The sequence below is a fragment of the Apium graveolens genome, chromosome 1, assembly GCF_009905375.1.
Source record: "Apium graveolens cultivar Ventura chromosome 1, ASM990537v1, whole genome shotgun sequence".
NCBI classification, from domain to species: Eukaryota; Viridiplantae; Streptophyta; class Magnoliopsida; order Apiales; family Apiaceae; genus Apium; species Apium graveolens.
This window is the reverse complement of record NC_133647.1, coordinates 55,095,742-55,167,830: the sequence shown is the minus strand read 5'-3', so window position 1 is coordinate 55,167,830 and position 72,089 is coordinate 55,095,742. Positions and strand designations below refer to the sequence as shown.

General features: G+C 35.9%; 1 non-coding gene across 1 annotated transcript; it reads right to left on the bottom strand.

Annotated features, from left to right (window-relative positions):
• Nucleotides 1-48,938: 48,938 nt before the first annotated feature.
• Nucleotides 48,939-49,045, bottom strand: LOC141683715 (small nucleolar RNA R71). Its single transcript, XR_012560414.1, has one exon. It is a non-coding gene; the product is annotated as a small nucleolar RNA R71 (small nucleolar RNA).
• Between the last annotated feature and the right edge of the window lie 23,044 nt (nucleotides 49,046-72,089).

The following is a 72,089-nucleotide window of genomic DNA, read 5'->3' as shown; positions in this document are numbered from 1 at the left end:
TTTGACTTTATAACTTCATTTCCAAAATGAAATTAATCCACTCCTGCTGCATTGACACCTCTTCTCCAGATAGAGGTTGACGTGCATTTCCAAATTCTTGTTCACCATTAAAAGCCGCCTTTTCTCCTATAAGGATGATGCCTAGGCAAATTCCGACGATGACCATGAAAACACACTTTCTTGCTATGAGGAAGATACTTAGCTACTGTATCATCACCGCACACTGGATAGGCCATGTAAACCTTATTGACGCAGCCGGATAAATTTTCATATACTGCAAAGTCATTTATCGTCGACATCAATATTGCCTTTAAGTAAAGTATGATTTACTATGAGCATCGTAAACATTCGGTTCACCTTCTTCCCAAAACTTCTTTAAATCATCTATTAATGGTTCTAAGAATATGTCAATATTATTACTGGGGTCTTGCGGACCAGTAACTAGTATCATCAACATTAGAAACTTCCTCTTCATACATAACCACGGAGGAAGATTATAAGTGGTTAATACTACTGGCCAACAACTATACCTATTTTTTAGGCCATTAGTACGTGGGTTTATACCGTCGGCAGCCAAAGCTAGACGTATATTTCTTGGCTCGCTACCAAAAGTTGGCCACCTATAATCGATATTACGCCACGAAGAAGAATCAGTTGGATGGCGTATTTGGCCATCTTCAATTCTTTGATTAGCATGCCAGGACATTAGTTTAGCAGTGGAAGCAGACTTAAACATCCATTTAAATCTAGGGATGATTAGAAAGTACCACATTACTTTAGCAGGAATGTTAATCCTCGCTTTACCATCCTTTCATAACTTCCAGCGAGATATGTGGCACTTGGGGCACTCAACAACATTGGCATATATACCCCTATATAGAATACATTCACTAGGGCATGCATGTATTTTAATGTACTCGAGACCTAAATCAGAGAGGGTTTTCTTGGCCATGCATGTGTTAGTTGGAAGTACATGATCACTAGGAAGTAAGGAGCCAACAGAGGAGAGTAAATCAGAGAAGGCGATGTCGATAATACCGAATCGTGCTTTCCGGTTATGTAATTTCAAGATTGAATCCAATTTAGTGCAATCACTACCCTCATACAATGGTTGTTCATCATCTGCCAAAAACCTCTTGAATTCATACGACTCTGTATCGCAATCATCACCCAAATCATTAAATCCCGCTTCACAAACATTAGCTACTTCTGATGCAGCTACATGCTCTTCCGATGAGGAAGAAGAAGATGGAATTGTGCTACCTACAGATGACCTAGTAGTAGCCCACTACAAGAATAATGTCAATAGACATCACACATTAGACATCGGTTAACTTTGCCACTGATGTTAAAAGAGGTATTGACATCATCCCGTGTTTTTGTGATGTCTTTATTCTTTGTAGACATCGGTTATAATTAAACCGATGTCTAAACTTCACCAAAAAAAAAATTCACGGCCACCTTTTCTTTCCTCCTTGGTCAAAATTTCATTCAGTTTTAGTTCTAAAATTCCCCCCCCCCCAAAAATTTGTAATATCCGGGATATATCGTGTAATTATTTTTATTATATAATTATTATGTGTGTTCAGTATCTATTCTGTGAGCTAATTGTTAAGTGTTATTTGTACCTGAATATTCAAAAATAATATTAATTGAGTATTTTAATTTTTATATGTCCAAAATAAAATATAGATAATTGTCATATCTTCCTAATTATTTTTATATTGGTTTATGGATTTATAAGAATCATATGAAATTTCTAAAATCTTTTTCAGGGTAATTAAAATCTATTTTATAAAAACGGGAACCAACCGACGTCACCCGTTGTTACATTTTTGGAACCCGAAACTCTTTCGAGAACTCCTTCCTAACCTAATTGTAATATTTCGAGCATTTTCCATGTTTCGACTTTTTCGATCCGGCGTACGGTTTGTCCTGCGCGGGTCCCGACGCAACATTTTCGATACAATATTCGTTTCGGTAAATCAATAAAACCCGTATTTTCGATAAACGAGAGCTTTTTATTAAACTATCACAATTATCACTTCGTAATACGTGTAACCAGGTGCTGAGACCAAGACCGGAGTACAAATTGTACTGATTTGGACAATTATCCCGAAAACTAATACCGTTTGGATCAGTTTTTACAAATAAACGTACCATTTTATATCCGGAATGATCCAACGGGATACAAATTTTCCGTAATTATAAATAGCCTTTTACCGTATTTTATTTCGTATCAAAATCATTTGCAGACAGATAATTATATAATTTTCAGAGAAAAACCCTAATTTCCTAGAACTGTTCTAAGAATCAAACAAGCATTTGGAGGTGTTATTGAATTCGGTTTGGAAAGCTCGAGTAACCAATCTGAAGGTCTTAAAGAGCTCTACCAGATTCTGTAATCCATACACCTGCAGAAATCAAGAAGAGGCAAGACGTAGGAAAGGGAAACAGATAGTTGAAGAGTAAGACGCTTGTGATTGGAAACGAGTGTAGTGTAGTAAGCTAATATCAGGCAAGTGTTCTGAACTTTCTCGAGATATTGTAGTATTTGATAGTCAGATTGATATTGCAAGTGCTTTGAAGCACTGAAACCTAAACTCTGATTCCATTTATTGTTCTTGAGCCATAAACCTTATTCTTTCTATGCCATTGATTGTTGTATACCTAAACACAAATCTCAAGTATACGATATTACTCCACAAATACATGTAAACAAAATCCCAAACACTGAACTGAATTACTTGTACATTCAATCCTTGTATCCTATGCTTTGAAAGCCTAAATCTTTGAAACCCTGAAATGTTGATTCCTTTGTTATCCAATTCTTTCATTACCCAACATCTAAGCTTTTAAATTGCCTTATTGATCCTTACAAGGATTGAAACCTTTTCATTGTTAAACATTTATTGTTATTAATGATTTCGGTTAATTATCTATTATTGTATATTCTGTTATTATGTTAGAATTGGATTGGGTTTTTTTATAAAATTGTGGACCAGATTCGTGGTCAGACCATATAATGGTCAAGTTAGGCCAATGTGTGCCTTGGATCCAGTAGTTAGAGCAATGATGTGTGCCTTGCTCGGGGTTAGTGCGTGACTGATCAGCAGCCTAACCTTGGCCTTTAAATTAAAAGTATAATATCCAATTCTAAATCATAATCCATTGTTCACTTGATATCATAATCATATTCACCCGATAATCATTATTCTCAGTTTTGTCATTGTGACTTGCTGAGCTAGTTAGCTCATTTGTGCGATGTTGTTTATATTCTTTCCAGTTAAAAAGGAACCAGTTGGTAGCAAGGATCCCCAGTCCAGCGCAAGAGCTAGGGGTTCAGATTGAGAAAGATGAGCTAGTAGGCTTCTTTTAGGATAATTTAAGTTTGCAAAAGTTTGTAATAATGTTTAATACTCAGTTTGAGTTTGAAAAAGTTGGGATTTGAACGGTTTGTAATATATTAGTGTGTTTGGCTTGTGTGCATACTTTAACCTGTTGCGGTTCGTGGTGGTTGGTTAGTAGGGTCACTGCATATATTATTATTATCTTTATTATTGTTATAAGCAGGTTATAATTAAGGTGTGTGTGTGGACCCCAAACTTCTGACCCGGGTTTGGAGGGCGCCACAGGTTTGGTATCAGAGCTACAGGTTATAAGTCACTGACACAACCCTAGGTTGAAGGGAATGAGTAGAGGGATAGGATTAGAAGTAAGGTATATGATGATAGAACGTCGAGAGGTTGAGTGTTATGGTATAACCGGTATTAGTATAGTTTGTGTCGTGGTACGAGATTATTATATTACGATATGATTTCAGATAGCAGAGATGGCCGACTCTTTTATTCCCGTATCAGCTGATCACTCAGAGCCTTCAGTTGGAGCACTAGCATCGGATCCACGTCCTGTTATTCCACCAGCATTGGCTATTCTACCTCCACCGGTGTTGCAGCCCGTACCATTGCAGGCTATTCCACCTCCAGGCATGAGGACATCACCCCTGATTTCCTAGTGGAGTGGGCTAAGTGGGTTCTAGAGGAGCTTGAGGAGATAGGAGGTCCAGATTTGCCATGAGCCAGAGATTTTGAGATGGAGATGCTGAGCAGTGTTGTTATAGTTATGTAGTATGTACAGTAGTGTGTAGTGTGTATCAGTAGACTCTTGAGTTGTATTTATAGACTAGCGATGCTGATTAGTGAGTAGGTTGTTGTATCCTTTTTGCTTTTACTTTCGAAGCGTCTTTACGCTTGTACTACCTAAAACTTTTGATCTATATATATCAGTACCTTTTTCCTTTCCAACACTGCCATTTACTTTATTGCACCTGTTTTACTTTACCTTATTTATTGCACCAGTATACCCTGTGATACCATGTACCCTGTTTTCCATAACTGTTTATATTCTGTAAAGAAGCATGCAATTTACTTAGTTACAACTGTTTTCAAAAAGAGATATTCCTATTTTATAAAACTTTTCTTTTATACAAAGATTTGATTCAAAAGCTAAATAAATTGATTGATTCTTTACAGAAAATGCCTCCCAGAAGAAATACCCGCACCGACACCCAGAATGAAGAAACCAACAACAACAACAATAACAACCAAGATGATACAAACCAGAATGTGAACCTAGGACCCATGGACCCAGCAATAGCCCAGATTCTTCAAATCTTGGCCCAACAAACAGTTCACCTGGCACAACAACAGCAGAGACAGACCAATCCCCAGGTAACTTTCAAAACTTTTCAGGCAGTAAACCCACCAGAATTCAAGGGTTCCTTAGAACCAATTGAAGCAAATGTGTGGTTAAAGGAAATAGAGAAGGCATTTGCCTTGATAAAAGTGAAAGAGGAGCAGAAGGTTGAATTTGCAAGTTACTATCTGAAGAATAAGGCCACCTATTGGTGGGAGATTGTGAAGACATTGGAAAGCACAGATGTTATTACTTGGGAAAGGTTTAAGGAATTGTTTTTAGAAAAGTATTTTCCTCAGTTTGTTCAGGATCAAATGGAGCTGAAGTTTTTAGAATTAAAACAAGGGAACATGTCGGTAACAGATTATGAGGGGAAGTTTGAGGAATTGTCAAGGTATGTGCCGTCGTATGTTGATACTGATAGAAAGAAAGCTAAGAGATTCCAGCAAGGCTTGAAGCCATGGATCAGAGGGAAGGTATCTATTTTTGAATTGGATACCTATGCCGGGGTTGTACAGAAAGCTATGATCGCAGAGACAGAGAGTGAGATGTTCCAGAAAGAAAAGGAAAGCAAGAAAAGGAAAGTTGAGGGAAGTGAGGGTCAATCACAAACAGGGAAGTTTCTAAATTTTAAGAAGGGCAAGTTTCAGCCAGGGAGAAATTTTAATTTCAGGAGACAAAATGCAGGAGACGGAGGCCAGGGCAATCGTCCAGCTAATGTGAATCAGCCGAATCAGTTGAGATTAACTTTTCCAGATTGTCAAGTATGTGGAAAGAAGCATGGAGGAGTTTGTAACAAGTTGAATGTGGTATGTTTTAAATGCAACCAGAAAGGGCACTACTCGAGGGAGTGCCAAAATCAGCCAGCAAGAGAGCCAGCAAATAAGGATCAACCTATTCGAAATCCAGCAGTGAAGGTTCCAGCCATTGGATTCACATGCTTTAAATGTGGAAAGCCAGAACATATGGCCAGGGATTGCAAGACACCAGCCCCAGTCAGTAATGCATTAAGGATTATGGGATCTACCCCAATAGTGAATGAGACTCCGAGGGCTAGAGTTTTTGACATGTCGGTTAAGGATGCGATCCAGGATACGGATGTCGTGGCAGGTACGCTTAATGTAAATTCTTTATGTGCCAAAGTGTTAATAGATTCGGGAGCAACTCGATCGTTTGTTTCACAAGATTTTGTTAGTAAGTTAAATTGTCCAGTTGGGTATTTAAATGAAATAATGACTGTGGAGTTAGCAAATCAAGAACGTGTAACTGTGAATCAAGTTTGTGGAAATTGTGAGGTTGAGATTTCTGGTAGTAAGTTTTGTGTAGATTTGATACCATTTAAGTTAGGAGAATTTGACATTATATTAGGGATGGATTGGTTATCTAAGCATGATGCTCAGATAGATTGTCGAAATAAGAAAGTAATGGTGAAAACGCCAGACGAAAGAATAGTAACGTTCAAGGGACAGAAGCAGGTAAATAAGTTCTTAACGATGATTCAAGCCAAGAAGTTACTACGACAAGGATGTGAGCATTTCGTAGCATATGTGATTGACAGAAGTCAGGAGCCAGCAAAACTTGAAGATATTCCAGTTGTGAAGGAATTTCCAGATGTGTTTCCCGACGAGTTACCAGGACTTCCTCCAGATAGAGAAATTGAATTTGCAATCGACTTAGCACCTGGAACCGAACTAGTATCCAAGGCCCCGTATAGAATGGCGCCCGTTGAGATGAAAGAGTTAGCAAAGCAATTACAAGAGCTGTTAGAGAAAGGAGTAATCAGACCCAGCGTATCCCTGTGGGGTGCACCGGTATTATTTGTCAAGAAGAAGGATGGAAGCATGAGACTGTGCATCGACTATAGGGAGCTCAACAAGTTGACAATCAAGAATAAGTATCCGTTACCCAGAATTGATGATTTGTTTGACCAATTGAAGGGAGCCAAGTATTTCTCCAAAATTGATTTAAGATCGGGATATCATCAACTGAGGATCAAATCAGAAGATATACCAAATACAGCTTTCAGAACAAGGTATGGACATTACGAGTTTTTAGTGATGTCTTTTGGATTGACCAACGCCCCAGTAGCGTTTATGGACCTGATGAACAAAATTTTCAAGGAATATTTGGACAAGTTCGTTATAGTATTTATAGACGATATTTTGATCTATTCAAAGACGGAGGAGGATCATGCGGAACATTTAAGGACAACTTTGGAAATTTTAAGAAAAAAGAAGTTATATGCTAAATTGTCGAAGTGTGAGTTTTGGCTACAGGAAGTTCAGTTCTTAGGACATATAGTCAGTAATGAAGGGATCAAAGTGGACCCAGCAAAGATTGAGGCAATTATAAATTGGGAAAGACCGAGAACACCCACTGAGGTAAGAAGTTTCTTGGGATTGGCATGATATTATCGACGATTCGTTTAGAATTTCTCAAGAATTGCAACACCATTGACAAAGCTTACACGAAAGAATGAAAAGTTTATATGGAATGACAAGTGCGAAGAAAGTTTTCAGGGATTGAAGCGGAGATTAATCACAACACCTATTTGTCACTTCCAGAAGATCAGGGGAATTTTGTAATTTATAGCGATGCTTCTTACAAAGGATTAGGATGTGTTCTTATGCAGCACGACAAGGTGATTGCGTATGCGTCAAGGCAATTGAAACCACACGAACAGAAGTACCCTACTCATGATTTAGAGTTAGCAGCCATAGTATTTGCTTTGAAGATTTGGAGACATTATTTGTATGGAGAAAAATGTGAGATTTTCACGGATCACAAAGTTTGAAATATATATTTACCCAGAAGGAACTTAATATGAGATAAAGGAGATGGTTAGAATTGATCAAGGATTATGATTGCTCGATTAATTATCATCCCGGTCAGGAGAATGTTATAGCAGATGAGTTAAGTCGGAAGGAAAAGTTAAATGTGTTCTCCGTACCTGAAGAGATATGTAAAGAATTTCAAAAATTAGAATTGGAGATTAGAATTTGCAAGCCTGAGGAAGCAAAAGTGTACGGTATGATTTTCCAACCGGAGTTATTGGAGAAAATAAAGAAATGCCAGAAAGAGGTAATGGATCAAGATATAAATAGTTTGGTAGGTGAGGAATTATGCACGCAACAAGATGATCAAGGTATTCTTAGGTTTTCTTCACAAATTTGGATTCCACCAGTAACGGAGCTGAAAAATGAAATTTTACAAGAGGCACATAGTTCAAGATATTCCATCCATCCAGGGAGTACCAAAATGTACAGAGATTTAAAGAAGAATTATTGGTGGCCAAAGATGAAGAGGGAAATTGCGGAATGGATTAGCAAATGCTATACCTGTCAGAGAGTTAAAGCAGAGCATCAGAGACCAAGCGGATTGCTACAGCCATTGGAGATTCCAGAATGGAAGTGGGAACATATTACCATGGATTTCATAGTTGGATTACCAAGGACAAAGACTAATCATGATGCCATTTGGGTTATAGTAGATAGACTTACCAAGTCAGCTCTTTTTCTGCCTATAAATGAAAGATTTTCGCTCGACAAGTTAGTTCATATGTACTTGAAAGAGATCGTAGTTCATCATGGAGTTCTAGTGTCTATTATATCTGATCGAGATCCAAGATTTAATTCAAGATTTTGGAAGAGTTTTCAAGAATGTTTGGGAACAAGATTGAATATGAGTACAGCCTATCACCCCCAAATGGATGGCCAAAGTGAAAGAATGATCCAGACAATCGAGGACATGCTACATGTTTGTGCTATTGATTTCAAAGGAAGTTGGGACGAGCATTTACCCCTGGTAGAGTTTGCTTATAACAACAGTTATCATGCCAGTATTGGGATGCCACCTTATGAAGCCCTTTATGGACGCAAATGTAGATCTCCAGTATATTGGGACGAAGTAGGAGAACGCAAAATACTCGGACCTGAATTGGTGCAGCAGACAAAGGAAGTTGTTGAAATTATCCATAAAAGATTAATAGCCACACAAGATCATCAAAGGATATATGCAGACCAGTCAAGAAAAGACATGGAATTTGAAGAAGGAAGCTGGGTATTATTGAAAGTATCACCGTGGAAAGGACTAACGAGGTTTGGGAAGAAAGGGAAGCTAAACCCAAGATATGTTGGACCTTTTGAAATCCTAAAGCGTATTGGCAAAGTAGCTCACGAATTGGCGTTACCTCCGCACATGGAGCACATTCACAATGTTTTTCACATATCAATGCTTAAGAAATATAATCCAGACTCCAGGCATGTAATAGAATATGAGCCAATAGAGCTTCAAGCAGATTTGTCATATGTAGAGAATCCGATAGAGATTCTAGAGGAAAGAGAGAAAGTATTGAGAAATAAAGTGGTAAAGTTAGTAAGAGTATTGTGGAGAAACCCAAAGGTTGAAGAGTCAACCTGGGAGTTAGAAAATGATATGAGAGAAAAGTACCCTCATTTGTTTTCTTAGAGATTCTGAGGACAGAATCCTTTTAAGGGGGGAAGGATGTAATATTCGGGATATATCGTGTAATTATTTTTATTATATAATTATTATGTGCGTTCAGTATCTATTCTGTGAGCTAATTATTAAGTGTTATCTGTACCTGAATATTCAAAAATAATATTAATTGAGTATTTTAATTTTTATATGTCCAAAATAAAATATAGAAAATTGTCATATCTTCCTAATTATTTTTATGTTGGTTTATGGATTTATAAGAATCATATGAAATTTCTAAAATCTTTTTCCGGGTAATTAAAATATATTTTACAAAAACGGGAACCAACCGACGTCACCCGTTGTTACGTTTTTGGAACCCGAAACTCTTTCGAGAACTCCTTCCTAACCTAATTGTAATATTTTGAGCATTTTCCATGTTTCGACTTTTTCGATCCGGCGTACGGTTTGTCCTGCGCGGGTCCCGGCGTAACATTTTCGATACAATATTCGTTTCGGTAAATCAATAAAACCCGTATTTTTGATAAACGGGAGCTTTTTATTAAACTATCATAATTATCACTTCGTAATACGTGTAACCAGGCGCTGAGACCGAGACCGCAGTACAAATTGTACTGATTTGGATAATTATCCCGAAAACCGATACCGGTTGGATCAGTTTTTACAAATAAACGTACCGTTTTATATCCGGAATGATCCAACGGGATACAAATTTTACGTAATTATAAATAGCCTTTTACCGTATTTTATTTCGTATCAAAAACATTTGCAGACAGATAATTATATAATTTTCAGAGAAAAACCCTAATTTCCTAGAACTGTTCTAAGAATCAAACAAGCATTTGGAGGTGTTATTGAATTCGGTTTGGAAAGCTCGAGTAACCAATCTGAAGGTCTTGAAGAGCTCTACCAGATTCTGTAATCCATACACCTGTAGAAATCAAGAAGAGGCAAGCCGTAGGAAAGGGAAACAGATAGTTGAAGAGTAAGATGCTTGTGAGTGGAAACGAGTGCAGTGTAGTAAGCTAATATCAGGAAAGTGTTTTGAACTTTCTCGAGATATTGTAGTATTTGATAGTCATATTGATATTGCAAGTGGTTTGAAGCACTGAAACCTAAACTCTGATTCCAGTTATTGTTCTTGAGCCATAAACCTTATTCTTTCTAGACCATTGATTGTTGTATACCTAAACACAAATCTCAAGTATACGATATTACTCCACAAATACATGTAAACAAAATCCCAAACACTGAACTGAATTACTTGTACATTCAATCCTTGTATCCTATGCTTTGAAAGCCTAAATCTTTGAAACCCTGAAATGTTGATTCCTTTATTATTCAATTCTTTCATTACCAAGCATCTAAGCTTTTAAATTGCCTTATTGATCCTTACAAGGATTGAAACCTTTTCATTGTTAAACATTTATTGTTGTTAATGATTTCGGTTAATTGTCTATTATTGTATATTTTGTTATTATGTTAGAATTGGATTGGTTTTTTCTATAAAATTGTGGACCAGATTCGTGGTCAGACCATATAATGGTCAAGTTAGGCTAATGTGTGCCTTGGATCCAGTAGTTAGAGCAATGCTGTGTGCCTTGCTCGGGGTTAGTGTGTGACTGATCAGCAGTCTAACCTTGGTTTTTAAATTAAAAGTATAATATCCAATTCTAAATCATAATCCATTGTTCACTTGATATCATAATCATATTCACCTGATGATCATTATTCTCAGTTTTGTCATTGTGACTTGCTGAGCTAGTTAGCTCATTTGTGCGATGTTGTTTATATTCTTTCCAGTTAAAAAGGAAACAGTTGGTAGCAAGGATCCCCAGTCCAGCGCAAGAGCTAGGGGTTCAGATTGAGAAAGCTGAGCTAGTAGGCTTCTTTTGGGATAATTTAAGTTTGTAAAAGTTTGTAATAATGTTTAATACTCAGTTTGAGTTTGAAAAAGTTGGGATTTGAACGGTTTGTATTATATTAGTGTGTTTGGCTTGTGTGCATACTTTAACCTGTTACGGTCCGTGGTGGTTGGTAAGTAGGGTCACTTCATATATTATTATTATCTTTATTATTGTTATAAGCAGGTTATAATTAAGGTGTGTGTGTGGACCCCAAACTTCTGAGCCGGGTTTGGAGGGCGCCACAAAATCCCCCCCCCCAACCAAATTTTTATTCCCCTCTTTCCAATCTTGAGACAACAAACTAAAAACTAAAAATTAAAAACTAAAAATTAAAAAACTTAATCTCAAACTCTTCTCTCTCGAACGAACCCCTCTCTCGAACCTCTCTCCGCTCACAATCTCCATCTCACCATCTCAACTCCTCTCACATCTCTCTCGAACCTCTCTCTCTCCCTCGCATTTGTGCTCACGTCTTCCCTCTCTCGAATTTGTGCTCAACCTCTCACCTACCTCTGGTAAGCTTATTTGATTAGAAACTCTAATTGGTAACATGGAATGAAACTAGTGTTGATGTTTTGATCGAAACAAACTTTGTAAATTGGGCAGTTTTTAAATCAAACCCCTAATTTTGTAAATTGGGATTTTTTCAAATCGAAACCCTAATTTATATATATATAGCCATTATATCTCTTATAAAACATTTTATGGTTTACTATCTCATCCAGATTCACCGTTAAAAGCAAAAGCAGAGGAAGGATGGTTCAGGGTCTTACTCAACGCAAACGCCACAATTATGCCACCAATTCCAACCAATACCGAATTGTCAAAACCCCTAGTACTCTTTTCAAAAACCCCTTTTCTATTTCTGATTTTTTTGTTACTTACTAGTTATTGATTTTTAAGAATATGTATGTTGTTTGATTTTATATTATATACTTTATTGTTATGTATATGTCTTTATTAATTATTTTTGTAATTAGTTCTAAAAGTGATTGTTTAGATTTGGGAAATTTAAGGTTAAGATTATGTAAATGGTGATATTTTAAAATATGATGAAACTTTAGGAGGTAAACTGGTTTATCAGACAACTAAGAAGAGAGCCAGTGGACCTAAATGCCTTGTTACCTGAAAGCGAATCCGTGGGGTATATTTTTCTTGCATTTGTTTTTTATTTTTTTTGCTATTTACATTGTGTATTTATCAATTTTTAGCTATTAATTTGTGTTTTAGTTGTTACAAGGCTAAGTAGTTGTTACATTTGGGTTTGTAACAATGTCAGATTCTATATATATTTTTTTGAATAATTAGGCTTAATGCCTTATAGTTGAGTATTGAACGATAAAAGATAAGCCCTAACCACTTGCATCGTGCTCTCTTAAAGATTCATCGAGTATATTAAACTACTAATTTTGACTCTTTTCATCTCTCTAGAGTCTCTTTTTAGGTCAAGCTAGCTTATACATGTGGTCACATGTCATCCGTCAAACTTAAATCACAGTGTTAAGCATATACATCAATAACTACTACCAAAACTTCAAATCATATCTAAGACTAATTATGGTCGAGACTAAACTTTACATGTATCTAACAATCGATATAACTTGTCTTGAAGAACATATGAGATGTTCAATTTAATTGATATACATGTAAGTTTCTTTTTTATTTGCCTCTCCTCTTTTTCTTCAGTTTCTTTTATACTGATCAAGTTCCACGAAATGTAATTTATTAAAATATATTTGCAAAAGTATACATATACAATTTATTAAAATTTCTTTTCAGTTTTGAACCAGAATATGACTTGCTGTTTTGTTGTTCTATTTCTCTCCACAAAATCTGACTTGTGTCTGCAATTTGCTTTTCTATTTTAATATTTGATTAGTTGTGTCAATTTTGATGATTTCTTATAATAATTATCCTAAAATCTGAGCTATTTAACAGTGCCTTCTCTTTATTGACTATGGAGTCTGAAGAAATATTTAATGGAGCCATTAGAGAAGTGAAAGAAGAAACCGGTATAATTATACATCCAATTTTATTTGTCACTCTTTACTTGATACCTTGAAGCTAATTACTGCTTTTTCCATCTGCACAAAACATTCCTGGAAATGGTTTCCTTTAGGTCAAACTTTGATATTTTTGTGCTACCGGGAAGTTATATGAACTTAAGAAGATAATGTTTTTTAAATGCACTCTGAGAAAATATATTTGTTTGCAATGGGACGGCATGCTCGACTTGTGGCTCTTGAGAAATCAGATTTAACATTTCCGGGTATGCTCAAACCACTGTCCGGTGACATCACAATTGATGAAAAAGAGATCGAAGATGCTAAGGTGATTGAGTTCTTCATTTCATGTTAAATTAACCAGAACCAAAATATATAGACAGAGTCTAGTCTCTAGAAATTGAGAAAAATAAACTACACAGATGCAACAACCTGCTATTATTATCAATTAATGTACTAAGGTTTGCTATTTGGTTTAGTGAATTGAATTTACGGAAATGATTGAACAGTCGTACTAGCTGATTTTCCTTTTACTTATGTGACTATTAATTTATTTTAGGAATTGTTTAATATTTACTTGAACCTTTTGACAGCAGAATCGTACTAGCTGATTTTGATATTAGTTGCCATAATCCATTAATATTCTGATTTTCCTTTTACTCGTGTTATTGTTTTTGCAGTGTGTGGCTTCCCACCCAGATACGAGAATGTTGTTCCTTAACGGTAAATATATCTATTTTGTTCGAGTTGTCTATATCTTATTATCTGTCGTGTAGGGCTTGTGATGCTTTGAGAAGTTGCCTGCCAGATATACTGAGAGATTCTATATTTAGCAACTGCCTGAGGGTAAGTACTTTTAAGAACGGGACTCGCGATCAGCATTTCGTTGCCCTGGTTTGTGTTCTGTTATTTTTGCGGATATCAAAATGCTGTTTTTTTGGTTAAGTAATTGTATTTGATTTGTGAATTGTTTGGTTAAATGGGAAAGGTCAACGAATTAAACAACCATTTTGAGAAGTGTCAACAGCTTTTGAACTCCATTTCTGGGTCTATCAACGAATTGGTAGTTGTTTGCTTAGTGATTTTGCTTTTGACGTATAAATTTTGTTCTTTCTCCTTGCTACTGTTTTTATACGGCTCTGGCATTATCTTTGGTCGGAACAAATTTTTCCTTTGTTAGTTTCTCATCCAATAATGGCTTACGTATTATACATTCTTGACTGGTTTGTTAATATGAATTACGCATATGTTAAAAGGGATTCAATCATGTGATCTATGTTGTGCAAGATTTCGAATTTGTATTTTTGCTGCTTGCATTTGTTTGAGTTGACTACAGTCGAAATTTAATTTAGCTGACAAGATTTTTATTGTTTACGTGTTCTGGTCATTGGATAGTTTTCTTTACAGCTGATAATTTGGTGGGGCTGACATATAAAATTTTTGAGAGCAGCTTGGTCACTAATTATGGGCTTGTGGAGTTGAAAAGATGGCAATAAAGCTGATAGTTAATGAAGTTGGTGATTGCTAGTATATAAAGTTGGTGAGTGCTAGTATATTTCATAGTTGTTCAAACACTGATATGCTCCTCAGTTGCTTTGTAGTTTAGTTTTATGTTTTCTCATCAGGTTCTGATTGCATAGGTAGAGCATTTTGAGCGTTGGGTCTGGATAAAAAAATCATAATTATGCGACAAAGAATGCACATGGTGCAGTTGTAGATGACTTTGGTCTGGAAACAGTGCGGGACAAGTTGATGGAAGAATTTATTCATCCCATTTCTAAAAGTAATAAGTTTGGGCTGATATTTAGTTAGGTTTAAATGTGTTAGTTTTAGTCGTATAGTTTTACGGATCAATGTGTTGACAATTTGGTTATGACAAAATAGTATGGAAGTTATATTTATTTTAATATTATGAGAATGATATCATTCAATTTTTGTTGTTAATAACGAATTCAGTTTTAGTTATAATTTTGGAGCAAAAGTAATTTGGTTATTTTAGTATATAAGTAGTGTAACACCTAAAAATAAAAATATTCATCACTTTAACTGTGTTAAATTTGATGTTTAAGAAACAAATACAAATCAGTTTTTTTTAATAAAATCAATGTCTTTAGGCACATTGACATCATCCAAAACTGATGTCTAACATCTTAATCAATATTGTTTTTTAAGAATAAAACCGATGTCTATATAGACAAAGACATCGGGAAAAAGTGATTTCTAAGAAGCACAAATACATCGGTTTTTTTGGAAAAATATCGATGTCTTGGAGAAAATAGACATGATCCAAAACCGATGTCTAATACACCTTTGGACATCAGTATTTTTTTAAAAAAAATGATGTCTAAAAGCTCAAAGACATCGCGTCTAAAAGCTCAAAGACATCGCTTTTAGGCAATGTTTAAGGTTTACAGAAACATCACTATTGTTTTAAAAAACCGATGTATAAGTCTTTTTTTGTTATGTTAGTAGTTGTTCAATGTCATATATTTAATGTAATTATAACATAAAAATAATTATGTTTAACACATTTTGTAAAAATTGGGACCTTAGACATCAGAAAATTACTAAAAACTGATGTTTATGCTAGTACAGACATCGGTTTCTGTCCGATGTCTAGAATAGACATCGGTGACTAAGACATCGGTCAAAAAACACAAAGACATCGGCCAGAAACTGATGTCTATTAACTTTTTTCTTGTAGTGGCCTTAACCCCATTCCAAATTCAATCGACGTATCCCAAACTAAAACCCTTTTCATAGAGATGACCTCTAATTACCTTGACATTGAATTTTCTTAGGATCATGACAATTTTCTTCGGCATATATCAAAAACTGTTCAACCCTAATTTCATACTCTAGTGAATCCCTATCTGCTTTTATCCACGACATATCCATGTATCGTAAACATGTACAACCTACGATTATCATTTTCATGTTTAAAATAACATACATTATGTATATAAATTTAAAATGTTATGTAATCATAAATATATTTACAGTTATAATAACAAACATAATCTCGCATGTTATTCCATTTTCATAATTGTTAAGTTAAACAGTACTTGATGTTATACTAGCATATTACTATTATATAATACTATAATTATACAATCCTAGTAACAACTAATATTACTATTATATTAGTACTTAGTATTACTAGTATTACAAATTATAACCGTCTACTCAAACCTCCTAATTACAGGGTATTATAACAAAACTTAGAGCATAACAGGGGAATGCAACAAAAATCAGGCAAAAATCATAAGCGTCTACTCAACATAAAACACAAAAACATAAAAACATAACATAAAAACAACAGAGAAGCAGAGATGAGTAAAGTGTAAAAACATAACAGAAAAGCATAAAAACACAAAAAGATATACAAACATCAAACATACACATAAAAGTATAAAAAGATGAGTAAAATATAAACATAAAAACATAAAAATATGAGAATCAAACACATAAATTAAAATATTACAGAGATATTTTAAATCAAAATATATAAATCAAAGTATTACAGAAATGTCAAACACATAAAAACATACAAAATATGAGCATGAAGTAAACACATAAAAATATAAAAAATATGCATAAATTAAACACATAAAAACATTCAAAAAATGAGCATAAATTAAACACATAAAAATATACAAAATATGAGCATAAAGTAAACACATAAAACATACCACATATCAGCATAAATATGAGAAAAAATACAAAATATGAAAGGTGACTTACAAATTAGGGCTCAATTCGTGTTACAGAGACTTGATTAGGGCTTGATTCGTGTTTTAGAGCTTGATTTAGGGTTGTATGTAGACCTACAGAACTTGATTCTGTGTTGTAGAGCTTTATTTAAGATTTAGGGTATGAAAGAGATGAGTGAGGGGAGAGATGAGTGAGTGAGAGAGATGATTGAGAGAGCCGAGAGAGATGAGCGGGAGAGAGAGGCGAATGAGTGAGAGAGATGAGAGAGATGTCGGGGTGTGGGGTGAGAGGAGAGAAAAAAGAGGGGGAAATAAAAGAAAAAGAAAGGGGGGAAATATTTGGGAAATGGGGGAATTATTTGGTTAAATATAAATATTTCCCGGCCTTGTGTTTTTCTAATATTTTTAAATTGTTTCATATACAACGGTTACTAAACGACCGATGTTAATAAAAAACTTTCACACTGTCGTTAAAAGACTGATGTGAAAGTTAGTTTTTAACATCAGTTAAAACACAACCGATGCGAAACATAAGTTTATAATTTCTGAAAAAATACTCTTAGACAACGGTTTTTTAAAACTCTGATATAAAACCATGTCTTTAACATCAGTTTGAAAATAACCGATGTAAAACTTGTTTTTTACATCGGTTATTTTTCTGACTGATGTTAAATGGGTAATATCTATTGACCCTTTTCTAATAGTACAAATCATGAGTTTATACAATGGTACTCGGCTGATTCTCACTAAATGCTTGAAGAATAGTGCGAATGTCAGATTATAACTGGATCAAAAGCAGGAACAGAACATCTAATACCCAAAATTAGGATGGAGCCAACCGATGCTCATTTCCCATTTATTTTCAAGAGAATATAATTTCCACTTCAGATTTGTTTTGCTATGACTATTAACAAAAGTCAAGGCCAGTCGCTGGATAAAGTTGGATTGTACCTCCCACGTCCTGCATTCACCCATGGCCAACTTTATGTTGTAGTATCCCGAGTTACTTCGCCAGATGGATTACGCATTCTAATTGAAGGTGATAACGGAAAGTCAATCCACTACACTGCTAATATTGTTTTTGAAAAAGTTTTTTATAATCTAGAACCATCATAATAAAGCAAGTTTTTTGTTTTTCTTTTTTAAGAAAAGCATCAACTCAAGTTAATTCTTGATAAGACATTGTCATTAATGAATAAATTTCACAAATATTATTAGTTTAATGAAGTTTTTTTTAAATGATTAGTATTAGTATAATAGTACAAAACCATATTCTATACAATAATATAGCAGGTCATAAGTTATTATCAGGCATGTTTCAAGAAAATGCAATAAAAATATCAATTAGTTAATATCCTATATACTAATTTGACTGGTATAAGTAAGAGAAGTAAAAATGAAAAATCTGCTCATCAGTCAGGTATATTTTAATTGATTTAAAGTAAGGAACATGATGATCCAGATAGCCTAATTTTGTGCTCGGCTAATCTTATCATTTTAAAGCAGTATCAATCAAATATTGTAGGTCTAACAACCATACATATCATGCTAATTATTACTATTTACTTATATATACAGAAAAATTCATCTATAAATTATGCTGCATTTATTCGTGGAAAGTCCAAAATATTATACCAGAGAACAAAGTATCAGTTTCTTCCACTTTAGCATTATGGGTGAGTAAATTTTAAAGGAGTTCTCTATCATTGTCATAGTTATTGTTGTGAGAGTTATAGATATTATATAGTGTATTATGTATGTTCATATTATGACATAGCTGTATCCGATTTGTTTTATTTACAAATAATTATTGTATTTTTATAATCACACATTTTTCACTCTCTCCGCACACTTGATGCCTCAAACATAACCCGGAGAATTCGAGTGTGTGTTACTCGCATGTGGCATTCAATGGCATGAATATGATATTTCTTGATGATTCTGTAAATCATTTTTAAATATATACTATTACATTAATATGTTATCTGTGCAAAAAGTGCCTTAGAGTGAATCAGTTTATTTTTTCTTTTCATTTTTTATACAGGTTTACCATATCCATGTTTTTGTAAGTCCTCGAGACTCGAAGTTGTTTAATGAGATGATTCACGAGGGAGGCATCTACAAATTTATAGATTTTACTGTAGTGGAGGCCAGAAGATCCTATAAACCTGTTTCTTCCACTTTTAAAATATTTCTTACACACGCCACAATAGGAACAGAAAATGTTCAACCTACTATTTTTATTCCTTTTCACAAGTTTGAACTGAAGACCTTTGCAGACTTGTATGATTATTCAGATACTTTTGACCCTGAACAAGCACCCACATTTTCCCCAGGTTTTTTTACATATAAATGCTCGCTTACTTCTTTAATTTATTGAAACCAAGTAAAACTAAAATATACAATTAATCCTGTAGACGTGATTGGTTTTGTAGATGCAATTCAGCCTGTTATACATTTGTAGACAGATTTCGGTGCTAGCGATTGCTTTCGTTTTGTGCTTCATGATGGAATGTAATCGTACTATCTTTTTCTAAGTTACAAGTAATAGGCTTTATAGTTATTGAATGTAAACAACTGATTATAATTTTTTTTGTTAACAATCATAATAATTTCCTCAGTAATCGTTCTGTCAGAGTGACTCTATGGAATGATGAGATTGGTAATGTACATAAACTACTTGGTGGAGCGGTTGATGTTCCTCCTATAGTCATTTTTGCAAGTTATAAAGTTTTTCCATTTCGTGGTAAACATATTAATAGCAAAAAATATATTTATGATAGTTTATAACTTATCGGTCGAATGATGTTATATTAACACTATATATATATTTACCAGGTAGAATTGTTATTTCCACTATTCAGTCTTCCAGAATTTATGCCAATCCTGCATATGATGCTGTGAACCTCATGAGAGCACAGTTTATTATCTTTGTAGTTTTAAAATGCTTTATGCTCATAAATTGAATGTATTTTTATCAAGTCTTGATAAGATGTACTCATACATGTTTTCATTGTTTTGTGAATTTTAAAATATTGAACGAATAACAGCTTTAGGAATGGCCGTGACACACCTCATCGAATCATTTCATATTTTTCGAAGATCGTAGAGTGATGCCATCAAGTTTTATTTATCATTTACATTGAAGCAATAATAAATCCAAATTACTTGGCATAAATTTCCCTTTTATTATAAGTTTAAATTTTTGAATCATGTTTTGTGTTGTTTAATGAAAATATGCATTTTATGCACTTTCCGTTGAATATAAAGTTTTAATTTTATTCAGAGTTATAATTGCCAAGTCATTAGTAAACATAAAGTTTTAATTTTATTCAAAACGACTTCAGATATATAGATAATTTGTCACAAAATAGAATAACCTCAAATGCAAAAACTTAAGAATTGAAAAATAAACACTATATACTGGAAAATAAAAAAATTGAATAATATAATATTTAATTTATACTCAGAATGACCTCATAGAGAATGTCGTATCTGTAAATAATAAATTCATAGATATAATAATCACATAAAATAATCATATACTATATATTTGCTAAATATAAAATAAAATAAAATAGATCTTCTAACCTCACATTCATATTGATTGATATGAACCAAAAATAAAATAGATCTTCTAAAACAAATTAAATTTTTAATTTTGACCTTATGTCAATTTGTCATTGATAGTAGTACACATCTTATGACATCTTATCATATCGAAATAGTAGCTCCATAATTGATTCCTATATTTACATTAATATTTTGTATCTATAATGTACCAATTCCTCAATTAACAGTAGTCCAAAATAAAGGATCGCATCTTACCATATCTGAATAGGAGATCCATATCAACTCCTACATTAACTTTATTCAAATCAATTTCCTATATTATCAACTCCTACATTCACGTTATTCTCATCAATCTCATGTATGAATTCTCCACTATTACAATATATGTTACAATATATATCTATACACTTAATAACTTTACAATTTATCTCCTCATTTTTCACTTTACATCAACATAATCAAACAGGTCAATTCTGCAGTCTTTTTTCCAAGTTATTATTGATTAAGTATTATATTTTGAAAGCTTCATTTTCGATGTAGTTTCACAAGGGTTTTCTGTTTTGACAATTTGTGCATTTTGCTTACAGTTATGGACAATCATACTCATCTTCCTTCACTGAACGGAAATAGGCTCAACTGGACAATCCGTGTGCGTGTAACAAAGATGTGGAGGACTATTAATGTATTAGGCTTGATCAGCCGATAAAACTTGATTCTACTGGACTGTGATGTAGCAGTAGTTTACATTTTACTATCGACCTTTATAAAATTGATTTCATATGCCAACTATCATTGATTTTCTGACTTAATTGGCATGTGTTACAGAATAACAATATGTAAGCAGTCGTATCTCCTGAAATCTGGAATCAAATTGGTAGCGTTATATACGCAGGGAGTTTATATCTTATCACAAATATTTAGATTGTTCCTGCAAATGGTATTCTAAGGCCTGTGAGTTCTATAGAATGTATCCATTTTATTCCAACCACCATTATCATCTTGGTACCTCACGATGATTTAACAATATTTATGCACAAGTTTGAATTCATTCCTATTTGCGAACTTGCAGATCGATATCTGCCTTTTGATTTTCAGATCCAGCCTACTTATTCAACAAGTAATTGAGGTTTTGTATAGAGGGTACATTTCTTTCGTCAATATATATTTTGAGCACTATGCATTTGCAGATATTGTTGGAGTTGTTGAAGGCCTGGAGCAAATGGCAACAATTATGACTAGATATGGATCTAAAGAAGTCATACGATTCACAATTTCTGATGGACTGTATGATTGATTCACATAAAGTTATGTTTTTTGATTTGATTTATTAATATTTATTTTAACAATATATTTTTATAAAGTACAAGATATTGCGTTCCAATTTGGGGACCAATGCTGGATAATATTGAAATGCTATACTAGCACAATTTGAATCATCCATGTATTGTTATTTTGGCATCCACAAAGATTTAGGCTTTTAGAGGTAAATTTTGTGTTTATTTTATTAAGTTTTTTTAAGGTGTTGCAATTTATTGTTATATGTGGAGTATAATTTATATAATGATATTATTTTTCTTATAGCAAGTATCGAAATAAGTAATTTTCCTTCAACCAAAATCTACATTAATTTGCAAAACCCTGAAGTTATAGGCTTAGGAAAAGGTAAAAAAAATAACTTTCCGTACTTTTTTATACCACCAACGTTGTATAACAATATATTTACATTTTACTATGTAGGTTGGCTGTGTTGCGCTACCAGTCTTCACCGTGATTCTATCTATTTGTACGAGCCGACATTATATATGCACTTTAATATATTAGTTGAGAACTAATGTTTTTAATGAATAAAATTTTCTTCTGTCTACCATGCATGTATGTCGATTTGTATTAGCTTGGGTTTTATTATATAACTTTGGTATTTTTCTGCACTTCCGATGCATTTCTGAATTTAGAGTTTTATGGGTTCATAGATATATTTGATGAATTCTGTATTATAACAATTCATATTTTGCTTAATGGATCCTTATCAATGTTAGGTCCAAATAATTGAATACGTTTCATTTTTATTATATTGTTTTTAAAATACTAAACTTTAATTATGTGATTTCTATATTTATATTTCAAAACAAAGTTCATACAGATAGTAGATATCGATTTCCTCCATTTAAACTTAACAAAAAAAATTAGGAAAAAAACTCAATGTCCCAAGAATTGTAGATAACAAAGCTTTAAACTTAAATTTCATATTATAACTAGTCTCATGGTCCTACTGGAGATGAACACTTCATGAGAGACAAGTTTTACATGTACATTACATTAGATTAATCCAACAATAAATTGAAATATTGATGAGTTTAGTCATGTTATTTGTTATATTAAATAATTAAATAACAAATAACCAGAAAATGATATATGACAAATAAGCACCAAACTTGCTACTCTACTTCACACTCAAATTTGTCAAGACATTCTAACTTATTCTGCATAAATTTTCTAACAAAGTAATCCTAAATTCATTTTGAGTCTAATTTAATAAAATATTTTTTACATCACAAAAATGTAGTCATGATAATCATTTTCTTTCTTAGTAATTTAAAATATTGAAAAAGTACAATAAAAATTGTGATTCATAATATAATGTGGTAAATATTATATACGTATGTTCTCATAACATTATCCAGTATAATCGAGTAGTTTTAATCTACACGTGTAGTTGTCTTAATCCATTAGAATGACATTGTTGTTGGTATATAGGCTGTTGTGCAAGACATGCTTGTATTATAACATGACTAAGTCACATTGACAACCCTAAGATTTATTTGTATGATAGTCTAAAACTATATTTTATATTGTAGTACTTGAGTCTATAAAAATATTAAAGAGCAAACTAGAGTATTTTTCTGTGAACAGTCTCAAATCTAATAATAAACTATGAAAGAAGATCAACAAGATCATGACTTAGAGAAAAGGTGAAGAAGCTTGGAGTTGAATAAATATATTTTTGGAAAAATATTCTAAGTCAAGATATGTACAAGTCGCAGATCAAGTCATATAGAGAAGTCATTCGAGAACCCCTGAATGACTTTTCGAGAAGTCCAAAATATCTTATAGAGAAGTCCCAGAGATATCGATAAGCCAAATGAAGATATGAAAATCAGATATCGACAAGTCAAGTTCTTATTAAAGATCTCAAAGATATCGACAAGTCAAAATACATATAGACATTTCAGAGATATCGACAAGTCATTTATGTATATAGAGAACTCAGAGATATCGACAAGTCAAAATGAAGATATGAATATTGGAGATATCGATAAGTCAACCTCTCATTAGAGATCTCATAGATATTGACAAGTCAAAATGCATATAGAGATCTCAGAGATATCGACAAGCCATTTCTACATGCAGAGTTTTGGAGACCTCGACAAGCCAAGTTGACCTATAGAGAACTCATAGACCTCGACAAGTCAAAGACACTTATAGAGAACTTAGAGATCCCGATAAGCCATTATACTTATCGAGATGTAAGTTCTCTATATACCAAACTAGAGATCTCGATATGAACCTCAAGTACATAATGCATATAATTTTAGGATTCAAGATTATCAATCAATAAATGATCTAATCACTTGGAAAGAAAAGTCTACAAAAGCAGCTTGAAGAGTGCAAGATCAAGGGCCAAGATTAACTGACAAAGGAAGCTCACAAACCTACAAGATTTGAAAGTATTCACTAAGACAGAAATGCAAAGCTTTAGAGATAACTTAAAGTAGGGTTTAGTACATCTTATTGCATGTTGTGTAAACTCGTGTTTACTAATCTATAAAGTAAACACTGGTCCTTTGTTTTTCAAAAAACAGATCTAAATTTTCTTTTACTCTCTCTCAAAGAAGAAGCTGAGTTCTTTACTTACAAAGAACCCGGGATTTGTAGCAAGACACGACTTGATTTTAATACAAATTTAAGTGAGTTTTGAAATATTGTGTTTGCTGTTTTATTTCTGCTAACATAATAGAAGTGTATTTATTATCTGCTTTTTTCAACATCCATAAAAGTTTGAAAAAGGATAAAAATATCCAAAACACATTCACCCCCTCCCCCCGTGTTGTATTCAATATCTAACAAGTGGTATCAGAGAAAAATCTCGAAGTAAAAAGATCAAGATCTTGGAAGAATGAATACACAGAAGTTAAGCAGTATCAAGATACCAGCCTTTGACAGAGCCAACTGTACATTATGGAAAAAGAAGATGATGTTGTTTATAAAGATGGTCAACCCATTATATGTTCAGATTCTCAAGAATGGACCTTTCACTCCCATGGAAAGAGTTTAGGAATCTACAGATGGAGACAGGGTCATCCCATCTCATTATGCTCCTAAGGACCCCTCAAAATACACTAAAACTAAAAAATATAAAGTCTCTCTGGATAGTGGCTTGCAACTAATTCTGATAGCATTACTTGACAATTTGGTGTATAATAACATTATCAACTGTGACACAACCAAACAGATCTGGGAGAAAATAGAGATTCTATATGAGGGAACAGATGAAGTTGGGTCAAATCAAAGGAGGATATTGGTATCTCAGTATGAGGGTTTAATGGCTAAACCAAAGGAGAGTATAACTGATGTGTTTGAAAGATTCAATAAGCTGATAAATGACTTGCAGCTTCATGATAAGTATTATAAAGCTAAGGAGGTTAACTTAAATTTTTCGCTCACCCTTCCTGACCATCTTGAACAGAAAATCTCAGCTATAAGAAAAGAAAGAGACTTGAGTAGAATGACACTGGAGGTTTTTTATGGTATATTAAAAACCTATGAACTGGAAATGATACAAAGAAAATCTTTAAGAGCTGGTCAAGGGCAAATTGTTGATGGATCAAGTGCACTAGTTGTTAATGACAACAATTCATCTGATGATGAATAAGAAATCCAGACTGCAACTACCTCAAGTGTTGAGCAAAAGAACAAGGAGCCACAGAAGCAAGTTATTCTGGAACTTGAAGAATATGAGTTATATACCTTGGATGAACTGGATGAGTTGGATCAATCCATGGCTTAACTAGCAAGGAAATTCTCTAATATTAAAGTAAAAAAGCCAAAGTTCTTCAAGAATAAGGGACAAACATTCAACAAGGACAGTAGCTATAAAGGAAAAGCTCAGTACAATTCTGATGACAGAAGTGGCTACAAAACTGGATCTGTTGACAGATGAAAAATAAGGTGCTTCAATTGTGATGAATTGGGCCACTTTGCCACCGAATTTAGAAAGCCAAAGATAGTGAAAAAGGATAAAGCTTATCCGGAGTTGGAGGAAAAGTATGAAGCTCTCTTGAAGAAGCAACAGGGTAAAGCTTACATTGCAGAAGGAAAGAGTTGGGATGATTCTGATAATGATGAAGATGAGGAGTTTGTAAACTATGCACTCATGGCCTTGGAGCAAGGAGAGTCATCGTCATCAAAAAAAGAGGTACCAACTCTTACCACTAGTGATTTCAATATAAGTTAATATAAAGAGACTGTTGAAAAGATGAGCATAGAAATGTTCCACATCCATACTAGCATGGTGGCATCTATTGAGGAGGTTGGTAGGCTGTCAAAAGCTAATGAGAAGCTTCAGATTGAGAAGCAAGATTTGGAACTACAGCTTGTTGAGCTTGAAATTGTCAAGCAGGAAAATGAATATTTGAAGAACAAGCTGAAGTGTGCTAGTGAAATAGAAGTGGTGTTGAGGGAAAAGATAGGGAAGAATGAAGTGAAGTTGAAGTCTTTCAGGAATGCTTCTCAGTTAGTTTGTTAGTACCATGAGAAGAACAAGCCATGTGCTAACATAACAATTGGTCTTGACTATGATACCTTGAACAACAACAAGAAAATTGAAAGTGACAGAGGCAAAATAATTTCAAATGAAGATGTCCCAGTTATGCTGAGAAAAGAGGAGTCACCTGTGTTCAAGGCATGTGAAGTCAATTTCAGTGAAGAGGAGTTGGTCATCAAGCAAGAACTTGCAGATGAAGATAAAGAAATTAAAAATAAGGAAGCCACTCCTGCTTCTGAAAGAAAGAAGAAGCCCATAGTTAACCAACTCCCTAAGACACCTATCAAGGAATTCAAGACTGAGAATATAGGAAGGAAAAAAAGAACATGAATGGCAAGATAGGAGTAAACAAAATCAACAACTTTGCATTTGTTGCAGATTCCCCCAGAAAGCAATGTCAGAAATGTGGATCAAAAAATCATCTAAATCACCTTTATAAAAATGATGTTAGTAGGCCAAAAGTTGGAGCCTGCAAGTACAATGAAGCAAATACAAAAGACCCTTACTCCTTCTGTGACAAATTCGATTGCATACCTTGCAACATGAAAGTGATGACAAGTTGTCATAAACTGAAAGTAGATTTGAAATATATTAATTTTGGATCTACAGACAAAAAGGAAAATGCAAAGCAATCTGTTCACACTGTTCCTTCTGAATCAACTCCCTCTAATTCTGCAAATTCTATTAACAAGAAGAAAGTACCCAACACGGTTTGGGTTGCTAAATACACTTAATCCTCATTGTGTGCAGGGAAAAGAAAAGAAGGTCATATGGATCATGGATAGTAGATGCTCAAGACATATGACATGTGATAAGGCCCTTCTATCACAATTTGAAGAGATGGCTGACCCATTAGTGACTTTTGGAGACAACAACAAAGGATTCACAATGAGAGATGGTAATTTAGTTTCTGGAAATGTTGTCACTGAAGATGTAGCACTGGTGGATGGTTTAGAAGTAAATATCCCGAGTGTCAGTCAATTCACAGATAGAGGATTCAATATTTCTTTTGACAAAGGAGATTGTTCAATAATCAACAAAAAGAATGGTGAAATTGCTTTGAAAGAAGCAAGAAAGGGAAGCTTGTTTATTGCAGATTTAAACTCAGCAAATGAGGATGTGATATGTTGCTTCTACACCAAGGCATCTGTTGAGAAAAACAAGTTATGGCACAAAAATCTCTCTCACCTGAATTACAAGGCAATCAACACCCTGGTTAAAAAGGAGTTAGTGAGAGACTGCCAAATCTGGAGTTTGCTTAAAATGAAGTTTTTGAGGCTTGTCAAAAAGGAAAAATGAAGAAGTCAAGTCACAAGAGTAAAACTGTGAATTCCATAAGTGCACATTTGCAACTTATCCACATGGACTTATTTGGACCAGTTAATGTCTTATCAATTTCAAGGAAGAAATATGCACTTGTAATGGTGGATGACTACTCAAGGTACACATGGCTAGAATATATGCATTCTAAGGATGAAACACCATACATCATAATTGAACACATCAAGAAGATTGAGAAGCAGGTTGAAGATCAGAATTATGTGAAGAGATTGAGGAGTGACAATGGCACATAATTCAAAAATGTAACTTTAACTGAATTCTGCAAAGACAAGGGCATTATTCAAGAATTCTCAGGTGCTTACCTCACCAAAATAGGGTAGTTGAGAGAAAGAGTAGAACACTAGTAGAGGCTGCTAGAACAATGCTGCAAGATGTCAAATTGCCAACAAGTTTTTGGAAAGAAGCTTTCAATACTGCATGCTATACTCAAAACATATATCTCATCAACAAGAATCTTGTCAAATCACCCTACTTCATCTTATCAAAAAGAAATCCTACTGTAAAATGTCTTCATGTGTTTGGAAGTAAGTGATATGTTCTAAAAGACAACTCTGAATATGTGAGAAAATTTGACTCTAAGGTTTTTGAAGCAATTTCTTGGGAGTATTCATTGGAGAGAACTGCTTACAAAGTTTATGCGCTTAAACAAAAGAAAATATGGAAAACACATATATGACTTTAGATGATGACAAGTGTCTAGGCTTGGAATGCCTTGATGATAATGAAGCTGAGGCCCTTAAATTTGAAAATCTCAACATTGATACTGATTCTGAAGATAAAGCTGAAGTCAACACAAGCAACAGAATAAATGAAGAGTCAACCGAACAAGTGAATCATGAGAATGGAAGCTCATCTCAAACACCTGAATTTGATAGCACAAACTCAGGGGAAGAAAGAGGAGAAAGTTCTACAAGTCATGCCAATAGTGAAGAACAAGCTCGGCAGGGAACTTTCCGGGAGCAGGGCTTACGCAGCATAACATTAGCTTCAATTGAACAAGCTCAACCTTGAGGAGCCAAAGATAGTGAAAAAGGATAAAGCTTATCCGGAGTTGGAGGAAAAGTATGAAGCTCTCTTGAAGAAGCAACAGGGTAAAGCTTACATTGCAGAAGGAAAGAGTTGGGATGATTCTGATAATGATGAAGATGAGGAGTTTGTAAACTATGCACTCATGGCCTTGGAGCAAGGAGAGTCATCCTCATCAAAAAAAGAGGTACCAACTCTTACCACTAGTGATTTCAATACAAGTTAATATAAAGAGACTGTTGAAAAGATGAGCATAGAAATGTTCCACATCCATACTAACATGGTGGCATCTATTGAGGAGGTTGGTAGGCTGTCAAAAGCTAATGAGAAGCTTCAGATTGATAAGCAATATTTGGAACTGCAGCTTGTTGAGCTTGAAATTGTCAAACAGGAAAATGAATATTTGAAGAACAAGCTGAAGTGTGCTAGTGAAATAGAAGTTGTGTTGAGGGAAAAGATAGGGAAGAATGAAGTGAAGTTGAAGTCTTTCAGGAATGCTTCTAAGTTAGTTTGTTAGTACCATGAGAAGAACAAGCCATGTGCTAACATAACAATTGGTCTTGACTATGATGCCTTGAACAACAACAAGAAAATTGAAAGTGACAGAGGCAAAATAATTTCAAATGAAGATGTCCCAGTTATGCTGAGAAAAGAGGAGTCACCTGTGTTCAAGGCATGTGAAGTCAATTTCAGTGAAGAGGAGTTGGTCATCAAGCAAGAACTTGCAGATGAAGATAAAGAAATTAAAAATAAGGAAGCCACTCCTGCTTCTGAAAGAAAGAAGAAGCCTATAGTTAACCAACTCCCTAAGACACCTATCAAGGAATTCAAGACTGAGAATATAGGAAGGAAAAAAAGAACATGAATGGCAAGATAGGAGTAAACAAAATCAACAACTTTGCATTTGTTGCAGATTCCCCCAGAAAGCAATGTCAGAAATGTGGATCAAAAAATCATCTAAATCACCTTTATAAAAATGATGTTAGCATGCCAAAAGTTGGAGCCTGCAAGTACAATGAAGCAAATGCAAAAGACCCTTACTCCTTCTGTGATAAATTCGATTGCATACCTTGCAACATGAAAGTGATGACAAGTTGTCATAAACTGAAAGTAGATTTGAAATATATTAATTTTGGATCTACAGACAAAAAGGAAAATGCAAAGCAATCTGTTCACACTGTTCCTTTTGAATCAACTCACTCTAATTCTGCAAATTCTCTTAACAAGAAGAAAGTACCCAACACTGTTTGGGTTGCTAAATACACTTAATCCTCATTGTGTGCAGGGAAAAGAAAAGAAGGTCATATGGATCATGGATAGTGGATGCTCAAGACATATGACATGTGATAAGGCCCTTCTATCACAATTTGAAGAGATGGCTGACCCATTAGTGACTTTTGGAGACAACAACAAAGGATTCACAATGGGAGATGGTAATTTAGTTTCTGGAAATATTGTCACTGAAGATGTAGCACTGGTGGATGGTTTAGAAGTAAATATCCCGAGTGTCAGTCAATTCACAGATAGAGGATTCAATATTTCTTTTGACAAATGAGATTGTTCAATAATCAACAAAAAGAATGGTGAAATTGCTTTGAAAGAAGCAAGAAAGGGAAGCTTGTTTATTGCAGATTTAAACTCAGCAAATGAGGATGTGATATGTTGCTTCTACACCAAGGCATCTGTTGAGAAAAACAAGTTATGGCACAAAAATCTCTCTCACCTGAATTACAAGGCAATCAACACCCTGGTTAAAAAGGAGTTAGTGGGAGACTGCCAAATCTGGAGTTTGCTTATAATGAAGTTTTTGAGGCTTGTCATAAAGGAAAAATGAAGAAATCAAGTCACAAGAGTAAAACTGTGAATTCCATAAGTGCACATTTGCAACTTATCCACATGGACTTATTTGGACCAGTTAATGTCTTATCAATTTCAAGGACGAAATATGCACTTGTAATGGTAGATGACTACTCAAGGTACACATGGCTAGAATATATGCATTCTAAGGATGATACACCATACATCATAATTGAACACATCAAGAAGATTGAGAAGCAGGTTGAAGATCAGAATTATGTGAAAAGATTGAGGAGTGACAATGGCACATAATTCAAAAATGTAACTTTAACTGAATTCTGCAAAGACAAGGGCATTGTTCAAGAATTCTCAGGTGCTTACCTCACCAAAATAGGGTAGTTGAGAGAAAGAGTAGAACACTAGTAGAGGCTGCTAGAACAATGCTGCAAGATGTCAAATTGCCAACAAGTTTTTGGAAAGAAGCTTTCAATACTACATGCTATACTCAAAACATATATCTCATCAACAAGAATCTTGTCAAATCACCCTACTTCATCTTATCAAAAAGAAATCCTACTGTGAAATGTCTTCATGTGTTTGGAAGTAAGTGATATGTTCTAAAAGACAACTCTGAATATGTGAGAAAATTTGACTCTAAGGTTTTTGAAGCAATTTCTTGGGAGTATTCATTGGAGAGAACTGCTTACAAAGTTTATGCGCTTAAACAAAAGAAAATATGGAAAGCACATATGTGACTTTAGATGATGACAAGTGTCTAGGCTTGGAATGCCTTGATGATAATGAAGCTGAGGCCCTTAAATTTGAAAATCTCAACATTGATACTGATTCTGAAGATAAAGCTGAAGTCAACACAAGCAACAGAATAAATGAAGAGTCAACCGAACAAGTGAATCATGAGAATGGAAGCTCATCTCAAACACCTGAATTTGATAGCACAAACTCAGGGGAAGAAAGAGGAGAAAGTTCTACAAGTCATGCCAATAGTGAAGAACAAGCTCGGCAGGGAACTTTCCGGGAGCAGGGCTTACGCAGCATAGCATTAGCTTCAATTGAACAAGCTCAACCTTGAGGAGCCAAAGATAGTGAAAAAGGATAAAGCTTATCCGGAGTTGGAGGAAAAGTATGAAGCTCTCTTGAAGAAGCAACAGGGTAAAGCTTATATTGCAGAAGGAAAGAGTTGGGATGATTCTGATAATGATGAAGATGAGGAGTTTGTAAACTATGCACTCATGGCCTTGGAGCAAGGAGAGTCATCCTCATCAAAAAAAGAGGTACCAACTCTTACCACTAGTGATTTCAATACAAGTTAATATAAAGAGACTGTTGAAAAGATGAGCATAGAAATGTTCCACATCCATACTAACATGGTGGCATCTATTGAGGAGGTTGGTAGGCTGTCAAAAGCTAATGAGAAGCTTCAGATTGATAAGCAATATTTGGAACTGCAGCTTGTTGAGCTTGAAATTGTCAAGCAGGAAAATGAATATTTGAAGAACAAGCTGAAGTGTGCTAGTGAAATAGAAGTTGTGTTGAGGGAAAAGATAGGGAAGAATGAAGTGAAGTTGAAGTCTTTCAGGAATGCTTCTAAGTTAGTTTGTTAGTACCATGAGAAGAACAAGCCATGTGCTAACATAACAATTGGTCTTGACTATGATGCCTTGAACAACAACAAGAAAATTGAAAGTGACAGAGGCAAAATAATTTCAAATGAAGATGTCCCAGTTATGCTGAGAAAAGAGGAGTCACCTGTGTTCAAGGCATGTGAAGTCAATTTCAGTGAAGAGGAGTTGGTCATCAAGCAAGAACTTGCAGATGAAGATAAAGAAATTAAAAATAAGGAAGCCACTCCTGCTTCTGAAAGAAAGAAGAAGCCTATAGTTAACCAACTCCCTAAGACACCTATCAAGGAATTCAAGACTGAGAATATAGGAAGGAAAAAAAGAACATGAATGGCAAGATAGGAGTAAACAAAATCAACAACTTTGCATTTGTTGCAGATTCCCCCAGAAAGCAATGTCAGAAATGTGGATCAAAAAATCATCTAAATCACCTTTATAAAAATGATGTTAGCATGCCAAAAGTTGGAGCCTGCAAGTACAATGAAGCAAATGCAAAAGGCCCTTACTCCTTCTGTGACAAATTCGATTGCATACCTTGCAACATAAAAGTGATGACAAGTTGTCATAAACTGAAAGTAGATTTGAAATATATTAATTTTGGATCTACAGACAAAAAGGAAAATGCAAAGCAATCTGTTCACACTGTTCCTTTTGAATCAACTCACTCTAATTCTGCAAATTCTCTTAACAAGAAGAAAGTACCCAACACTGTTTGGGTTGCTAAATACACTTAATCCTCATTGTGTGCAGGGAAAAGAAAAGAAGGTCATATGGATCATGGATAGTGGATGCTCAAGACATATGACATGTGATAAGGCCCTTCTATCACAATTTGAAGAGATGGCTGACCCATTAGTGACTTTTGGAGACAACAACAAAGGATTCACAATGGGAGATGGTAATTTAGTTTCTGGAAATATTGTCACTGAAGATGTAGCACTGGTGGATGGTTTAGAAGTAAATATCCCGAGTGTCAGTCAATTCACAGATAGAGGATTCAATATTTCTTTTGATAAATGAGATTGTTCAATAATCAACAAAAAGAATGGTGAAATTGCTTTGAAAGAAGCAAGAAAGGGAAGCTTGTTTATTACAGATTTAAACTCAGCAAATGAGGATGTGATATGTTGCTTCTACACCAAGGCATCTGTTGAGAAAAACAAGTTATGGCACAAAAATCTCTCTCACCTGAATTACAAGGCAATCAACACCCTGGTTAAAAAGGAGTTAGTGGGAGACTGCCAAATCTGGAGTTTGCTTATAATGAAGTTTTTGAGGCTTGTCAAAAAGGAAAAATGAAGAAATCAAGTCACAAGAGTAAAACTGTGAATTCCATAAGTGCACATTTGCAACTTATCCACATGGACTTATTTGGACCAGTTAATGTCTTATCAATTTCAAGGACGAAATATGCACTTGTAATGGTGGATGACTACTCAAGGTACACATGGCTAGAATATATGCATTCTAAGGATGATACACCATACATCATAATTGAACACATCAAGAAGATTGAGAAGCAGGTTGAAGATCAGAATTATGTGAAAAGATTGAGGAGTGACAATGGCACATAATTCAAAAATGTAACTTTAACTGAATTCTGCAAAGACAAGGGCATTGTTCAAGAATTCTTAGGTGCTTACCTCACCAAAATAGGGTAGTTGAGAGAAAGAGTAGAACACTAGTAGAGGCTGCTAGAACAATGCTGCAAGATGTCAAATTGCCAACAAGTTTTTGGAAAGAAGCTTTCAATACTACATGCTATACTCAAAACATATATCTCATCAACAAGAATCTTGTCAAATCACCCTACTTCATCTTATCAAAAAGAAATCCTACTGTGAAATGTCTTCATGTGTTTGGAAGTAAGTGATATGTTCTAAAAGACAACTCTGAATATGTGAGAAAATTTGACTCTAAGGTTTTTGAAGCAATTTCTTGGGAGTATTCATTGGAGAGAACTGCTTACAAAGTTTATGCGCTTAAACAAAAGAAAATATGGAAAGCACATATGTGACTTTAGATGATGACAAGTGTCTAGGCTTGGAATGCCTTGATGATAATGAAGCTGAGGCCCTTAAATTTGAAAATCTCAACATTGATACTGATTCTGAAGATAAAGCTGAAGTCAACACAAGCAACAGAATAAATGAAGAGTCAACCGAACAAGTGAATCATGAGAATGGAAGCTCATCTCAAACACCTGAATTTGATAGCACAAACTCAGGGGAAGAAAGAGGAGAAAGTTCTACAAGTCATGCCAATAGTGAAGAAGATGCAGAAAATTCTAGGCAACAAACTCGTACCAGGAAATGGGATAGGAGTCACACAGGAGAAGTAATTATTGGTGATCCAAATGCTGGAGTGAGGACTAGAAGTGCAACTGCTAATGAGGGTCTACATGCATGTTTTCTTTCACAAATTGAGCCTAAGAAAACTGAGGAAGCTCTACTTGATCCTGACTGGATATTTTCTATGCAAGTCAGCTTGAAAAAAACAAAGTTTGAAAGTTGAACAGAAGTATAATTGGAATAAAGTGGGTGTACATGAATAAAGTGGATGAAAATGGAATTGTGACAAGAAACAAAGCAAGGTTGGTTGAAGAAGGCTAATTACAGGAATAAGGAATTGATTATGATAAAAAATTTCTCCAATTGCAAGACTTGAAGCAATAATAATCTTTCTTGCATTTACTGCACATTCAAACTTTAAAGTGTATCAAATGGATGTAAAGAGTGCATTCCTTAATGGTGAATTGGAAGATGAAGTTTATGTACAACAACCACCTTACTTTGAAGATACAAAATTTCTAAACTTTGTATACAAATTACTCAAGGCTCTCTATGGACTAAAGAAAGCACCTAAAGTATGGTATGACACACTATAAGAATTTTTTCTTAAACATGGATTCACTAGAAGAACTATTGATAAGACTCTATTCTACAAGCAAAATTGTGGTGATATGATCCTAGTTCAGATCTACGTGGATGATATCATTTTTGGTTCTACTAATGAAAATATATCTCAAAGATTCTCAAAACTCATGCAGAGTGAATATGAAATGAGTATGATGGGAGTGTTAAGTTACTTTCTTGGAATTTAAGTCAGTCAAAGAAGTGATGGAATCTTCATCGTCCAAACCAATTATGTTAAAGATTTATTGAAGAAGTTTGGTATGGTTGATTGTTCACTCTCATCAACACATATGTCTACAGTTATAAAGTTGGATGAAGATAAGAAAGGAAAAAGTGTAGACATTTCAGGTTATAGAGTAATGATTGGATCTTTATTATATTTGACTACTCGTAGACCAGACATTATATTAGTAACATGTCTGTGTGCAAGATTTTAATCCAATCCAAAAGAATCACATTTGATGGTTGTGAAGAGAAATTTTGGATACTTAAAGGGGACTCCAAACTTGGGATTATGGTATCCTAAGGGAACATGATTTGAAGCTGTTGGATACACAGATGCAGATTTTGTTGGATGCAGGGTTGACAGATAGAGCACTAGTGGAAGATGTCAATTTATTGGACAAAGAATTGTATCCTGGTATAGCAAGAAACTACAATCTGTGTTAACTTCCACAACCGAGGCTGAATACATAGTTGCTGGAAGTTGTTGTGCTCAAGTGCTTTGGATTAAAAATCAGCTAATTGACTATGTCCTAATATTACATAAAGTTCCCATTATGCGTGACAATAGTAGTGCTGTATCTATTGTTGCTAATCCAGTTAATCATTTTAGAACAAAGCACATTGATGTAAGGTACCATTTTATTAGAGAACATGTTGTAAATGGTACCATTGAGGTCATTTTTGTTCCAACAGAAAATCAATTAGCTGACATTTTTACTAAACCTTTGGATGAAGCAACTTTTACTAGACTTGTTGGTGAAATTGGAATGTTAATTTCTTAATCCTAAAGACAATAACTCAGCTAATGTGTTACAGCATATTGATTTCTGATAAATCAAAATTAATTTGATTTAATTGGAAATAAATTGGAATATGAGTTATAAATATTTTGGAAATCTTTTTTATGAGTTATAAATATTTCAGAAATCTCTTTATATTTATTTTTCAAAATTCAAAATTTAGCTTGGAATTTTTCAAATTTTGAGAAAACTGTCTAAATGTTAATTTACATTTTCAATATGTGAAATTAGTATAAGACTGAATAAAAAAGAACAATAGTATAGAGAGAACTGAGTTCTCGATAAGTCTAACTGACTTCTTGACAAGTCATTTTGAGACTTCTCAAGTGAGTTCTCGATAAGTCATTTTTCTGACTTCTCGAAGGACTTCTCGACAAGCATTATTATGACTTCTCGATAAATCATTTTAGAGATCTCGATAAGTGATGATAATTCACAGAGTTCTCTACAAATATAAATTTTAGACTTATCAACAACTTATAAATGAGATAGCATAATTTAATACTTATTTTGGTAAAATACTTTTGAGAAAATCATTCTGATTTTATTTTGATTTATTCAAATAAAAAATTGGAAAAATTCACTTCAGTCGGGACAAACTGGGTATTTATTTTATATCTCGATAAGTCATTTTCTAGTTCTCGATAAGAGTCAGGAAAATGACATATCGGTATGTATCTATTCTCTAAATATGAGTTCTCAATAACAAAATTCCAAACATTTATTTTGAGTTTTCGATAAGTCATTTACCTTTTACTATAAATACCCAGACATCTCCACATACACCTCTTTACGCCTTCGAGATCTCTAAGTGACCTAATTTCTCCAAATCCAAACCGTTTTCTCTCATTTCAAACCCTTTCTCTCAAATATTTTTTACTCACTCAAATTCAAACACTTCAGATGGAATCAAACACAGTTAGACCTTTTATTCCAAAGGTAGGAACCAACTATCTTGCATTTACAGATGCAAATCAACCTCCTGATAGCTTTAAAAGTTTTATGAAGTTCCTTTCTGAGACATACTTTGCAGGTGCTCTAACTAAAAATCCAATTATGTACTTGGATGTTCTTAGTGATTTCTGGAACACAACTGTGTTGAGGACAATGGTGCAAGAGAATCAAGCTGTATCAATGGTGGCTAACTACTCCATTCAAGGCCAATATGTGGAGTTTTCTGAGAATGATATCAATGTGGCTTTGGGAATCCCTACTGACAATCTGGTGGAGGCTCCAACTTAAGATGAGCTAGCTGATTTCATGGACCTTTATCAACTACAGTGAGAGGATCAACTTGGCAAGCCTTAACAAGAAATATTTTAGAAGGGAATGGTCTTTCCTCTTCGACTCAATTGTGAGGGCCTTCACCTGTAGGAAGACATGGTATGACAATATTTCAAGGGTTTTTCAGAAGTTGGTGTTCTCCATGGCTCACAATAGACACCTCAATTTAGGACATTTGATTTTGGAGGAGCTAAGCACCAGGCTAACAATGCCTTTGACATCAAGAGGTAAGGAAATCTTTTTTCCTAGGTTTATAATGTCAGCTTTAAATCATAAAGTACATGACATTCATTTACTTAATGGTATAGATAGGAAAAAAATAGGAAAATGTAAGCAAGTGTCCAAAGTTCTATTTGGTTCACTTATTACTAAAAATAAGGTTCCTGGAAGTCTCAGAATTACGCCATTTATGTTGGAGAGATTCAGGACTTACCCTTACCTTATGCCTGACATGAGGTCTACGGTAACAATCAATACATTTATGGTTTCCGTACCTGTGGAAGAACAAACATAGGAACACCAACAGGGGCCTTCCCAAAATGAAACCCTTACTTCATTACCATTAGAAGCTAGGAAACCAACCACTTCATCCTCTCAAAAGAGTGAAGTGAGTAAAAAGAAGAGAAAGCAGGCACCCTTGACAGTGATAAATGAGAGTGGTGAGGATAAAATTCCAATAGAGTCCAACCTGGTCAAGAAACCAAAGAAGGAAAAGAAATCTGAGATGGCCACTCTAGCTGCCTCTACATCCTCCCAAAAGGATGTAGTTGCAAAAGAGGGCATAGTACATACTCTAGGGGCATCCTCTCAACAGGGTGTCTCTATTGAAAAGAGCATTCTCTCCAGTGCACAATGTAAAGAATTTGCATCAACACTTGAACACATTCAAGTGTATGAAAGAAGGTGTTATTCCCAAACAATGCAACAAGAATTATAGAATGGGGTTGAATGTAATTCTGGTTTCTTTTTCAGATTTTAAGAGTGTTCTTACTTAATAATATAAGTGTGTAGATTTTCTGTATTACGGAATGATATAGATGTAAAAATCAAACACAAAGAAATTAAAACACAAGGCTTTAAAACTTTCTGGTGGATTTGAACTTATCCACCATAGATATGTATATTAAGATTCGAACTCTGTTATGCTTGAATAGCACACAGCTGCTTACAAATGGACTTGCAGAATTACAAAGAGATGTTTAACAAATACAGCTTTTTCTATCTCTCTGAAAATAATTCTTGCTATCTTAGTTATTTGTTCTACTTGCTACACTTGGTTTATATACTACCAAGTTACATGATAAAAAGACAAACAACTAAAATAAAATTGTTTCTAGTCTATTTTCATGCTGCTTCATTACACTGTCCAACATCTTTGAATATATTTATATATGCATGGAAATGGTAGTGCTTCTTTCTTATCTAAATCCTGTAATTAGGATGCCACATTCCATTTGTAAACACCCGACGCATGTGACTGTATTGTCACTGTCAACAGCTATTTTGAATTTGTTCATCCATGAGGACTACATTGGTCATCCGTCGGTTTCCTTATTGATCATCTGTCGGGAGCCTTTGTAGATCATCCATAAGGAGCCTTTCTGCCACTTGACTCTATTTCACTTATACAGAATTACAAGACATCTTATATTTACAATTACTCACCCTATTCTGTATATCAAACTAGTAGTCAACATGACTTAAAGAATCCTACAGAATCTACTCAACTAATACATTGTTGTTTGCAGATATGTGCTACAGGACTTATTATTACATAAGCTACACTATCGATGGATGTTCAAAGGTCATCCGTCGGGACTATTCATCCGTTGGGACTATTGTAGAACATCCGTCGAGAGGTACAAAACATTAAGTTAAATCTACTATGGTGTTTTGTTTAACTTATCATCAAGTTCACAACATATTCCTAACAATCTCCCCAATTTATGTTTATTGGAATTATAGCCATAAATTAAGAGACACTTGATGATAACAAAACACCCTAAATGTATAGATTGAATTATGGTAGATAAAACTGGTAAGTGCTACAATTTATTTGAAAATTGAACAAAATAAAGTGTACAAAGAGTTCTCACAATCATTTTCAAGGTGCTCCTCTAGTCTGAGCTGATTTGTTCTATTTCCTTGATTGTCTTGATTTCTTCCCAAGTTTTATGTTGTTTTCTTCTATTTGATTTTGGAGTTGTCTGTGAAATTCAAGTTCTTCAGAATTTGATAGATCCACCTTTTCTTGCATTTTCAATAGAGTCTCATTGCTTGAGATGCTCAATTGGTCCTCTAATCTGAAGAATCTCCTAACACCCTTTTCATCCTTGAATAACATCAGCCAGTAGGGCCTCAAGTGCACTCTGTTTCCCGTGAAGGGAATTGTTAGAGTCCTTGGTAGTGCATCTGAGGCTTTACTACTCCTTAGTTCTTCTATCTTCTTTAGAATCATTCTCTTATCAGTCACATTGAATCCAAAATCTTTCTTGAAGGATGAGAAGATCTTTATTAGAACAGAACAGCTCTCTAGAAGAGTCCTGTGAAGGGGCCATGTGAACTCTTTCCCAGCCTTGGAATTGAATACTAGTCGTTCAGGGAGATTTTTATGAGCATTAATTTCTTTTACTTCTTCTAGCTCATCAATGTAAAGATTTATATCTGAAAGGGGCAAAATATCCCAGTCTTCTTTAGCTTGTTGAAAATTGGTAAATTGAGCTTAGTAAGGGGCAAAATATCCCAATCTATTGGCTCATCTTTGGGAACTATTGGCTCACCATGAAAGTTCCTTGTAGGATCCATCTGAAATTCCTTGTGCACCACAGATGGCTTAGATGTTTGAGTTGTAGATGTAGACTGGTTGGGAATGTAATCTTCCATTTCCTCATCACTGAAGTCCCATTTTATTTTGATTTTTGGCTTCTTTATCTGTTGAGGTTTCTTGAGCATTTTCTGATCCTGAGCTTCAGATACCACAGGTTGCTTTTCAGAAATCTCAGTTGCAGTTTTCACAGCTTGGAGTTTGGCTTATATAGCAGCTTTCTTTTTCTTTTTTTTGAGCTTTTTAGCATCTAAAGCAGCTTGCTTCTTTTCTTTCTTAATTCTCTCATTTTCTTCCTTCTTGGCTTCTACAAACTGAGGGTGTCCAGCCACCACACATATTTCTTTTCCAATCTTGTACGTCTTTGCAATTTTTCTTTTTAGAACATAGTCAGTTGGATCTTTAAAGAATGCAATGGACCATACCAACAGCTTCTTTTCATCTGGCCTTGGAGTCTCAAACATAAGATCCAAGGGATTTTTGTCAGGTGACTTTGGATAGTTTCTTTTGGGCTTCAAAACCAAGTTGGCTTTTGGAGTATTTTTGCATGAAGGTTGGCCCTTTTCCATATTACCCCGACTCATTTCATTCACTGAAACTTTCTTGACTTAAGATGAGTGATGAAAGATCATGTCTGGTTTCTCTATTTGTCCAAACTTTTCCTTGATGTTTTCACCAAGCTTCTGCCACTATGCATCTAGTGCTTTTTCAACAGCTACTACATCAATTTGTTTGAGATGTTCATTTGACTTCAACTTGGCATCTGCTAATTGGATGAGATCAATGTTGTCCAAAGATGGTGGCTTTGTGAAAGCAATTGCTGGAACAATTACTTTACTGATTTGAATGTTTAACACTTGCTCCCCCTCACTTGTTGAATCTCCATGACTAACTGGGACAATGGAATCTTCTTTCTCCCCCTTCGTGATAGCATCAAGTTGAGTAGAGGTAGGGAGTTGTGCAGCCACCAGTTTCTGCAGGAGTTGAGTCTGTTGAGCTTGATGTAGATGAATTGCAGTTATGGATGCTTCCAGTATCTTGAGTCTTTTATCCAGGGAGTCCACCTTGATGGCTAGATCAGTATTCTTCCTTAATTGTCTGTTTATGTCAAGCATGGTTGTGTTGGGAAACTTAGCATCCAGTCTCTCAGAAACATCCTGCTTGACTTGATCTATTTCTGTTTTGATTGCAGGCACATCCAGATTGTGTTGAAGAGACTGAATTTTGTGCAGTTGGAGAGAATTGAGATGTGCTTGAAGAAGCTTCTTGGTGTTGGCATTGGTGGTGGCTTGAAGAGCTGTCTGAGTTTGTTGAATGGTATGGAAGAGAGTGGACTTGAAGTGTTGCTCATCACATTCCTTGGAAAACACCCAGGATGGAGTGTTGGAACTGGAGCTAGGGCATGCTTCTCCCCTTATGTCCATAAACCCTTATTTATCATCATCTTCATCCCCAAATATGTCTTCAGAGCCACCAGATGGATAATCAACATTATTATCAGCTTTGGGTGGCATGGTTGTGATGGCATCCTTGGCCCTTTGCATAGAAGCAGTAGTATGCACCAAATTTAGCATCCTTTCAGCAGCCACATTGTCCTGTTCAGCTAGTACTTGATATGCTGAGACAGGATGAGTAAATTCTTCAGCCTCATAAGAAACAGAGTCTAAAACAGCTTGATATTCTTGCTGAATTAGCTGTTTTTTTTCAGCCTTATTGACATCCATTAACTCACTTACAATGGGTTCTTCCCATTCTTCTGTACCTGCTTTTCTCTCATTTTCTCCCTCTTTTTGCATTAAGGTCTCCCCTTGGCTCACCACCCTCACTTTCACCTATTAAGGTGGAACTCCCCTCACTCGCTTTTGCCAGGCTGGAAGAAATTTCCTGCATAGTTTCTCTCATTTGCTCTCATTTTTCCTGAGAGCAACTCAGCCTCTCATTCTTTTCACTCCCTACTACTAGCTCATCTACACTTGTAAAAATTCTTGAAAATTCAGCTTGTGTAGTGAGTACCGACAGATGAGGAACATCCATCGAAGTAGTAGTTAGGATAGCCGACGGATGACTGCTGTTAGGCATATCCGTCGAGATACAATCACTAGTCGATGGATGAACAAAATCCATCGGAATAGAAGAAATGATAGAGTTTGGAGTAGAAACTATAGATTCTGTGGAGATTTATGATAATTTAGGCACAGAAGTCTCAATAGTTCCTGAGAGAATTGGCAAGTGAGCCAACAAATCATCTAAAAGATGATGCTCACTTGCACTGAATTTTGGCTTCCCAACAGAGTTAAAGAAGGGGAATCAGGAGTTGATGTGTGAATCATATCCACATCCAGAGAATTTGTGGGAGAGTTTTGTATGTGAGGTGCTTCAATTATTAGAGATTTTGGTTGTGACTCCACATTTCCAGGAGACACATCAAACTGACTTTGAGAAGGTGCATGTACTGACTCTTTGACTGCAGTAGGCACTATATATGCACCCTGTGTATCACCAATGTGTATGGATTTCTTCTTTTTAGCATAGGTTTTGGGTGAGTTTGTGTCCCTTACCCTTTTGGCATGTGCTCTTGGCTGGGAGCTTTGTTCAATAGTTATATCCTTTTGGGAGGATGCAACTAGTAATGAGCTAATGTCCTTATTAATCACTACAGTTTGTTGGGAAACTGCAGTGTGGCTAAGCTGGGATTCCCTCACCTCTCCAACCTTATTCTTAGGGTTTCTTTGATGTTCACCTGTCCCTCACCAATTTTACCCTCCTTCACACTCCCCTCTTTGGTTTTGATAGATTTTAAAACTTGCATCTTTTGAGAGACACCAGAGTGTGGCTTCTTTGACTTGGATTTTGAAGGTATTGGATTTTGTGGCTTGGGTAATCTGTTGGGTCATTGACACAGATGCCATAGCCACAGTCAATGGTAAAGAAATTTGAGAGGTAGAATGAGTAGGGACAGATGCATTTACCTCACTTACCTGAGGGACCTCCATGATAGGAAAATAAACCAGGGGCACCTCCTTGTGGTTATCAGCTCTGTTTAAATCTGCAATAATTCTTCTTTCTTGAACCCAACAATCTAGTTTGTTGGTTGGGTTCTCAATCACAAGATCCTCACATACAAGTTTAGCAATAATCATAAGGAATCTAGCATAATAAATATGCCTAGATCTCTTTTTGGTCTCCTCTAACTTGTATCCTAACTCAAACATGATGGCATCACTAAAATTATAGTATTTATCAATAAGTAGCATGTAAAGCATGTTAAGCATTGTAGTATTGATAAAATTAAAGTTACTTATTTTACCAGAAAATACCTTGGTAACTACATCACACAGACAACTCCACTTTTTCCTAAGACCTAGCCTCCTAATTTTACTTAACTAAGTGGTAGGAAGTGCATAGCCTGTGGCGCCCTCCAAACCCGGGTCAGAAGTTTGGGGTCTGCACACACACACACACCTTATTTATAACTTGCCTATAACAATGATAAAGATAATAATAATATACAGTGACCCTACTTACCAACTACCACGGACTGCAGCAGGTTAAAGTATGCACACAAGCCACACACACACACTTATATTACAAACGCCCAAATCCCAACTATTCAAACTTACAACTGAATATTAAACATTATTACAAACTTTATAAACTTAAACTATTCTAAAAGCTGACAGCTAGCTTAACTCGATCAACCTGGACCCCTAGCTCTCGTACTGGATTGGGGATCCTCGCTACCAACAGGTTCCTTCTTAACTGGAAAAGAATATAAACAACATCGCACAAATGAGCTAACTAGCTCAGCAAGTCACATTAACAAGACTGAGAATAATGATCATCAAGTGAAAAGAGCTATGGTATCAAGTGAACAATGAATAATGATTTAGAATTGGATATTATAATTTCATTTTAAAAACCAAGGTTAGGCTGCTGATCAGTCACGCACTAACCCCGAGCAAGGCACACAGCTTTGCCCTAATTACTGGATCCAAGGGACACATTGGCCTAACTTGACCACCAATCTGGTATGACCACGAATCTGGTCCACAATTTTATAAAACAATCCAATTCTAACATAATAACAGAATAAACAATGCAAGGCAATAAACAAAATCATAAGCAACATTGAATGTCCAATAATAAGATGGTTTCAATCTTCACAAATGATGGTGAAAGAAATGGATAACAAAAGAATAAAAGTTTCAAGGTTATAAGGATTTGGTCTTTCAGAGCGTAAGGTACAATGGTTTGAATATGTAAGCAATCTGATTCAGTGTTTGGTAATTAGTTTGCATGTATTTGTAGAGTAGTATCGTATATCTGTGGTTCGTATTCGGGGATTTAACAATCAATGGTTCATGAAGAATAAGGTTTACTGATCAAAGATCAATAGCTGGAATCAAGGTTTAGGGTTCAATACTTCAAAGCACTTGCAATATATAACAGAACCATCAATTATCTACAATATATCTCGAGAAGGTTCAAAACACTTTCCTGGTACTAGCTTACTATACTTCACCAATTTCCAATCACAATCTCCTACTCCTCGACTATCTATTTCCCTTTCCTACGCCTTGCCTCTTCTGCTCGCATACCATAAGTATCTATCAATACTCAACTCATATGATTTTATTCGGTATACACTTCTATCTCATTTTACCCAAATCCGACTAACGGATTGTAAGTCATGCTAAAAATAAGTAAACACTGAACATATAGACCGACAGTCAAACAAACAAGTCACATATAGCACATAGCACGTCAAACAATCAATAAAATTTCATTTATAAGGAAATCTCGGGTCTTGAACAATCTTTCGGGTATTTAATATGATTTTTAAAACATTTTTCGGAGTCAAAACGGGTCGTTGGGTCAATTTTAAAGCAATAGACAGGGTTCGGTTGGCCAAATCTGGCTTCAAAATAATTTTCACATAATTATCGAGCCTTGAAAACAATCTAAAATAATATTTTTAAAGCTGGATACTATTTTTCGGAATTTTTAAATCATTTATAAATAATTAAATCTAATTAAATAAATAAATAAAATCAATTAATAATTAATTAAATCAATTAATCAATTAATTTTCAAATTAATTGACAAATTAACTAATTAATTATTAACTAAAATTAATTAACTAATTAATTCAGATTTATTTTTGAATTAAAAATAATTTTTGGAATTAAAATAATATTTTTAGAATTTTCAGTAATAAAATTGAATTTTTATAATTAAAATAAATAGGAAATATGATTTTTAAATATTTTATAAACAAGAATCCTATTTCTGCAACTTCTGAAAACTACAAGGACTAAACTTCATCGTCCCCAAAAGTTCAGGGACTAAACTGCAATTTTGCAGTTTAGTCGCCGGAAAATACCCTGTCTCGCCAGAGAAGGCGATCCAGGTACAGTCACACCACCACAAGCTCCAGAATTGAAGCACATACCACCAGGAACTTATATCAGCAATCAAATCATCCTAATAATCTCTGAGTTGGCCGGAAATTGGTCGAGAAGTTCGCCGATTTCCGGCGAGCTCGACGTAAACTTCAAATGACAACCTCCTCCTCTATAGACCTCCTCGATTTACAAGACTTATACGAATCGATTGCAAATTTCATAAGGAACACAACCCACCCCTCTAGAACATCTATTTATCCCGAAATAAGAAACCCCCAAATTCAATCAAGAACATTCAAACGAATTATAAACCCTAATTTCTAAATTCGAAAATCAAACTCAATTTTGAACATGTTATTGAACTCCAAATTAGTCATATAATATATCAAAATAATCAGGAAAACAAGCTCTACAACATGCAAGAATCAAATAATTCAAACAATCATCCGTACAAAAATTTATATTTTTAATCAAAATAATTCGAAAATAAATAAAAATATATAAAATCAACCTTTGATTCTGCAGTAAAATGAGTTCTGGAATATGATATTACTCCTCAAACCCTTCGATTTGGTTACTCGAGCTTTCCAAACAAAGATCAATAACACCTTCAAAAGCTAGTTTGATTTTCAGAACTTCTTATGAATATATGAATTTTCCTTGTAAAATTCTATAATTACTGTTCGCAAATGATTTTCGGTACGAAATAAAATACGGTAAAGGCTATTTATAATTACGGAAAATTAGTATCCCGTTGGATCAATCCGGATATAAAATAGTACGTTTATTTATAAAAACAGATCCAAACGGTACTGGTTTCCGGAATAATTATCCAATTCAGTACAATTTGTATTGCGGTCTTGGTCTCAGCACCTAGTTACACGTATTACGAGGTGATAATTATAATAGTTTAATAAAAAGATCCCGTTTATCGAAAATACGAGTTTTATTGATTTACCGAAATGAATATCATATCGAAAATATTGCGCCAAGACCCGCACAGGACAAACCGTACGCCAGATCGAAAAAGTCGAAACATGGAAAATGCTCGGAATATTGCAATTAGGTTAGGAAGGAGTTCTCGGAAGAGTTTCGGGTTATAAAAAACGTAAAAACGGGTGAAGTCAGCTGGTTCCCGATTAAATTAAATAGTTTATAAATACTCGGAAAAAGAATTTATAAAATCCATAAATTTCCTATAATATCATAAATCAACATAAAAATAAATAGGAAGATATGACAATTATCTATATTTTATTTTGGACTTATAAAAAATAAAATACTCAATTTATATTATTTTTAACCATCCAAACTCATATACCACTTATCAAATAATTCATAGAATAAATACTGAACATGCATAATATTTATTTATTTGCAAAATAATTACACGATATATCCCAGATATTACATCCTTCCCTGATAAGTGGCATTTTATACCACTTAGAACGTCTTATAATAGCTTTAATTGGTGTCTTGAAATCAAGTATCTTGTGTATTTGATGCGTTTTTCTAGTGTTTGTGCATTTCAGGGTATTAGTTGCATTTCGGGAGAGAATTCATCAATAATAAGTCTTGGCATGTGTTTAGCATTGCAAGTGGGAAGATAGGAGCAGATTGCAGCGAAGAAACAGAGCAAACAAATCATTTTTCCAGAAAGGGTCTGAGCGCCCGCTCACCTATGCTTAGCAGCCACGCAGGTTCGTAAATTCAGAATAATTATTTTAGACTCCTATTTCTATTTGGCTTCTGACTTCTGAGCTATCTGGGTTTTATGGGACTCCTATTTAAGTAGATTTCAAAGACGTTTCACTAAGGTTGGATCGTTGTATTAATCAAGGAGCGAAGGAGATAAGGAAGAAGACCGTTTTAGCACACCGCAACGAAGAGGAAGCATATTTTCTTGTGATTCTTTATTTCGTTGTAACATTGGATGCTAGTTTTCTTACTTTGAACCTATATACTCTTGTGACGTACTCTGGTTTAATATAAGTAGTTTTAGTTATTATTCTCTTGTGTTTATTTATCATGTTTTCATATGAACCCATGATGACGATGAGGGCTAACATGGGCTAATCGTGATCATGGGGTCGTAACAGATTTACTATAGAATTCTTTAGTTAGTTGTTTAATACCTTAGTGTGTGATGATTGTATGATATCTAGTATTGTTTGTGCGTATTCATCTTATGTGCGTCACGAACATATAAGATAGGGTGTTAATCTCTTGTGAAGCGATGGTGGATCTTGAGATTTAGAACTTGCCATGCTAGCATAGGTTCATGTATGATGTTGCATGATTAGTGGGTAACTCTAACCGTTTTATTCACCCTGTGTAATCAAAAGGAATAACTTGTTCTTAAATCGTTATGTTATCAATTTCTGTAGACATATAGGGACAACATAATTGATGCCTATTCAACTTCTATCTTAATTGTGGATGTTTGGTAGAATGGTATTAGTACAATGAAAGTTGGCTTTTATCAGTTTCGTGTTATTCAATTAATATCATCATTGTTGCATGCTAAGGTTAATAACAATGGCTATTGAAGGAAGTAGTAATAAAGTTGTGATCTCATGAGTGTTTTAATATTGTTAATTCTAAGTGTTAATTAAGTGCTTAATTCTAGTAGTTAATTGTAGTTAATAATTAGTTAATCAAATTTAAGTGTTATTGTCTTAACATTGAGATGTAATCATACATTGGTGAGTGAGTTTAATTGAACATAATTAGTCTGATTATCTGTGGGAACGAACTAGAAAGTATTCTATATTACTTGCGAACGTGTATACTTGCGTGTATTATTAGCGCGTGATTTCGCCCTAACAAGTTTTTTGCGCCGCTATCGGGGACTCGACGTATTTGTTTAGTTTATGTACTTACCATCATTGGTCATTAGGACTCAGTGATGAAGACGTGTTACTTATTGTTTCCGGTTGTGTTTCAGGTACTTTAGCGAGCGTTTATGCAAACTCGTTCTCGTACTCGCAAGAGGAGCTTAGATACAGCTGAGAGGAGCTTAGATACAGCTGAGGAGACAGACGAAGTTCTTGAAATTTCGGAGAAGATAGATTTTGAAGATTCAGATTCAGGAAGTGAGCAGAATGAGCCAGTAATCATGGGTGATCATATTGTTCCAGCAGATCCAGCTCTTATGGACTTTTCTCGGCCTAAAATTGATGACATTCAGTCAATCATTCTTCATCCGGCTATTCAGGCTAACACCTTTGAAATCAAGCCGGGCACTATTCAGATGGTGCAGAATTCTGTTTCTTTTGGAGGTGCTGCGACTGAAGACCCCAACATGCACATAAGGAATTTTGTCGAGATCTGCAGTACTTTCAAATATAATGGTGTGACTGATGAGGCTATCAAGCTGAGGCTTTTCTCATTCTCTCTGAGGGATAAAGCTAAGGACTGGTTACATTCTGAACCAGCTGGGTCCATCACTACTTGGCCAGATCTTGCGCAAAAGTTTCTGGTGAAGTTTTATCCAATGGCAAAGACTCCTGCTATAAGGAGTGCTCTTACTCAGTTTGCGCAGCAACCTACAGAATCTATGTGCGAAGCTTGGGAGCGCTACAAGGAGATGTTGAGAAAGTGTCCACATCATGGAATGCCCGATTGGATGGTGATCACTGGTTTCTCTAATGATTTGGGGGCACAATCTCGGCCCATGCTCGATACAGCAGCTGGAGGCGCCTTGTGGGCCAAAAGCTATACCGAGGCTTATAATCTTATTGAGACTATGGCTGCAAATGAGCATCAAAACCCAACTCAAAGGATGATGCCTGGGAAGGTAGCAGGTATTCTGGAAGCCGATGCAGCCACCGCTATTGCAGCGCATCTCCAAGCGCTGTCTATGAAGGTCGATTCTCTAGCCACCTATGGAGTCAATCAGATAGCTATGGTCTGTGAGCTTTGTGCAGGTTCTCATGCTACGGATCAGTGTTCTCTTGTTAACAAATCTATTCAGTATGTGAATAATTATCAGCGACAACAGCAGCCTATGCCAGCTACTTATCATCCTAACAACAGAAATCATCCAAATTTCAGTTGGGGTAATAATCAGAATGCTATTCAGCAACCATATCAGCAAGGCGTAAGTAAACAGTTCAACCCACCTGGATTCCAGCAACCGCAGCAGTATGCTCAAAGGCAATCATATCCTCAACAGGGAGGTGCGGCTGCACCCACTAGTGCTGATTTTGAGGAACTTAAGATGTTGTGCAAGAGTCAGGCGGTGTCGATCAAGACCTTGGAAAATCAAATTGGTCAAATAGCCAATGCAGTGCTCAATCGTCAACCTGGCATACTTCTCAGTGACACTAAAGTGCCAGACAGGAAGGAAGTTAAAGAGCAAGTCAAGGCTATTACCTTAAGGTCTGAACCAAGGAAGACTACTGTTGAACACACTCTGCCTGAGGGTAATACAGGGGAGAAACAGCTCTATCCTCCACCACCTTTCCCTAAGAGATTGTAACAACAAAAGCTGGATAAGAAGTTCAGTAAGTTTCTGGAGGTGTTCAAGAAACTTCACATCAATATACCTTTTGCTGAGGCTCTGGAGAAAATGCCTAGTTATGCGAGGTTTATGAAGAGTATTCTTTCAAGGAAGGTGAAACTGGATGACCTTGAGACCGTTGCTCTAACGGAAGAATGCAGTGCTGTGTGCAGCAAAAGTTACCTCCAAAGCTTAAAGATCCAGGTAGCTTCACCATTCCTTGCACCATTGGCAAGTTGTCTTTTGACAAGTGCCTTTGCAATTTGGGAGCAAGCATCAATCTGATGCCGTTGTCGATCTTTAAAAAATTGGATTTTCCTGATCCAAAGCCCACCTACATGTCTCTACAATTGGCTGATCGTTCTATTACTTACCCAAGAGGCATAGTGGAGGATGTGCTAGTCAAGGTGGATAAGCTCTTCTTTCCTGCAGACTTTGTTATTCTGGATTTTGAGGAAGATAAGAAGATTCCCATAATCTTGGGAAGAGCTTTCTTGGCTACTGGCCGTACCTTGATAGATGTGCAGAAAGGTGAACTTACTATGCAGGTGCAGGATCAGGATGTGACATTCAATATATTCAAACCCTACAGAAGATGAGGAGTGCTTAAAAGTGGATTTGATTGATTCTGCGGTTACTTCAGAACTCGATCATATGCTAATGTCTGATGCATTAGAGAAGGCCTTAGTGGGGGATTTTGATAGTGATGATGAGGATGGCAATGAGCAACTATAATATCTTAATGCTTCTCCCTGGAGGCGAAAGCTAGACATGCCGTTTGAATCTCTTGATACTTCTGACCTCAAAAATGCTGAAGGAAAGCTCAAACCATCAATTGAGGAAGCACCCACCTTGGAGCTTAAGCCATTGCCTGAACACTTGAGGTATGCTTTTTTAGGTGATGCATCTACTTTACCTGTTATTATTGCATCTGACCTTTCAGGTAGTGAGGAGGACAAGCTCTTAAGGATCTTGAGACAATTCAAATCGGTTATTGGATGGACCATAGCAGACATCAAAGGGATAAGCCCTTCATATTGCATGCATAAGATTCTGCTAGAGGAGGGTAGTAAGCTGACTGTTAAGAAACAGCGCAGACTTAATCCTATCATGAAAGAGGTGGTGAAGAAAGAAATTCTGAAGTGGTTGGATGCAGGAATCATTTATCCTATTTCTGATAGTTCTTGGGTGAGCCCCGTGCAATGTGTACCTAAAAAAGGAGGTATCACTGTGGTAGCAAATGAAAAGAATGAGCTCATCCCCACTCGAACAGTCACAGGATGGAAAGTATGCATGGAATACAGAAAGTTGAACAAGGCCACAAGGAAGGATCACTTCCCGCTTCCGTTTATTGATCAGATGCTTGACAGGTTGGCTGGTCATGAGTATTATTGTTTTCTGGATGGCTACTTAGGGTATAATCAGATTTGTATTGCACCAGAGGATCAAGAAAAGACTACCTTCACTTGTCCATTTGGCACATTTGCTTTTTGCAGAGTGTCGTTTGGGTTATGTGGCGCACCTGCCACTTTTCAGAGATGTATGATGGCTATATTCTCTGACATGATTGGAAATAATGTCGAGGTGTTCATGGACGACTTCTCCGTCTTTGGACATTCGTATGATGAATGTTTGAATAATCTTCGCGCAGTACTCAAAAGGTGTGTGGAAACTAATTTGGTGCTCAATTGGGAAAAATGTCATTTTATGGTGCGTGAAGGCATTATTCTTTGGCATAAGGTCTCTAGCAAGGGTCTTGAGGTGGAAAAAGCCAAGGTGGAAGTCATTGAAAATCTTCCACCACCTATTACTGTGAAAGGAATCCATAATTTTCTTGGTCATGCGGGTTTTTATCGGCGTTTCATCAAGGACTTTTCGAAGATATCTAAGCCATTGTGCAACTTGCTTGAGAAGCACGTGCCTTTCAAATTTGATGATGACTGTTTGACGGCATTCGAGACTCTTAAGAAGAGTTGATCACTGCACCAGTTATTACAACACCTGATTGGACAGAGCCTTTTGAGATGATGTGTGATGCGAGTGATTATGCGGTGGGCGCAGTTCATAGGCAGCGCAAGAATAATCTTTTTCATGTGGTCAACTATGCTAGCAAGACCTTAAATGGGGCCCAAATGAACTACACCGCTACAGAAAAGGAGCTCTTGGCTATAGTCTTTGGTTTTGAAAAATTTTGATCTTATTTGCTTGGGACGAAGGTGACAGTATTCACTGATCATGCGGCCATTCGCTATTTGGTTTCCAAGAAGGATTCGAAGCCGAGACTAATTCGTTGGGTGCTCTTACTACAGGAATTTGAGTTAGAGATCAAGTATCGAAAAGGGACTGAGAATCAAGTAGCTGACCATCTCTCTAGATTGGAGAATCCCGAGTCTACTTCACATGATAAGATATTGATCAACGAATCTTTTCCGGATGAGCAGTTGTTCGCAATTCAGGAGGAAGAGCCATGGTTCGCAGATATTGTGAATTATCTTGTCAGCAATATAATGCCTCCTAATTTGACCACAACTCAAAAGAAGAAGTTTCTGCATGAGGTGAAGTGGTATATGTGGGATGAACCATATTTTTTTAGACAGGGAGCTGACCAGATCATCAGGAGATGTATCCCATTCTGTGAGACGGAGGGGATATTACGAGACTGCCACTCCACAATTTATGATGGACACTATGGTAGTGAGAAGACCGCAGCTCGTATACTGCAAGCAGGTTTTTTCTGGCCTACTTTGTTTAAGGATGCTCATCAGTTTGTTTTAAGGTGTGATCGTAGCCAAAGAGTGGGAAATCTTACGAGAAAGCATGAGATGCCGTTAAATTTTATGATTGAAGTCGAGGCCTTTGATGTTTGGGGAATCGATTTCATGAGGCCTTTTGTCTCGTCCTGCAATAATCAGTACATCTTGCTGGCAGTCGATTATGTCTCAAAATGGGTAGAAGTCAAAGCTCTACCAATAAATGATGCAAAGGCAGTGTTGAATTTTCTTCATAAGCAGATTTTCACAAGGTTTGGAACGCCACGAGTAATCATAAGTGATGAAGGGTCGCATTTCTGCAACCGTAAGTTCACTTCTATGATGCAGCGCTACAATGTGAATCATCGAGTTGCTACTGCCTATCATCCACAAACAAATGGTCAAGTGGAAGTGTCTAACAGGGAGATCAAGCGCATCTTAGAGAAGGTTGTTTATCCGTCAAGGAAGGATTGGTCTTTAAAGCTCAATGAAGCTGTTTGGGCTTACAGAACAGCATACAAAACTCCACTTGGGATGTCCCCGTTTCAACTAGTGTATGGTAAGGGATGTCATTTACCTGCGGATCTTGAGCATAAGGCCTATTGGGCGTTGAAGAAGTTGAACCTGGATCTAGATGCAGCTCGAAAGAAGCGAATGCTTCAGCTTAATGAACTTGATGAATTTTGACTCCAAGCGTACGAGAACAACAAAATGTACAAGGAAAAAGTGAAAAGGTGGCACGATAGGAATCTACATCCTAAGTTATTCATGCCGGGGTGACAAATTCTCTTATTCAACTCTCGTCTCCGACTTTTTCCTGGGAAGTTGAAATTAAGGTGGTCTGGACCTTTTATTGTTAAAACTGTGTTTCCATATGGAGCGGTGGAGAGTTTTGAGAATGATCCGGACCAAGCATTCAAGGTTAATGGTCAGCGTTTGAAGCACTACTATGGGGACACGATAAACCGGGAAGTGGTTAGTGTCGTTTTATTGTCAACGTGAGGAATGTACGCAATGTCAAGCTAATGACGAAAAAGAAGCGCTTTGTGGGAGGCAACCCATGATTTGTTATTACAGGAACCCTTAGAAGTTAATAACCTATCCAAAACCACAAAAAAATCAGAAAAATGGAGCCTGGAAAAAAAATTTCCAGACGCCCCCTGAGCACCCGCTCAGCTATGCTAAGCGGTCGCTCAGCTTGCTGAACACAAAACACAGCCCATAACCCACGACCTATTTCCCCAATATCTCATGTTTTTAACCCTTAAACCCACTCCTAATCAAATTCTACCCTAATCCCTACTCTATATATACATACACCTATCCCATATATCTCCCATACACTTTCAACACTTCAACTCTCTCCCAAACACAAAAACACAAATCTCAAGCACTTTTACTCAGTTTTGATGGTACCCAAGAGAGCAAGGACTATCGATAGCAGCATCACTGTCCCTACTGCTGATTCCTCGAGGGGTACTACTGCGAGGCCTCATTTGAATGATAGGGTTGCTGAAGAGGAGTACACTAGGCTTCTGGGGAAGCCAATTTTGAAGGAGAGGGGATTCTTACCATCGGGGAGGGATGCTGAGTTGTTGCCTATGATTGCGGAGAATGGGTGGATTACTTTTTGTGAGTCTCCTGAAGCAGTGCCGATGAGCGTGGTTCGCGAGTTCTATGCGAATGCGAAGGCCGAGAAGAATGGGTATTCTGTGGTCCGGGGGATGACGGTTGATTATCACCCTACGACGATTCGCCGTGTGATTGGGCAGCGACAGAGGAAGCCCACGGAGGAGAACTGGAATGAGAAGACTGCTGAGGATTTTGACTTGGATTTGATTTGTGCTACTCTCTGTAGGCCGGGCACAATATGGACCTTCAAGACTGGAACTAATGAGTATCGCCACTTTTCGGCGATTACGATGAACAGGTATGCCCGTGCATGGAATGCTTTTATTTGTGCTAATATTTTGTCTACTTCGCATGCACATGAGGTCATAGTTGAGAGAGCACAGTTGTTGTGGGGAACTTTGAATGAGGAGTACTATGTGGACCTTGGTGAGTTCATCTACCAGGGAATTCTGAAGTTTTTGAGGGGAGCTAAGCACACGAACATCCCTTATGCATCTACGGTTACCAAGCTTTGCCGAGCTGTGGGAGTTCAGTGGCCGTCTCATGAGCAGTTGCAGTTGTCGGCCGTTCCTATTGACTCTGGGACTCTGCATGAGATGCAGGAGTGGACCGGTGGTGAGCCCGAGGAGCATGGACTGGGTTATCGTCTTCTAGAAGGGCGTCCAGCACGAGGTGCTACCATGGCGAGGCCAAGGCGTGATGAGGCTGGTTCTTCTAGAGCTCAGGAGGGTGCTGGGATGGCTGATGCCCAGTATAGGAGGCTGTCACGGAGGATGGATGCTATGTACGAGACGCAGAGCAGGTTTGCTCAGGAGCTCACCCTTGCACTAGGGACTGTTTTTCGAGGCCTTGGAGCTGACATCCAGTGGCCAGTGTTTGGTGAAGACTCTGCATATCCGCCTCCTGATACACCACCCTCTGAGGGTGATGATGATGATAATCTCTCCGAGTAGGTATACCCTATGTTCCCTTCTACTACCTTCACTAGGGACAATGAAGATTTTAAGTTTGGGGGTGGTAGTTAAGGAATATTTTGTGTGTGTCATATAGTTGCATGTTCATGATAGTATAGTTCATATAATTGCATAATTTTTGCCATATAGTTTTTTATTTATTTATTTATAGCTTTATTTGTTTATCATGTCATGTAGCTCATGCATATGCCATGTTCCCTTTTGCGCTGATTTACCAATTGATTTGTGATGTTGATGCGAGTGTAGTGATAGCGTTAAAGTGATGTTGAATCGTGTAGGTTGATATGCATGCTAGAAACACTTGTAATTTCAGTAAGTCTTAGGGAATGCTTTAGAGGACTAGATGGTTGTTATGGTTTGATGGTTTTCGAGGCTAATCTACTTTTTATGCTTAGAATTTTATGCTCGTGTGTTTATGCGAGTAGTCTAGGGTTGAGCAAGATGGAGCGAAACGCACTTGCTCAGAAATTTTGAAAAAAAAAAGAAAAGAAAAAGAAAAGAAAAAAAAGAGAAAAAATAAATAAATAAAGAATTAATGCATAATTGATCACGAGTGGCTCTTTGGTATTCAAGTTATTAAGTTCTTAGGGGACTTTGTGCCTAGTGACCTAAGGCTTTTATAGTCTGGGATCCGCTAACCTAACGTTCGCTACATGGATGCCATTGTATAAGTCTTTTGTGGACCTCACTCATTGCACGGTCAAATAAGCATTGTTGTTATAAATAAAAGCATGATTCCGTAATAAGCTCCAGGAGTCTTGAAGTGTTATAAGTCACTTTGTGCCTAGAATTTTTATTCATTGTACAATCATGCGATTGCCTTGAGGATAGTTGAGTCATGATAGTTGATCTAGTTCTAAACCATATCTGTTAAGCATCTGCACACACGACGTTTCTGGTTGTATGTTAGTTTGCACGATTTGATTGATCTTTATTCGCCTAATTGCATTTGTTGAAATGTCGTAAGTTCGTTGGTTTAGTCGTAGTAAGGGGGATCGCTGCATTTCATATAGATTGCATTCATGCATGTTTTTATACCACTTAGAACGTCTTATAATAGCTTAAATTGTTGTCTTGAAATCAAGTATTTTGTGTATTTGATGCGTTTTTCTAGTGTTTGTGCATTTTAGGGTATTAGTTGCATTTCGGGAGAGAATTCATCAATAATAAGTCTTGGCATGTGTTTAGCATTGCAAGTGGGAAGATAGGAGCAGATTGTAGCTAAGAAACGGAGCAAACAGATCATTTTTCCAGAAAGGGTATGAGCGCCCGCTCAGCTATGCTGAGCGACCGTGCAGGGTGGTAAATTCAGAATAATTATTTTAGACTCCTATTTCTGTTTGCCTTCCTACTTCTGAGCTATCTGGGTTTTATGGGACTCCTATATAAGTAGATTTCAGAGACGTTTCACTAAGGTTGGATCGTTGTATTAATCAAGGAGCGAAGGAGATAAGGAAGAAGACCGTTTTAGCACACCGCAACGAAGAGGAAGCATATTTTCTTGTGATTCTTTATTTCGTTGTAACATTGGATGCTAGTTTTCTTACTTTGAACCTATTTACTCTTGTGACGTACTCTGGTTTAATATAAGTAGTTTTAGTTATTATTCTCTTGTGTTTATTTATCATGTTTTCATATGAACCCATGATGACGATGAGTGCTAACATGGGCTAATCGTGATCATGGGGTCGTAACGGATTTACTATGGAATTCTTTAGTTAGTTGTTTAATATCTTAGTGTGTGATGATTGTATGATATCTAGTATTAGTTGTGCGTATTCGTCTTATGTGCGTCACGGACATATAAGATAGGATGCTAATCTCTTGTGAAGCGACGGTGGATCTTGAGATTTAGAACTTGCCATGCTAGCATAGGTTCATGTATGATGTTGCATGATTAGTGGGTAACTCTAACCGTTTTATTCGCCCTGTGTAATCAAAAGGAATAACTTGTTCTTAAATCGTTATGTTGTCAATTTTTGTAGACATATAGGGACTCAACATAATTGATGCCTATTCAACTTCTATCTTAATTGTGGATGTTTGGTAGAATGGTATTAGTACAATGAAAGTTGGCTTTTATCAGTTTCGTGTTATTCGATTAAAATCATCACTGTTGCATGCTAAGGGTAATAACAATGGCTATTGAAGGAAGTAGTAATTATGTTGTGATCTCATGAGTATTTTAATATTGTTAATTCTAAGTGTTAATTAAGTGTTTAATTTTAGTAGTTAATTATAGTTAATAATTAGTTAATCAAATTTAAGTGTTATTGTCTTGATATTGAGAAGTAATCATACAGTGGTGAGTGAGTTTAATTGAACATAATTAGTCTGAGTCTCTGTGGGAATGAACTAGAAAGTATTCTATATTACTTGCGAACGCGTATACTTGCGCGTATTATTAGCGCATAATTTCGCCCTAACATTCCCCCTTAAAAGGATTCTGTCCTCAGAATTTCCTAAGAAAACAAATGAAGGTACTTTTCTCTCATATCACTTTCTAACTCCCAGGTTGACTCTTCAACCTTTGGGTTTCTCCACAGTACTCTTACTAACTTTACCACTTTATTTCTTAACACTTTCTCTCTTTCTTCTAGAATCTCTATCGGGCTCTCTACATATGATAAATCTGTTTGAAGCTCTATTGGCTCGTGTTCGATTACATGCCTGGAGTCTAGATTATACTTCTTAAGCATCGATACGTGAAAAACATTGTGAATGTGCTCTATGTGCGAGGTAACGCCAATTCATAAGCTATGTTGCCAACACGCTTTAGAATCTCAAAAGGTCCGACATATCTAGGGCTTAGTTTTCCTTTCTTCCCGAATCTGGTTAATCCTTTCCACGGAGATACTTTCGGTAATACCAGATTTCCTTCTTCAAATTCCATATCTTTCCCTGATTGATCTGCATACTTCCTTTGACGGTCTTGTGCTGCTATCAATCTCTTCTGGATAACTTCAACAACTTCCTTTGTCTGTTGCGCTAATTCAGGTCCAAGTATTTTGCATTCTCCTACTTCATCCCAATATACGGGAGATCGACATTTGCGTCCATAAAGAGCTTCATAGGGTGGCATTCCAATGTTGGCATGATAACTGTTATTGTAAGCAAATTCTACCAAGGGTAAATGATCGTCCCAACTTCCTTTGAAATCAATAGCACAAACACGTAACATGTCTTCGATTTTCTGGATTGTTCTTTCACTCTGGCCATCCGTCTGTGGATGGTAAGCCGTACTCATATTCAGTCTCGTTCCCAAACATTCTTGAAAACTTTTCCAAAACCTCAAATTAAATCTCGGATCTCGATCGGATACGATAGACACAGGAACTTCATGACGAACTAGGATTTCTTTTAGGTACATATGGACTAATTTGTCTAATAAAAATCTTTCATTTATAGGCAGAAAATGAGCTGACTTGGTAAGTCTATCCACTATAACCCAAACGGCATCATGATTACCTTTCATCCTTGGTAATCCAACTATGAAATCCATGGCAATATGCTCCCACTTCCACTCTGGAATCTCTAATAGTTGCAACAATCCACTTGGTCTCTGATGCTTTGCTTTAACTCTCTGACATGTATAACATCTGCTAACCCATTCTATAATCTCCCTCTTCATATCTGGCCACCAATAATTTTCTTTTAAGTCTCTGTACATTTTGGTACTCCCTGGATGGATTGAATACCTTGAATTATGAGCTTCCTGTAAAATTTCATTCTTCAACTCCGTCACTGGTGGAATCCAAATTCTAGAAGAAAGCCTAAGAATACCTTGATCGTCCTTTTACATGCACAATTCCTCACCTACCAAACGGTTAATGTTCTGATCCATTACCTCTTCTTAACACTTCCTTATCTTCTCTAATAACTCTGGCTGGAAAGTCATACTATACACTTTTGCTTCATCAGGCTTGCAAACTCTAATCTCTAATTCCAGTTTCTGAAATTCCTTGTATATCTCTTCGGGTACTAATAACATATTCAACTTTTATTTCCGACTTAACGCGTCCGCCATAACGTTTGCTTTACCGGGATGATAGTTGATCGTGTAGTCGTAATCCTTATTTAACTCTAACCATCTTCTCTGTCTCATATTAAGCTCCTTCTGTGTGAATATGTACTTTAAGCTTTTGTGATCCGTATAAATCTCACATTTTTCTCCATATAGATAATGTCTCCAAATCTTCAAAGCGAATACTATAGCCGCTAGCTCCAAATCATGAGTAGGATACTTCTATTCATGTGGTTTTAATTGCCTTGACGCATACACAATAACCTTATCGTGCTGTATCAGAACACGTCTGAGTCCTTTATGGGAAGCATCGCTATAGATTATGAAATTCCCTTGATCATCTAGAAGTGACAAAACAGGTGCTGTAATTAATCTTCGCTTCAATTCCTGAAAACTTTCTTCACATTTATCATTCCATATAAACTTTTCATTCTTCCGTGTAAGTATTGTCAATGGTGTCGCAATCCTTGAGAAATTTTGAACGAATCGGCGATAATATCCCGCTAATCCCAAGAAACTTCTTACCTCTGTTGGTGTTCTCGGTCTTTTCCAATTTGTAATTGCTTCAATCTTCGCTGGGTCCACTTTGATCCCTTCATTACTGACTATGTGTCCTAAGAACTGGACTTCCTGTAACCAAAACTCACACTTCGAGAATTTAGCATATAACTTTTTCTTCCTCAAAATCTCCAAAGCTGTCCTCAAATGTTCTGTATAATCATCTTCTGTTTGTGAATAAATCAAAATATCATCTATAAACACAATAACAAACTTGTCCAAGTATTCCTTAAAAATTATGTTCATCAGGTCCATGAATGCAGCCGGGGCATTGGTTAATCCAAAAGACATCATTAAAAATTCATAATGTCCGTACCTCGTCCTAAAAGCTGTCTTTGGTATATCCTCTGGATTAATCTTTAGTTGGTGATGTCCCGCCCTCAAATCGATCTTGGAGAAGTACTTGGCTCCTTTTAATTAGTCAAACAAATCATCAATTTTGGGTAACGGATACTTGTTCTTGATTGTAAGCTTGTTGAGCTCCCGATAATCGATGCACAGTCTCATGCTTCCATCCTTCTTCTTGACAAATAGTATCGATGCACCCTACGGGGATAAACTGGGTCTGATTACTCCTTTCTCTAACAACTCTTGCAATTGCTTTGCTAGTACCTTTATCTCAACGGGTGCCATTCTGTACAGGGCCTTGGATACTGGTTCCGTTCCAGGTGCTAAGTCGATCGCAAACTCAATTTCTCTATCTGGAGGAAGTCCTGGTAACTCATCGGGCAATACGTCTGGAAATTCATTGACTACTGGAATATCTTCAAGTTTTGCTGGCTCCTGACTTCTATCAATCACATAAGCAATGAAATGCTCGCATCCTTTCCATAGTAACTTTTTAGCTTGAATCATCGTTAAGAACTTCTTTGCTTGTTTCTGGCCCTTAAACGTTACTATCCTCTCGTCAGGCGTCTTCACCATTACCTTCTTATTTCGACAATCTATCTGGGCATCGTGCTTAGATAAGCAATCCTTTTCTAAGATAACGTCAAACTCTCCTAATTTAAATGGCATCAAATCCACACAAAACTTATTACCAGAAATCTCAATTTCACAATTCCCACAAACTTGATTAACAGATATACGTTCTTGATTTGCTAATTCCACAGTCATTATTTCATTTAAATACTCAACTGAACAGTTTCACTTACTAACAAAATCTTGAGAAATAAACGATCGAGTTGCTTCCGAATCTATTAACACTTTGGCATATAAAGAATTCACATTAAGCGTACCTGCCACGACATCAGTATCCTGGATAGCGTCCCTTAAATACATATCAAAAACTCTAGCCCCTTGGACTCTCATTTACTGCTGGAGTAGATCCCATAATTCTTAATGCATTACTGACTGGGCTGGTGTCTTGCAATCCCTGGCTATATGTCCTGGCTTCCCACATTTAAAGCATGTAAATCCAATAGCTGGAACCTTAACCGCTGGATTCCGAGTAGGCTGATCCTTGTTTACTAGTTCTCTCACTGGCTGATTGCGGTACTCCCTCGAATAGTGCTCTTTCTGATTACACTTGAAACAAACCACGTTCAACTTATTACAAACTCTTCTGTGCTTCTTCCCACATACCTGACAATCTGGAAAAGTTAACCTCAACTTATTTGGTTGATTTATATTGACTGGACGGTTGCCTTGACCTCCGTCGCCTGCATTTTGCTTTTTGAAATTAAAATTTCTCCCTGGATGAAACTTGCCCTTCTTAAAATTTGGAAACTTCCCTGGTTGTGACTGTCCTTCATTTCCTTCAAACTTCCTCTTCTTACTTTCTTTTTCTTTCTGGGACATCTCACTCTCAGTTTCTGCAATCATGGCCTTCTGTACAACTCCTGCATAGGTATCCAATTCAAATATGGCTACCTTCCCTCTGATCCATGGCTTCAGACCTTGATGGAATCTCTTGGCCTTCTTTCTGTCAGTGTCTACATATGATGGCACATACCTCGATAACTCTTCAAACTTACTTTCATAATCAGCTACCGACATATTTCCTTGCTTTAGCTCTAAAAACTTCAGCTCCATCTGATCTTGAACAAACTTAGGAATTTTTTTTTCTAAAAACAATTATTTGAACCTGTAACACCCCCCAAATCTGGGGTCAGGAATCTGGGTCGTCACGAAATCCTTCAAATCATGTGTAACCTGTATTAACTCAATATTACAATAATTCCATATCACAGACCCCCAATCTCACACACTCACAAGTTATATCCTTAGAAACGAAGTACAACAAGTATCATCTGTTATTAAAACTCAAATGTACTTTACAGGATCTCAAACACTTATTCATAACCTCTATATAAAGTTATAATAATTACGACTGATATCTTATACCTTTCTGATACTCTGGCAGACCTGAGACAAAGCTGCCAGGGATCCTCCCCATGACTGCAAGCGACTAAGTCCCACACCGACATACTGGTTATCTGTTGTGTTGTGTCATTTAAAAGAAAGCAAGAGTGAGCATGCCCAGCATAATAATGTACAGTGTGAAAATGACTGTATGATAAACTCACGTAAAACATCATATTTGATAATTATATTTTATTCAAAAATAGTTTCCCTTGGTGATACACACCTTTTATGAAAACAATCCTTTAGTCGATTTTATTAACCTGCAAATACCATAATAGTAAACCCAGCGCCTAGGCTTAAGTTACGGTATTACATCACAATTCCAATTGGAAGAATAGGACACTCGTTAGAGCCACCGCATACGATGATCAGTCGTAATACGATAATAGTAACCTTTTCTACTAGTAGAAGGACGACACCTTCGTATCCCAGTTATCACCCTTGCCGCATTCGGGCTACGTGTCCCATTTTTGGGTATACACATACTTCACAAGTTCCTGAGTACATAGAGTACCTTCGCCTGCGGTACCTTTGGTAGTCCATCTAGCACACATAGTACCAGATTCTACCCCTCCCTTGTCCTTTTAAAAGAATTCTAACCTTTGGTAGTCCATCTAGCACACATAGTACCAGAGAACTCGAACCATATCGAAGTTCCCCAAGCGTTTTGCTTGTTGATAGAAACAGTTTATCTTACTAAGATATAAATGTATATATATATACGTACTTCCGAAATTTTCGGAGGAAGTACTAAGGATGTGAGTTGATCGTTGTCAACAGATAATTAAATAAGGGGGAAAAGTTGCTCCTTGAAACTATATTCAAAATATTAAATAAGTCGGGATAATATTCTCCGACGATCTGAAATTATTCAAATGATTTTCAAAAATCAGAACGTAATTTAAATTCGGTTCTATGATTTTCAAATCATAAATAAACCCTTTAATAAATAGTAAATTATTAAATGATAATCGATAAATAATTAAACCTCGAAGAAGTTTACTTTTAAAAAAATAAAATAATATTCCTCAACTAATTTATGTTTAATACATTAAAAACTTTAATATTTAATTGAGATTGAAGTAAATATTTACTGGAGAATACTTCTCCCTAATAAATGAATAGTAAGTAAATATTTCTTGTCCAAATGATACAGTATAGTTGAGGGAATGCGATCTTTGGAAATCGTTTTAATAAAAGCTCGAGGTGTTTAATATTGGTAAGTGGACGTTGAGTTCCTTTAAAACGTACTACTATGGACTTGTAGTCGTCCTATAATATCACCGGAATGATTCCCGGGTTTTATCTTGAAATTCTGACCGACCTCTCGGTCTTATTATAATATGTCACGCTTATAGCGGAATTTAACATTTCACGATATATACTTATCGTACAACATCGCTATATCATGCGAAAATTCAATAACTACGTATCATGGCAAACATGGTACTTATGTAATGATAATAAAACAATCCTTTCACAACATAACAGTAAATAGAATTGGGTTCGTAAACTTGCCTGGAGTCCAAGACACGTTTCCCCGACTTCCTCTCATTCCGGGTTTTCTAATCAACAAACATCATAATCTTAATCAGTATTCCTACTCTCATCACCAACTTATATTTCTAATAAGTTTAATACTTCATAACTTTCATTATTTTACCGAATCTAAATAAGTATCACTTCTTGGTCGAAACGGACGGTCAAAGTGGTCTTCTAGAATTGACTTTATCGAATATTACTATTACGCGGCTTGCACTCTATCATTTTTAATAAATCTTAAAATTAATATTTTAATATGAAACCACTTAGAGTAGCTTCTTGAGTGATTTTGATATTTATCCTAAAAGTTTCATTTTGATAAAATGAATTAATTAGGTGAAAAGCATTTCAAAAGTTTGGTCAACTACGGAATTTTACTATTCAAAACCACTTTCACTAAAATGTTAATATCTCTCAAACCGTTAACTCAATTAATGCACCGTTTTTACGTGCGCGATCTAGATAAAATTTAGAACACATCATTTGAAATTAGTTTTCCTGGTAACAGGGGGTAAAAATCCCGAAGTGACAGTTTCCTAACAGGGGGTTGTTTTTGACATTCGTACTCCGCGCGACCTCGGCTCCGACATTTTTATAAAATTGAAAAATCAACATTTTTACTTGAAATTTTTATGTAAGATAATAAACTTTATTTATTACTCTCTGTAAATATTTCATGATTTAGGAACATTTTTAAATGGATCTTTTATATTTTCAAAGTTCGTAATTCGAAACAGTTTTTGTCGCGTAAACCACTTTTAGTAAAACGGCCATAACTTTGATCCGTAAATCGGAATCAAGCGATTCAAGCGCTTAAATGATCCTTATAACATTTTCTATCATAATCAACTTGTTTTTCAAGAAACTACAGTTTACATACTCGGGACTTTCTGCAGAAACTTAAAGTTACGTTTTGTTCATTTTAGTGAGATTACGTTTACGATCGCAGTTTCGTTTACGCCTTAAATCTTTATACTACCACCAAAAATCAACATATCATCATCAACACACTAATTACTCTCAATAACATCATGTTCTTGAGGAAACAACAATCAACCTTAAATCTACTTAGCTAAATATCAAGATTTCAACAATACCACTACCAAAACTAGGTTTACAACTACATACTAAAAGGATCATGAACTTAAATCTTAAATAAGTTGGGTCAAATATTTTTACCTTTCTTGAGAGCTTGAGATGTGTTCTTGATGATGGTGAAGTCTTGGGAGTGCTTAGTATAGTTTTTGGAACCTAAAACCGCCATTGAAATCAAGAAACCAAAGACGAGTTACTATTCATACTATTCATTAGCAACTTTCTTGATTTTATTTCACCCATCAAACCTTGATAAAAGAGCTCAAAGATTTATCTTACCTTAGTTTGTTTGTTAAGAAGCTTGAGAATTAATGGGAGGATTTATCCATGCTAGAATTGAGGTTTTGATTTTGATTTCCTTGGTTTGAAGAAGAAAGCCGAATGGAGAGAAGTGGGAGAGAAGAAGTGTTTATTTCTTGGTTGCTTCTTGGAATGATGCAAGTGGTAGCTTGTGATATCTTATATTGATTGATATTCTCTAGTTTAGAATCATAGGTTTTAAATTTATGTTGCCAATCTTGGAGACAAATCTAGCTAGCTTGTGGTAGATTACAAGCTAAGCCACTTGCTTAGCTTCATTAGCTTACTATTCTATTAGCTTTGGTTGATCATCCTATCTCTAGCTCACTATTTGATAAAGTAAACATGGTTACTTTCTTACCATGGTTAGTTAGTGCATTACATTTATTTAATCGTTTACGCATTCGCTCGGTTCGCTTAAACGTTTTCGAATTACTTCCTCGTAAATGGTTCGTGACATAATTCCTTTCGTATTTATTCCTTATATTTTGGAATTATCATACTTTGATATAAATCCGTAGTGTTTTAATTTTGTAATTATATTGCGATTCCCGTAATTCTCGATGAGTCGTAAATATGGTCGATTTTCAAAGTTCGTTTTCTTCCGAAAACTAATAGCGTTTACATACATTCATTTGATACGTATAATCATAATATCAACTCCGAAACTCATTTTCTCATGCACTAGTGTGGGCTAAAATTTTTTCCCCGTCTGTCAGGGTTACTATTCATTAAACGTTTTTACAAGGTCTCAAAAATTCAAGTTATTACAGAACCTCTCCCAAGTATAACATATGTACCTTCCAATGTCTTCACAGTCTCCCACCAATAGGTGGCCTCATTCTTCAAATAATAACTTGCAAACTCCACCTTCTATTCTTCCTTCACTTTAACTAAAGCAAACGACTTCTCTATTTCCTTTAACCAAATATTCGCTTCAATCGGATCTAAGGAACCCTTGAATTCTGGTGGGTTTACCGCCTGAAAAGTTTTGAAAGTTACATGGGGATTGGTTTGCCTTTGTTGCTGTTGAGTCAGGTGAACTGTTTGTTGAGCCAAGATTTGAAGAATCTGAGCTATTGATGGGTCTATAGGTCCTGGGTTTACATTCTGGTTAGTATCATCTTGGTTGTTATTGTTGTTGTTGGTTTCTTCATTCTGGGTGTTGGTGGGCGGGTATTCCTTCTGGGAAGCATTTTCTGTAAAGAATCAAACAACTTATTTAGCCTTTAAATCAAATCCTTTGCATAAAAGAAAAGTTTTGTAAAACAGAAATATCTCTTTTTGAAAAACAGTTATAACAGTTGAACTAAGTAAATTGCATGCTCCTTTACAGAATATAAACAGTTAAGGGAATAGGATATATGGTATCACAGGGGTATAACGAGTGCAATAAAGAAGGTAAAGTAAAATAGGTGCAGTAATGTAAATGACAATGCTGGAAAGGAAAAGTACTGATATATAGATCAAAGTTTTAGGTAGTACAAGCATTAAAAACGCTTTGGAAGTAAAAGCAAAAGGGGTACAACAAACCTACTCACTAGTCAGTAGATCTAGTCTATGAATACAACCCAAAAGTCTACTAATACAAACTACAACACTACTGTACATACTAAACAACCACAACAACACTGATCAGCATCTCCATCTCTGGATCTAACTCCAAGGAAACTCTGGTCCGCCTAGCCTCTCAAGATCCTCCATCACCTCACTAAAGCCCATCCCATAAATGCATTAGGTCCTCGGCCAGGTAATATAGCTCCATGTAGCCTAGCCTCAAGAATCCTGCGTGTCACATGGATCTCCTCTCGAAGCTCCCTCACACCATGATAACATCTGTAGTCCTGATGATATGCTGCAGCTCTCGGATCTGTGCCAATAAGGAATCACGCTCCAATAGAAGAGCCTCATACCGGTAATAAGGAATAGGATACAATGTAGACTGGAATGGGGCACCCGCAACTGAATGCCCAGTGGAATCTGAATCAGCTGGTGGGGGTCCTCTGATAGGTTGGCCTCATGCCTGGGGTGGAATAGACCTGCAGTGGTATGGGCTGCAACACAGGTGGAGGTAAAATAGCCAACACCGGTGGAACAACAGGACGTGGATCTGAAGATGGTCCTCTAACTGAGGGCTCTGAGTGATCAGCTGATACGGGGATGAAAGAGTCGGCCATCACTGTTATCTGAAATCATTATCATAATATAAGAATCTCGAACCACAACGCGAATTATACTGATACCTGTTGTACCGTCGCACTCAACCTCTCGATGTTCTATTTTTTTCTACTTCTTACTTCTAATCTTAAACCCTCTACCCATTCCCGTCAACCTAGGCTTGTGTCAGTGACTTTTAACCTGTAGCTCTGATACCAACTTGTGGCGCCCTCCAAAATCGGGTCAGAAGTTTGGGGTCCACACACACCACACCTTATTTATAACATGCCTATAAAAAATGATAAAGATAATAATAATATACAGTGACCCTACTTACCACACTACCACGGATCGCAACAGGTTAAAGTATGCACACAAGCCACACACACACACTTATATTACAAACGCCCAAATCCCAACTATTCAAACTTACAACTGAAATATTAAACATTATTACAAAACTTGATAAAACTTAAACTATTCCAAAAGCTGTCAGCTAGCCTAACTCCATCAACCTGGACTCCTAGCTCTCACACTAGATTGGGGATCCTCGCTACCAACAGGTTCCTTCTAACTGGAAAGAACATAAACAACATCGGCACAAATGACCTAACTAGCTCAGCAAGTCACATTGACAAGGACTGAGAATAATGATCATCAAGTGAAAAGAGCTATGGTATCAAGTGACCAATGAATAATGATTTAGAATTGGATATTATAATTTCATTTTAAAAAACTGTAATAACCCCAAAATTTTCAACTTTTTGTAACCCTTGTGAATAGTGTTTTAGCTGAATGAGAAAACTTTTCACGCCACACTATGTAGGGGTTCTGTTATGGATATTCTGGGATATTATTAGTACTCTATGAAGTATATAAGTGTATGTAAATATCGTCAGAATCCAATTCCGAACACTTTGGTTTTTTTCCCGGAAATCCACAAGATACGGAGAGAGAATTGAGTATAAGGTAACAGGATAAAAAGGATTTTAAATTAAAGGATTATGATAGAGGATCATAAAAAGGAATATAATGTATTGAGAAAGGTTAAGGGGAACCTAAGTAATAAGATCCCGGGTATGATCCTTCAAACGATAAACGAGAACGAAAGTTAAGCGAACCGTATAACAGATCAGCGGTCATTAGGCAAACGATTAGGAAGTTAATCAAAGGGATTAATGGGGAATGATGTCATCCAACCAATAGAAAGAAGACAAGGAAGGAAGGATGACATCATGAGGATGAGGTAAGCATGACATGGGAAGGAATGAGGTGTGGTTGAATAAGGACCACACAAATTCAAGGGCAAGGTAGTAATTTACTAAATCAAATACAATCAAGCCAACCAAGCTAGCAAAATTATTTCATCAAAAATCAAAAACAACCAAGGCATTTGTTCTTCATCTTAGCTCTCGGCTTTGTACACTTTTAAAGGCAAGATTTTTTTCAAAAATCAAGATCCAAGCATCCTAAATTGGTAAGAAAATTCCCTAATCATCTTTATGCTTAGTTATGGCTATATCATGAGTTTAGCCATTAATTCTTTCTCTAACTTCTTCATTTAATCAAAGAAGAAGACAATGAATAGTGTTTTCAAGTTTTTAACTTGAACTTTTTCTTGTTTTTCTTGAAGATCCAAGCTTTCCTAAGGCTTCTCAAAGCTTCTTAAGGCTTCCTAGCTCCACCCACCACTGTCAAGGAAGGTATACCATTTCCAAACCCTAGGTTCATATATTATAAGGTGATTTTGAGTAGTGGGTTGATATTGTAGTTGTTGTTATGATTTAGAGTTGAGATTTGGTATGGTAGTGAATGGAATGGTAATTATTGTGGTTTTGATTTAAAAGAACTTAAGAATGATTAAAGTTAAGTTTAAGCATAAGTATGAAAGATTAAATTGAATTGGTTGGGGTGGTTATGATGTGATAAGGATGGAGGATGGTTGTATGTTGGATTTGAGGTTGATTTGGGTTGTTTGTGAATGGGTTAAAATTGGAAATCGCGTAAACATAGCCGTCGTAACGTCCGATTTCTTTGGACTGTTTTTGTGCATAGCATTAGGACCCGAGAACCCCCTGCTAGATTGTGACCACTGCCATGTTTAGATAGCTCATGTTACGAGCTTCGTTTTTATATGTAGTTCGTTCGATTCCGATTTACGGTTTAGGAGAAACGACCGTTTCAAGTAACGGCGTTTCGCGAACGAAACTTTTTCCCTCGCCTTACTTTGGAATGTAGGTTAAAGACCAAAAAGGGTTAATTAATGTGTGAAACATTTATGGTAAGTGTGTTAGGCAGTTGGTAAGGCATTCGCGAAGGAATCGCTTTAAAACTCGTAAAGGTTAAATTATTAAAAATGGTGGAGCCGAGGGCACCCGAGTGACTTAAGCAAATCGGTGAGCGCAAAACAAGCGTTAGAGTCTAAGTTAGTTAAAGTATAGATTTACAAGTGATTTTGGTTTAATTCCAACTTACTTGTTGTTTATAGGTTATCAGACTCGTCCCGAGCCTTTCTCACCCCCAAGTCGCTCAGGCAAGTATTCTATCCGTTATACTGTTGTTGTGATGTATACATTTGTATATGCATGATCTTGCGATAAATGCATATTGGTTATTTAGCAAATTCTTGCGATATATTGTAGCATGTGATATGGTATATGCATGCCTGTTTCATATTCTTGAAATATATCTGTTGGTTCAGTTGATAATACCTATGCTAGAGGATAGCGGTAACTTGCATATACCCTTAGTATAGGGACCCAAAGGTGAAAATATTTTCTAAAACCGGGAGTCGAGGATCCCGAGTAGATTTTGTATATATGGATATGGATATAATATATATATTTATATATATATGGTTATAGTTTTCCAAACTATTAATCGAATAAGGTTTATTCGATAACTTTAACTTTATTTATTTGAATATTATTTCGAATATTATTCGAGGGCTTATGACTCTTTTATATTATTATTGAATATTATTTGAATATTCATTCGAGGGCTTATGACTCTTTTATATATTATTATTGAATATATTTGAATATTCATTCGAGGGCTTATGACTCAATTATATTATTTAATGAATATTATTTGAATATTCATTTGAGGATCTATGACTTCCGATTATTTTGCTGAAATAATTCTTTATTTTATTAAAGAATAAGATGTCAATAATCAAGACTTATTTTCGATTATTCAATAAAGATAATACTTGCATATAAGGTATATCTTTGGGGGTTATTTATACTCGTTTCAAGTATAAATTTTAACACTTGCTACTTCATTATTTTTATAAAGACTATTCTTTAATGGGAATATTTTTAAATATAATATTCAGTCATTTCTAAATATTCTGGGGACTGATTTACGTCATAAATCACTTGTACACTCAAACACGCTTTAAAGTGTTTCGGGAAATCTTCAAAAAAAATGATTTGTAAGTCAGAGCGTATCCCAAAACTCTTTTTTTTTTTTTTTTATATTTAAGATCTTCCTTTTAAACGGGGATTTAAATACTCGGCTCAAAACCTGGGGAATCCGGCTCGTGGTGTATTTATATTCGGCAACGATGTTGCTGTTTGAGAAAACAATTTGATTACTTGGCCCAATGTTCGGAAGTAATTCCATTGATTGAGTCGGAATAAGCGACAAGGCCGGGTGTAACACCCCCAGATCCGGGGTCGGGGATCCGGGTCGTCACGGTCTTTCTTTCCACAATATCACTTCACTTAATTAATAAATAACCTTATGTTGTGACCCCACACTAACACACACCACAACCCGTTATAGTCTCAGAGATGAAATTTAAATAAGTACAAGTCTTTGAATCCACAATTTAAAAGTTATTACAACCCAAAATGATTACTTGATAAATTTACAGTTAATTGCCATTATCTGCCACAAGTTATAATTATACATAATTGATTCTCAAAAGTAGATGGTCTAATCTACAATAGATCTACCTCTGCAGCTATAGCAGCTACGACATCAACGGGAAGACGCGGAACGCTTCCCACGCGCTTGCGCTGGGTCTGCTGGAGTCTGGCCATCTTTCCTAACTGTTGTTGTGTGATGAAAGAAGAAAGCAAGGGTGAGCAGCAAGCCCACCAAAACAATATGTATAATGATTTACAATATATGAGCCTACTCATAATACTCATGAAAGTCTTGGTCAAAAGAAATGAACCAAGTTGATAACTTAATGCGATGAAGTCGCAAAATATTCAGTATATATACATATATACTTTTCAAAATATTGGAAGTCCTCTTCCATGCATAATACACACAGAATTCCAGTGTATAACTGTATAAAAATATCGTTGCAAGGTGGTCTCATATATCTAACCTTGTCTCAACGTTTTTCTGAAAATCTTTGTCATGCATAAGATAATCATTTACTAGATATAAGTTTAAAAGATGAAGTTACAAAATACTCCAATATACTTATATCTTTTCCAAATACTACTTGAACTACCACCATTCAAGTTATAATTAGTTTCCAAAGTTCATCACATAGACGAGACTACAAGATAATACTTGAATAGATTCAACCTTTAAAATATCATCAAAATAAAATGAAGTTATGAGATACTTCATTTGATGCAAACATTATTTTGAAAACTTGACCCTGCCAACACTCAACAATCGCCCAACCGTAGCCTTTCTATCGAAGTGCTTTGGGTAGTGTTGCAGAAATATCCTAATTGGATGATGAACTCATTACGGGAGTTTACCGCGCCAGGAAGACCACTTACGATGA